The 72,089-nt window shown below is 36.8% G+C and overlaps 4 protein-coding genes across 5 annotated transcripts; 2 read left to right on the forward strand and 2 right to left on the reverse strand.

The window, feature by feature from the left end:
- Positions 1 to 24,735: 24,735 nt before the first annotated feature.
- Positions 24,736 to 28,027, forward strand: LOC145045118 (Pentatricopeptide repeat (PPR) superfamily protein). The gene has a single exon (XM_078993480.1). It carries the CDS (start codon positions 24,805 to 24,807, stop codon positions 27,862 to 27,864), a length of 3,060 nt encoding a protein of 1,019 aa, XP_078849606.1. The 5' UTR covers positions 24,736 to 24,804; the 3' UTR covers positions 27,865 to 28,027.
- A 51-nt stretch (positions 28,028 to 28,078) lies between these two features.
- On the forward strand, positions 28,079 to 29,028 carry TED6 (tracheary element differentiation-related 6). The gene has a single exon (XM_078993541.1). It carries the CDS (start codon positions 28,258 to 28,260, stop codon positions 28,912 to 28,914), a length of 657 nt encoding a protein of 218 aa, XP_078849667.1. The 5' UTR covers positions 28,079 to 28,257; the 3' UTR covers positions 28,915 to 29,028.
- Positions 29,029 to 33,702: 4,674 nt separating this feature from the next.
- On the reverse strand, positions 33,703 to 35,696 carry LOC145045247 (Pentatricopeptide repeat (PPR-like) superfamily protein). 2 transcript variants are annotated; one of them, XM_078993652.1, is made up of 2 exons: positions 34,633 to 35,696; positions 33,703 to 34,563 (listed from the first exon to the last, which is right to left on the reverse strand). In XM_078993652.1, the coding sequence occupies exons 1-2, from the start codon at positions 35,576 to 35,578 to the stop codon at positions 33,941 to 33,943; spliced, it is 1,569 nt and encodes a 522-aa protein (XP_078849778.1). In that variant the 5' UTR covers positions 35,579 to 35,696; the 3' UTR covers positions 33,703 to 33,940. The 2 variants fall into 2 exon arrangements, with proteins under 2 accessions (XP_078849778.1, XP_078849733.1); XM_078993607.1 differs by having other exon boundaries at positions 33,704 to 35,696.
- A 201-nt stretch (positions 35,697 to 35,897) lies between these two features.
- LOC145002355 (uncharacterized) lies at positions 35,898 to 37,242 on the reverse strand. The gene is made up of 2 exons (XM_078961644.1): positions 37,093 to 37,242; positions 35,898 to 37,028 (listed from the first exon to the last, which is right to left on the reverse strand). Exons 1-2 carry the CDS (start codon positions 37,240 to 37,242, stop codon positions 35,898 to 35,900), a joined length of 1,281 nt encoding a protein of 426 aa, XP_078817770.1.
- Positions 37,243 to 72,089: the final 34,847 nt, after the last annotated feature.

The raw sequence follows: 72,089 nt of genomic DNA on the forward strand, positions 1-72,089 counted from the left end.
CAGTCAAAAAAGACAAACAACACCTTAGATAATGAAAAAAATACAAAAAAGTTAAAAGTTATCAAACTCCCTTTTATATATATATATATATATATATATATTGTGACAACCTGATTTTTTTTTTTTGCTTTGAAAGCTCAGTTAGTCAACTCAAGTGAGTGTCAGACTACTTGCTAATGAGTTCCAACCTTGTTAAAGGTCATTCTAAGGAGTTTTAGCCTAGTAAACTTAAGGAATGAGTGTTAGGAAGTACCTGTTAGAGACACTATGCAACAAATCAAGCCAGAAACCCCATCACAAGGAGTTCATGGCCACAAGATAGAGTTTACGGCTGTAAACTCTACGTGGGCCGTAAACTCCCCCTATAAGACCCATATCCTTCAACTTTCATTCATTAGTTCACTTTCACCTCAAGAACTTCCAATTCTCTCTCAAGTATCATCGAATCCATCATCTTAGATCATCAAAAATGTAAGTGTTCTTCCTTTAGTTTGTTGTTAATCATTCTTAACTAGCTTCATCCTCATGATTCATCCATGGAAATCAACTTTTCTTAGATCTTCAAGAAACACCAAGAACACACACTAGTGTTATTGGACCTTAATCACCATTTCAAGCCTCTATATTGTAAGTACTCACTCCTTAGCTTGTTATTTAGTTGAAACACTAGATCATAGCCTTAAAACTTCATCAAACTCATCATCAAAGAGAGTTTACGGCCATGAGTTTACATCCTGGCCGTAAACCCTTGAAAATGTGATGTTTTGAGCCTTAAACACTTCTAGACCCTTGCTAACCCTTAGAACACTTGAGCATTTGAAACTCCTTGCGTTTAAGACCCAAAATAAGTCCATTTGGTGAGTTTACTGCCATAGGGTTTATGGTGTGGCCGTAAACACCTCAACACCCTCCAATCAATTGGTTTTGCTCTTATGTGTGAATAATAATGGTCCCTCAAGTTCCCTAGCATTCAAATACCCTCTTATGCACATTACCATGAGTTTACGACCATAGGGTTTATGGTGTGGCCGTAAACACCTTTTCTTGGCCTTAAACATCCCTTAGTCCAATCATATGTGATTCCAACATTTGGTCAAAGTGTTTCCTAGTCCAGTGAGGTGTTTCCTTGCATTTGGTTGCCTCTAAACGCTATATTTAAATCAATATATGACATTATATGTCATTTGGGACTCGTTAAGTTTCGGGACTTCATTCATGGAGCTTCTCATCCTTACACACATATTCGTTTGAATCACCCACATCATGTGAGTTCATACCCCATAATTAATCTTTTAAATTGTTTTAAATGCTTCAGGGGGGGGGGGATACAAGTTGAACACAATGATAATTGTGTTAATGTTTGTTGTAAATATATTTCAAAAGATTGCTTATGTCTTATATAAGTGGTCCAAACATTTCAAAAGATCTTTTCAAGTTATGTTACTTTCTAGTTTAACAAAACTCCATTTTTAAAGTACAAGCATAACTTAGTAGTAAAATGAGTCTTTTAAATAACAGATCAAGTAAAACATTAGTAAACTATAAAGGGTATAGTTTAGAGGTTCAGTTCACACTAGATACAATACACGACAACAGGAAGAACATACTAAGATACTATAACATAACGAACATACTAAGTTGCTCTAACACGGAACTACTACATGATCTAATTATACCAATGAATCACTAACTCATTGTTCTAAACAAAAGGTAATAGTTATATTGGGTATAAATGATCACATAACGTTAATGTGGATTACACGACCTAGCAACTGGTTTGCGGATGTCGTGTTTGGTTCCCAGAATCTCTTGACAGGGAGAGCGTATAATACGGGTAGTAGCCTTCACATTATAGCCTTAATAAAACAAACATGTATTAAGGAAATCAGTACGCCAGGTTGTCAATTTAAAAGACAAATGAGTACTTTCATTTTCCCATTACTTTCATAAAGTGATAGTTCCACTTGAAAGTTAATGCAAACAATTTTCGAGTCAAGATAGTTATAAACTAGGGAAAACTTACATTTTACAAACGAAAATCAGAAGATAATGCTAACCTTATGAACAGTCGAGTCTAGTACATTCAGTAGAAAGGGACCATAATGCTAACCTTATGATTCCTTAATGTATACATCAAGGGACATATACTAATAGGATCCGACAGGTAATAGGATGTGTGCTTTCCGCTTCATTTCCTGTTCCTTGTTTGATTGTGGGCTTAGAGCGGATTCACCCAACCTATTATCCATTCGATCTTAGTTATATATATATATATATATATATATATATATATATATATATATATATATATATATATATATATATATATATATATATGTTCCGTATACATTAAGGTGTTGTTTGTTTTTTGGAAAAAACCTCTTCAAACCTCTTATTGCTGCGCGATGCAGCACACACGCAACACTTTTTATCTCGCAGCTGTTTATTTTTTAGAAGTCTTCTGAGTCAAAAACCTCTGCACGTGCTCTGTTTGGCGCAGCACTTGTACTGCCTCTTCCAACCTCTTCCAACCTCTTCTTCTTCTTTTTTTATTGCTGAAATTTTGATTATATGTTATTAAAATTTTATTTCACTTTTTTTTTCGTTTTTTTTCGTTTATTCTTATTGAAGTTATTTTTCATTTTTTTATATTCAATAATGATAATTTCTTGATGAAATATCATTATTTTTTTACTAAAATATCTTTATTTTTTGTTGAAATATCATTCTTTTTTACTGAATATCATTAATTTTTACCGAAATGTTATACATTATTAAAGTTTACGTATTAAAAAGCTATTTTTGGTTTATAAAATTAGTTTATTTTAATTTTTTAATATCTGCAGCAGTATGCAGATGTTAAAAAAACAAACACGCTTCTTATTATAGTCTGCAGCCATTTGGTCCACCTCTTCTACTGCAGAGGGTTGCAGAGGTGGTCCGCAGACTTCTTGAATTTTTGCTTCAGAAAATCAAATAACACCTAAGTCATCATAAGGGGTATCAGGTATGGGTAAGGTCATGAGATACTAATTCAATGCATAGTGTTCTAGTACAAAACATACTTTATAAATCATAACTTTTGGTATACAAAACTAGAAACTTACCAGTAAAGGGTTTAATCCATTTTTATTAAACCAATATAACTTAAAGGACCTTAGGTGATTAATTCTATAATACCTTAGTTTATACATCAGGGTTATATATGATTAATACCTGATAGATAGTTAGATGTGTGCCTTCCGCCTCATTTCCTGTTCCTTGTTGGTTGTGGGCTTAGGGAAGATTCACACAAGTAATTATCTATTCGATATTAGATTATATATAATTAGTATAAACTATGTGACTATAGAAGGAACCACTGTGGTTACTATTTTATTTATAAGAAATAAGGGTTTTCTTAAAGGATCTTTTCATCAAATATAAAGGAATTATTACAGTTAACTCCGTGAGTATCAAGTGAATACACCAATGTTATCTACAACAATGATCTAACAACCAATGGGATGTGTGTCATCCTCCCCATTTTCTGTTCCTTGTTTGGTTGTGGGATTAGGGTAGATACACACAATTGATTGCTTGTTTACTCTGAGTTTTATATAACTTGTATCCAATTAGTACTCATATAAAGGATTGCAGAGTCATTTTTACTTATCTTTCATCAAAGCAGGAAATATAGGATTTTCAGGAGGAACAGACGAACTTTTCTAAAACATATCTTACAATTTACTAAGCTTTCTACAACATACTTACATCACTAAAATCCTATGAACTTACTAGCTTAATTGCTGATAAACTCTTTCAAATAACTTGTATTCTCAGGAAACTAGTAGACAGGTACTCGCACTGGGAATTCAGAAGATGGAGCAGTATAGCTTCAAGTCTTGTTTTGTTATTTGCTTATGTATTCTATGTTTTGTGAACACACATTTTGTAAACACTTTCTTTCTAATGAAATGGTTGTTTATTTACTTTGATTACTATGATGCATGTCTGTGATACTAAACATGACATCCTCCACCCACAAACGTTTTTGTCGTTCCGGTTTTGGGGTGTGACACACACACACAAACACACACACACATATATGTATATATATATATATATATATATATATGTGAAGAAAATAGTTATATTATTGATAAGTAACTCGCTTTTTGAAAAATCATAAACAAACACTTCTAGACATTTGTTATATGTTTTATACAAAACTAGAGGGGTTTCCCATGCGTTGCACGGGACGGAATGTGTTCGTTTTGTCAAATGAATTATGTTGTCTGCATTAAGCCATGGAGGGGAATGTGAGTGGACTTGAAAGGAAAAAAAATGAAGGGTAAATAGGTAAAAAGATTAGAGGTTGGATACATTAAGCCAAGCTACGAAACTTCAAACGGAGAGCACAAATTATTCATGGGGATCACACCACATTTGGAATTTTGAAAAAAGAACACAGTTACTAAATCCAAATTACGCCTCACAATTGACAAACTCTATTGACGACCCCTTGGTGTCGGATGATTCCAAGACGGTCTCCATCAACCTCACCAACACCATAGAACCGGGAGAGACACCAGTTATCCCAATGGAAGTCTCGTACTGCCGATATAATAGAGAAAACAGAGGAAATAATAAGAAAATGATAATTATAATAATGCAATTTATAGTTAATAACTATGTTCTATGGAAAAAATATTGCAAAATGGTTTTGTAGCTTGTCAAATGCAAGCATGAGGAAAACATATGGTTAGGTCCTTAAGGTCAAAAAAGTCATTGGTTCACAAAGCAGCCACCCGAATCAAACATAAAAAATGTATATACATAAGAATGTAATCCTAAGCAAATAATTAACATCACAAAGTAAGTTATATGGTAGGTTATCTTACTATATTTTTTTTTATCATATACAAACTTTATTAAATGATAAAGACAAGTGTAAACTACCAAAAAGGAAAAAGGGTGATATTACCTTGAGAAATATTTGACATTCGATTGATTTTCCTCTAAGTTAGGCAGAGATTTCAATAACGGTTGTTATTTGCCAAGTTTCCTACATTATCATCATACATAACTTGGTCAACGAAGACCATAAAATGTGTAATCAATCACATGTGCCAACATTTGCGTATGTTAGCAAAAAAAATCTATATAAAAACAATCAGAGAAAAAAAAATAGTTGTTTCCAAATGTACATCGTCATCTGTTGAAAAAATATCAAACATGGGTACCCTTTAGATACTAATCTTCATCCATATTTTTTGTATTGGAGTGTGTGACGTTGAACATTCTTGTATCCAACTGGCGTGAAATTCCTCTCTTCAACAGTCAATTCGACGTCTACCATCTCTTAAATAAAAACAATACAGATCCATAATCAAGTCAATTAAATCAAATAAAATTGGTAACAGTCAAAGAAACGAAACCTTATGTAGCACCTGGTTCCTGGTATGTAAATCTTATTTGAGTATTTTCCATTTTTAGCCTTGGACTCGGCAAGTCATAGGTCCGACTCACCGAGTAGGGACGAGACCCGGGACACGTTTAAGTTGGCGACTCGGCGAGTCCATATCCTGGACTCGGCGAGTCACCGCTGTTGGATGAAACCCTAAGTTTCAGGGGTTTGCACCCTATTTAAACCTCGTATCCGCCCCTTGCCAGCCCCCATTCACCCCCAGAGCTCCCAACCCCCGTTCTAAGCTCGTTCCTTGAGAGTTTGAGGCTATTGTGTGTGTTCTTGAAGGCTTTGAGGCAAGAAGGAGAAGTAGATCAAGAGGAAGGAGAGCCATCCAAGCATCATTGTGTTCTTTCAGTAGTTTCATTGAGGTATACCCTATTTTCCCCTGTTTCTATGCTTAAGGTTTCATTTAAGACATTCTTGAGCCATTCCCCAAGCTAGTATGTGCATAATGTTTCGTATAAGTTGTTTGGCCTCTAGATCTAGGCAAGATTGAGCTCCAGGAGCTCAGATCTGTTAGCTTTATGGACCCATGTGGCTTGTTCATCCTAGATCTACCCTTTTGAGGCATTTTGAACCCTAATATCCATATTGGTGAATATCTACACGTAAAGTTGGAAACTTTACGTGTGATTCGTGTCCTAGAAGCCCAGATCTGTGAATGGCATGGACTAGAATCGAACAAATTGGTGTAATTAATGGGTGCATGGCAACGACTCGGCGAGTCGTTCATGTGACTCGGCGAGTCTGCTCGCGAGTCTTCGAGTTGTCCCCTTTTTGCTGTATCGAGTTTGAGCAGTGAGTCACAGGGTGTGACTCGGTGAGTTGGAAGCTGAACTCACCCATGGTAGGACTTGGCGAGTCATGGCCTGACTCGGCGAGTCCAAGGCAATCTTCATAGATCAAGAACAGACTCGGCGAGTTGTTCATACAACTCGGCGAGTCTAAGCATGAGTGTTCATCGGATGAAGATGAACTCGACGAGTTGTTCATACAACTCGGCGAGTAGGATGAAGGACTTGAACATCAGTTTGGATGGAGAACTCGTCGAGTCAACGCCTAAATCGACGAGTAGGAATAGAACCCTGGATAGTCATTTGGACATGGACTCGACGAGTTGGATAGCCAACTCGGCAAGTCGGGTCAACTGGAAGTTGACTCTGACTTTGACTTAGGGCATGGTCGCGGGGGTTGGGGGGGGGGGGGAAGGGTCATTTCACCCAAAAAGGCAGTAAATAGTGATTGATTGAGTATGTGTGGGAATTACAGCCGCAGGATTCCCGGAGTAGCAGCAGCAGCAGACAGTCGGTTCCCACACACACCAGCAGCCATTTCGAGGTGAGTTTACTTTCAGTAGTAACGGGTCTAAGGCACCAAGGCCGGCCCATATAGACGAGATGTTAGTATTAGAGTGTGGGCCGAGCCCGTATCTCTTAATTGAGTGATTACGATATATGCTAGTATGATAGAGCTGTCTATACTTGTTGTCTGTGTAATACTTGTATGATATGAGTTGGCGGTTGAGTGTGGGCTAGGCCCGTATCTCTCCGAGAGTGGAGTGTGGGCTAGGCCTGTATCTCCCAGATAGTGAAGTGTGGGCAGGGCCCGTATCTCCACGAGTGTGGGCGTGGCCCGTATCTCCCAGATAGCAAAGTGTGGCGGGGCCCGTATCTTCACGAGTGTGGGCAGGGCCCGTATCTCATAGTTGAATGTTGTTTGTTATATGCTTGCATGGTATGGGGTATTTTGGGGGAACTCACTAAGCTTTGTGCTTACGGTTTGCAATTTGATTTCAGGTACCTCTTCATCTAGGGGAAAGGAGCCGGCGCGGTAGCAGCATATCACACATACGCCTTTTGTTTCCGCATTACAGATTTTCTGGGATGTACTCTGAATTCTGATTATGATGTCACCGGTTTTTCGGACATGGATTTTTATCATGAATGTTTGTAATGATACTTTACGTTTTCATCTAAATTAAAAATGAAAATTTTAACCGGTAAATTTTAGGGCGTTACACCTTAGAACTAACAAACTTGTAACCGTTTTCTTTATTTTTCAAATGCCTTTGGTGGTAAGTAGCACCTCACTTCTAATTCTTTGCTGACATTAGTTACAGTTAGGATCCAACTAGCTTTTTGAGAATCTTGCACCTCAGATGAACATTGTTTCTGATCTTTGCCTCCGGGTTACTCTAAGGTCATGAAAGATGGAGGCTTAAAGACATCTGATGTACCCAAATGGTTGTCCGACTTCCCAAAGTCGAGTTTTAGCTTACCATCAATTTAAGCAGTAGAGAGGACTTTGATAGTGTTTTGAAAAGCAGAATCTTGGTGTACCCATATGGTGTGTTCATTTGAGCCTTTTTCAAACTCGGGTCAACAAAGATCCTGCTTTGCCGGCAAAAAAGATTCGAGCTCCTTGACAATTTCCTGAATCTGCTCTGTTGAGCCATTTTCAAACTTGGGTTCTTGAAGATCTTTCCTTTTCAGAGTAACAAACACAATACAAAAGGGTCAAAACATAGCGAATATTAAGCCACTGTACAGAAAATTATTCATTAAGTACTCAATAATTAGCAAAAACAGAAACATGGATCACTATTAGTTAAAACATTTCATCAAATAGGTTATAGGCATGATCAAAACTCCACAGTTTAAGCTTGCAATCTTTACCCAGTAGACATATAAGAATATCACACAAACAAATAATTTTTGAATTAACATTTCAATTCATAATAGAGTTGAATAATACTGTAGGAAATCATAAGGGAAGAAAAGATAGAAAATCAATTCAATGAAAATCTGTACTGTTAAAATTAGAGAGAAACATACCTTTTCACTATAGACGATGGAATTGCGTGGGGTCACTGAATTCACAGTCGAGTGAGCAAAAACTCCAATCCTCAGACACTAAAAAAACTGGAAAAAAAATTAAAAGAAGGTGATGCTAAGAACATTAAATAAAAGTTAGCATACTAATTTTTCTAATACCTGCATCGCCCCATCAACAAAATCTAATCCTTAGCTCGGTGAGCTTCAAATGAAGTCATTTATAGCCTGAGATACAAATAACCCAAAAAAAAATCGACATAAGAATAAAAAGGTTGTCATAAGCATAAAAAAGCTAAATTGAAAAGTTATATACAGGAAGATGATTATTTGCCCCTTTCTCACTCTATCTTTCCATTTCGAAAGCAGAACAGGGAAAATCGATGTAGAAGAGAAGTATAAAGTCTTGCAAATCAAGTGAATCGTAGACGTGTGTTGGAGAAAAAAAAGAAATACCTAGAAGCAGAAGTTTATAAACGAAGTTGATTTTGCAATCGACTCTGTCTCTCTCAAAATCGACACTTGATCCCTTATGAGAAATTCATGGAATGAGAAACTTGGTGGAAAATCGGACAGAAGTCAATTGAAAGTCCTAATCGCCGACCAAAATCCCAGTTCATGAAGAAGTTCACCTGGTTCGACGATGTCTTCTCCATCATCTCCATAAAATGGGTGTGCAATTAAAGAATAAACAAACATCAAAACAAAAACAAACCTCCACAAAGCATAAGCAAAGACAATCACCAAGGAGGATACATGAATCCAATGGCGTTGGCGGTGGGAGGTGTGAAGCAGAAACGATTTTTAGAGAATAAAATCCACTGTGTGTATTCGCATGGATTTGAAGTAATCCGATGAGAGAGGCGGTGACTCAGGGGAAAGAGAATTGAAGCAGTGAAAGGCGGTGGAAGAAACTGGATATATCGATTGGGTCAAGAGGCGGTGAAGGAAACGTGGAATGATAAGGAGTTGAGTAGTTGCGCACGACAGGTAGAATGTAAAGAAGAAAGTGACTGATAAAAACACAAATAAAAAATGAGGTCGGTTAGGAAATGGTGGAGAAGAAGTACAGAAATCGGAATCCAATTGGATGAGAAAACGGTGAAGAAAGACGGAACAACACGTAGCTACTAATAATTTACAAAATGGCAAAATATGACCTAGATTTATTGTTCCTTTTCTTCACAATTTTAATATATATATATATATATATATATATATATATATATATATATATATATATATATATATATATATATATATATATATAAATAAAAGAATAAGGTATCCATCTTTTTTTTAGGTTTGTTATTTTCAAGAATGCTTATAGTATTTTAAACTTGTAAACTATGATCAGTCATCTTCTTTATTTTATAGCTATGGAAATGACATGTTTTCTTTGCCGAGGGATACCTAGATTATTGGCAACATTTAAGGAAGACGATAGTTGGAGGGAAGTAGTATCTGACAATAGAATGAGGAAAGGCAAAGGAAGGTGAATTAAGACGGTGGGAGCGAGAGAGAAATAGAATATTTCAATTTATTTTATTAGAAAATATAAAACTAATAGTAAAAATAAATACAAATAAAATTATAAAATATAGAAAAACAAATTTTATATTGGTTAGGGACGAAAAACAGAAAAGAAAAATTAATTCAAAGTAAAAGTTAAAGAGTAATTTAGCCTCATGCAAGATGAATTCAATAATTTTCTTTAAATTATTAGAGTAAATCACTAATTTCTTTTTCTTATTTCCCTCATGTAATCAGGTGGACTCTATTAATTTTCTTTCCAATTCATGTTTTTTAAATTTTTTGAGACTTTTAATTCTTGAATTGAAAGATGGATAGTAAAATAGGTGGGATTTCTTATATTATATGTTACAAAACATAATATAGAGATAATGGTTTGAAAGGGTAACTAATTATATCTTTTGTATACGTAGCTGTTAACTTTTTTTTTTTGTTAAAAATATACCACTATTACGTGCAATAGCAAGTAAAACTTGTTTTATGGATTTGAGTTCAACCTCCGATAACATTTCCAACAAACGTAAGCTTCGGTGGACGCCTAAAATGGGTTTTGTTCAAAGACAGAGGTCTTTCACAACCTCCACTCACCGATACCTTTTCTCCCCCTTCACATACCCTTTCCACCCTTTGAATAGTTGACAAGCTCTTGTGGATGTGATGCAACCATGTCAGACTCTTACCCTTGGAACCTGAAGAACCTGAAATAATTAAACCATAAAACTGTAAGTACAAAGCTTAGTGAGTTCCTCAAAATACCACATGTCATACATAACGTGTCTATTTCAACCCAAAAAGGTGTTATGGGTTGAATCATAGTCTTACCCCCTACCGTGGGCCAAATCATGGTCTTTAATTGTATAAGTGTTAGGGGCTAGATCATGGTCTTCCATACAATTGCTAAGGGTTAAACCCTGTTCTTTCATACAAATGTCATGGGCCAAACATTGGTCTTTCATACAAATGCCAAGGGCCAAACCCTGGTCTTCCATTCAAGTATCACAAAGACAACTAGCATCCTACATAGTATAGTGAGAAAATTCAATTCACAAAGACAACTAGCACCCTTAGTCCACCCTCCAAAAACTATCAATTTCATTAAAAGTCAAACCCGGTTAAAAGTCAACATCAGTTGACTTCCACGTCGTGGTCATCCCTTGGCCACGTCGTGGGACCTTCTCGAAAAAACAATTGTGATCTCCATTTTTGCCATGTCGTGATACCCAATTTGTCACATCGTGGCAATAATTCGAAAACAACTTATTTGCTCAAGCTCTTAATCAGTTAAGTACTTAGCCCATACTTTCCAAATGGCTTCTAAGGGCTCAAAGGGTCATAAAATCTAAACTTTATGGACATGCATGCCCCATGCATGTTCTTCCCCAAACTAGGTCAGAAACATGAGAAAAGGGACCTAAATCTCATACATGATTACCAAAACTACACAAAATTCTAGATCGAGAAGATAAAATGACCTAGGGACCAAGGTAAGCCATAAAGTTGCAAACTTTATCACTTTCGTCCGTTCAAAACTCAAATATGGTGTAACATCTGATTTGTCACGTAAACCCTTAGTAATTATTGTAATTTTTCTTCCTTGGACCCTAGTACGTTGGGCGTACGTAAGGTACACCGGTCGTACTAGTGAGCGTGCATGAGTCGGGACAGTCCCTCTAGTACGCTGCGCGTACCCATGCGTACACAGGGCGTATGCAAAACAGGGGCAACCCTAATTTTTAAGGTTTGCATCTTATTTAAGCTCATTAAGTCCCCTAAATTCCTTCACCTTATCAACCTCCATTGTCTTTTTGAGATAATCTTAAACCCTAGCCATCTTAAGAGTGTTATTGATCTTATTAAGAGTTTTTAGGTGTTCTTTTATGATCTTGAAGAAGAAGGACTTGGTGGTGGAGCATTGTTGGAGTTGGAGCTTCAAGATCTAGGGTTATCTTCTTCATTGCAAGCTTTTGGAGGTAAAAACTTCTTACCTTGATGGTTCCTTGCTTAGATCTCTTTTGGTGGTCAGATTTAGAATTTTTGGTCCCATAACTTTGGTCATATGGAGTATGGACTACTCCAGACCATTTGAGTTGTCCTTTTGAACACTTAAGAGTGCATGAAGTCATAAAAATTGGATCTTAGAGGTTCGAACTCAACCATGCATGAGTTGGGGACCACTTAAGGAATATAGAAGGATAAATCCATGATTTGAGTCCCATTAAGACATGCAAAAGCATAAAGTTTGCGACTTTATGGCTTAATATGTTTTAATAAGCTTAGATCTAAAATCGGACATTAGGTATTAACTAATTAAGACCTTAAAAGGAGGAACTGGACAACTGGGGTGTACACCGGGCGTATGCAGATGTATGCAGAGCGTACACACCTGGGGTCCCGATATGGTGAAGCATCCGAGTACGTTGGGTACGCTGAGCATACTCACGAAGGGGGGGGGGGGGGTTGGGCTTCTAGTTTCGGGTTAGCTTAGGCTTTAGGGTTTTGGGCCCTTGTTGGACCATAAGTTTTCTAAGCTAAGCCTTTATATATTTGGGCCCATATTGGACTAGGAATGCCTTTTGGACTTTTGGGCTAGTTTGGATTTGGGCCTTGGTATGTTAGGCCCAATAAGGGAAGGGTAAAACAACCTTTTACCCTTACGGTCAGGATTTAGGGTTTGGATTCTCGGATTGGGTTACTGACCTAATTCTAATTAGGGTTTTATTACTTGTGATTTGGTGAGAGGATTTCATGAGTCAACAGATCGAGTGTGATTTAATATCTTCAGTCTGAGGTGAGTTTCCTTCACTGTATCCGTGGGTTGAAGCCACCAATGTCGGCCCACTAGAATATGTTTGTAGGATGATGATTATCTACGTGATAATTACATGTTATGCATGTATATGCTTGATGTCTCAGTGACTCTTACTGTTATGATTATATGTGTTAGCTGTTGGGGATGAAATAGACCTAGTACCGGTTGAAAGAGACCGAAGGGGTTAAAACATACTTAGTACCAGTTGAAAAAGGCTAAAAGGGGTTGAAATAGACGCAATATTGCTTTGATTGTTATGCATGTATGGTATGAGGTATTTTTGGGGAGCTCACTAAGTTTTGTTCTTATGATTTTTAGTTTACGTTTCAGGTATTTCTAGCTCAAAATGGAAGGGCCCGACTTGATCGCACAACATCTTCCCATGTTTTCCGCAATTACATGATTTTGAGATTTGTACTATGGTATTATTTTTGTATGATACATTTTTTTTAACACTCGGTTTCAAATTTGCTCCGTTGCTTGGGGCTGTGACCCAATCATCTGTGGTCATGGGTTTAGAGATTTGAGAAAGGAAGGATTTAGCCTATTTCAGATGCAGTTTCCATGGTTTAAGTGATCCACGTGTTCGATTATGTCTTCGAAGGCCAAGGGTATAATCGTAATTTGAGATCTCAGACTTTTAGGGATTTTGGGTTCTTGTTCGGAAAGTTTTTAGGTAAGGGCGAGTGGCTAGAAAAGTGTAGGGCTTCTCGTCACCTTTCCATGGATATAAAGTTCGTCAAAAATGGAGTTGAAACGAAGAAGTTATGGCCGTTTGAAGTTGGAGTGGTTCGCGTGAGTGATCGTTAACTTGTTGACCAAGATAACTTAAGGCTCACGACGTGAGCATGAAGTGTTCACGACGTGAGAAGCGCCTAATGCTCTGAAACCCTTATTTTCGGGTATTTAAAGGTATAAGATGATTAGGGTTGCTTCTCCTCAACCTATTTCACCCCCAAAACCTCTGGAAACCCTAATCACATCCCCCATTGAAGTCCTTAGTCATTCTTGGTGTTATTCAAGAGATTTTGAAGCTTTGAGACCCTTTGAGGAAGAAGAAGATCATTGGTGGTGTGTTTGTTAGCATCTTGGCTTCATCATCAGCTAGTTGAGGAGATTTTGGACCTTTATAAGCTCTCAAGCTCATGCCTTTCCTTTCCTTGCTTGCTAGTTCTAATTTTCCATGCATTTTATGGCTTGTAATGTTGGTTAGCATTCATGGAATCCATGAAGTTGGCAACTTTATGGATTATGTTGGTACCTTAAGTCCTATAAGTTCTAGATCTGGACTTTGGTCATGGTTTTGGACTCCAAGTTTGAGTCTTGGCCCTTTTTCCTTCATTTTGACCTAATTTGGTGTTTAAGTCATGTATTTGATATATGTGACTGAAAAGATTTGATTTTTATGGTCCTTAGGGTCAAGGAAGACCCTCTAGACTGTCCCATGTTAAAGCTTAATGGATTAGGAGCTTAATGCTCATTTTTGGTTAGATTTGGACTCACGACGTGAGGAATGAAGCCTCACGACGTGAGAGCATGTTCAAGGAAGTTTATGGGACAAAGTCACGACCTCACGACGTGCGCATAAGGTGCTCATGATGTGAGCATCACTTGTGGAAGTTTTGGGCTCTTTGATTGTTGGTTAGCTTGGTATTAGACTTATCCTTTGGTTTAGGCTCGTAATGGACTAAGGATTTTAGAGTAAAGGACTTATGGTTGGTCTTGCCTTGTTGGGCTTTCCCTAATAGGCATTGGATGATGAATTGGGCCTTAGTGGGCCTAATGTAGTTAGGCCTTGATCGAACCCAATAGGCTTGGACCTTTGGGCTATCGGAAAATCATTGGTTCAGAAAGGTAAATGGGCTTTATGGAAAGGCCCATGTAAGGGTTTGGGCCTAATTTGGAAAATTGGGCCATTGATGGGTTTTATGGATTTGATAGTTTTGGACCTTAGTTATGTATCCTGTTGGACTAGGGGTAAAATGGTTATTTTACCTTAAGTATGGATTATGGATCATGGTTTGGGACTCAATTGTTAATTAGATGTTGTTTTGATGTTGACAGTTCGGGAATCTGTCATCTAGCAGCTAGAGTTTTATCCGCGGGACTTCAGCAGTGCAATGTGAGTTATATTCCCTGTATGAGTGGGTGGAGACACTAATGTCGGCTCATTAGTAGTTGTTTGTAGTAGAGATAATTGTCTGTGTGATAATTATTTTGTTTGCCACTATCTGATGACATCTATGTGCATATATGCTATGTTATTCTGTGGTAGTCGTAGGGGCGAAATAGACCCCGTAATCGGTTGAAATATACTGGAGGATAGGTCGGGCACCTGTATATGCCTGACAGGGTAGGTTGGGCACCCAGATATGTCTGACAGTATGTTTATGGTATGATATTATGTGGTAGTGGTAGGGGCGAAATAAACCCCGTAATCAGTTGAAATACACTAGAGGGTAGGTTAGGAACCCATATATGCTGACATGATAGGTCGACCACTCAAATATGCTTGACAGGGTAGGTCAAGCATCCAGATATGACAGGGTAGGCTAGGCTGGGCATCCAGATATTCCTGACAATATGTTGTTATGTGGTATGATGGGGGAACTTATTAAGCTTCATGGTTACAATTTTTAGTTTTGGTTTTAGGTACTTATTCTTTAAAAGGAAAGGAGCCGACATGATCGCAACACATCACACTATGATTTTTCGTATTATGAGATCTTTGGGATTTGTACTATGATATTGCTTTTCTATGACATGTTTTGGTTATTTGACATACTAGTTTTGACTATGATAAGAGTTGGCACTATCAATGATTTAAAATTCCTCTTTTATAAATACTTAATTAAACATGAAATTTTTGGTAATGAATTTGGGATGTTGCACTTTGGTCGTTTTGTCATGACTATTAGATCTTAGAAATGAAATTTTTATCTTGAATTTTTTTTGGGATGTTACATATGGACCAAACATGCCAAATAACCTAGATCTAAAAGGATGACATCACTAAGAAGAGAACCTGAGAACTCACAAATTGTCCATAAGATGCACACACGGAGTAGGGCAGAGTAGCTTGCTTGATCCATGTACAAAAGATCCTTCTTCTTCCTTCCAAGGCCACACAAACACCAAAATGAGCTCCAAAACTTGCAAGTAGGATAAGGTTGCTCAAGAATACTATAGGAGGTGATGGAGGCTGAAAGTGGAGGAAACCCTAACCATCACACCCTTTAAATAGGGCCTTGAGCCCGAAAAATTAGGGATTCACCGCGAACCGTCATCACCTTATGACCACTAAGTGCCCACGTCGTGATGACATAAATGAGATATGCGTTTAATGTAGGTCATGCCACGTCGTGGTGATAACTCCACCACGCCGTAGCCATCCAAAACTTATAAATTACTTTAAAATTCATACCTCAAAGATCCGGATGTTACAAATGATGATGGAGGTTTAGATTGTTGGAATCCTAAAGTCACGTAGGACCTTGGAGACCAAGTAATCAATAAATATGGCAAGTTGGTCATTTTTCCTAATTGCAATCTTATTCTACAAGTTAGGTAGTTTAGGAGTATATATATATATATATATATATATATATATATATATGTATATATATGTATAGATACCGAGATATGGTTTGTACATAAAAACACAACATAGGTTTTGAGTTATTTTCCTATTAATCAAAGAGATATTTTGATTATCTGTGTTTTCTAAACTTGAATTGGTATCAGAGCTTGAGTCAAGAAGCTGTGAGATCAAATCTTACCTGTTGATAAGAAGATCAACATGTCAGGAGGGGATGGAGAGGCTTCGGTGAGGGTGAAAGAAATTGGATCAACCTCTGTTCAGTGCCCTATGCTCACGTCAACAAATTACATGGTGTGGTCAATGAGAATGAAGGTAGTATTAAAGATTCACAAAGCTTGGGAGATAATTGAACCTGGAACTACAAAAAATCAAGACAAAGATGATTTAGCAATAGGTTTAATTTATCAATCGATACCTGAAGAACTCATAATCCAAATTGGTGAACAAGAATCTTCCAAGGGACTTTGGGAAGCAATCAAATCAAGACACATGGGGGCTGACCGTGTGAAGGAAGCACGATTATAGACCTTAATGTCCGATTTCGATCGGTTGAAGATGACTGAGTCGGAGTCGATCGACTCTTTCACGGGAAAGCTGTCTGGAATTGCATCCAAGGCAGCCGCACTAGGTGAATCGATCGATGAACAAAGAATGGTGAAGAAATTCATGAAATCATTACCAAGGGCAAAGTTCATCTACATCGTCGCATCATTAGAGCAGGTACTCGACTTGAAAACCGTCGGATTTGAAGATGTAGTAGGACGGCTAAAGGCGTATGAAGAAAGGATTAGGGAGGAGGACGAGACCGGAGGTGAGGGTCAGACGAGGGCCCTGTTCGTCGATCATAGCTCGAATCGAAAAAGAACAGCGTCGAAGGGCAAATGGAAAGGGGCTGGTGGATCGGGTGGGTATAATCAGCATGAAGGATCCGGGTCTGGGTCTGCTGGATCACAAAACTCAAATGGGCCCAAATTCAAAAAAACCCCACACGGAATAAACCAAAATAAAACAACACAAGCCCAAGGAGGAAACCCCAATTCTAATTCTGAAACGAACCGCAAACCTAAAAAGGACCGCTCCAATATTATTTGTTACCGGTGCGATAAACCGGGCCACTTCGCGTCTCAATGTCCGGACCGAATCAAAAAATTACAAGAAAGTAATTTTGTTGAATATGACGATACCGACGAGGCTGTATTTTTACACGAGACCGTGTTTTTAAATGAAGAAAAGGTGATACCGTCTCGATACAACTCACAAGAAAACGATGTGTGGTATTTGGATAATGGGGCGATGTCACACCCCCGAACCAGACGGCGGAAACGTCCGAGGGCTATCGTGACTCATTGAATACCATCACAATTCATATACATGAAACATAACATTATACATCACCAACATTTGGAATGATACAAATGGTAGCGTTTACATTCATTACATTGTTTCAAAACATTACATTCTCAAAAATAACTGTTTGACACTACTTAAACCACAGCAAAACGTCATAGAGTACAAATCATCCTTCACCTTACCTGTTACCTGAGAATACAAGTATTTTGAAAACGTCAACATATGAAATGTTGGTGAGTTCATAAGTAGTGTTTGAAATCCAATGTATTGTTTGAAAACCATCAGAAAATCTGATATTTTCTAAAAATAGAATAGTGTAAAAATAGGTGATGATCCATGAGTATGCTTGTTTGAATTCTATAGATGTAAGCGTAAGAGTTGTGAAATTCGACCGGTAATTCATAATTGTACTTGTTGAAAACCCTAGGAAAACCCGACGTTTTCCTATCACTTTGCTTTACTTAGTTTGTGTACCGTTGTTTCGTTGCGTTAGAGGAAATCGTTGAGCTCCGGAGGCATTGAGAATACAGTGGGTGGTGAAGTGTTGTGACGTGCGTTAATGAAAACGTCCAATCGACAACCTTACAAGCGATCCCTTAGGCGTCACTCGTAATTCTTCACACAACTCAATCCTCCCGGACTTGTGTAGTCCCACGACCGGAGGGAAGAAGAGAAGGTGCGAAACCCTCGGTATTTCCCCGCGTCGTTCAAGACCATTGCAATTGCGAAAGGCCCGAAGCCCAACCCGCAATCGTGAGTTACAGACTTTACTAGCAGCACTGAAGGACCCTTGGGGACCAACAGCATGTTTTCCATTGAAAGTCCTTTTACGTTATGTCGGATCGGTAAAACCCAACACTTCGTAAGAGAGAGGTCTTCGGGCCTTAAGATCAGGTCATTGGGCTAGCTAGGCTCAACAAACAAGATTTTACACTTTTGGGGCCCAAAGATGGTGCGTAGACGTCTGTGCACACTCGCATGTATAGTGACTTCCCAATCGTTATTAGTTATGAATCGTAATGTCGTAATGTCATAGTGTCATCGTGTTAGTAGTTTCGGATTTTTATTGGTTCGAGACCGAACCAATTCGTTTGACAACGACTTTTGGTATTGTAATGTATTGTATTTCGTCGATAGGCGTGGTACCATCATTTGGTCAAATTGCATGTATTGAACTAGCCTTGAGAATTTTCTGTTTTCAGTCCCTCCGTGTTTGTAAAATTTACCCTTTTCACCCCTTTATTTAAAAACTTTCCGGTTTGGTCCTTAAATCAATTTTCTTGACATTTTAATACCAAAAATTATTGAAATAAGTATTTTCCAGCATATTTTTCATAGAAAACAGCTTAAGTCCTTGAAATTGCAGTTTTCTCGGTTATAACCCCTCTTTTTCGCAATTTTTACATTTTTGGCTCAATTTGGAAAATTTTTGCAACTTTGGTCCTTTTTAAATTTGAAAAGCATTTTAAAACTTTGAAAAGTACATGGAACACTTATAGTCCACTGTTTTACAGAGAAATGCAGTTTTGGTCCTCCAAAACAGAAAATTTCGCATATTGGGCCTCATTGGGCCGAAAATGTCATCTTTAGCCCAATAAGCTTGGAATTTATGTTTTTAACCCTCCAAATAGTATATTTTCAGAAAATACATTATGTAAACTGTTTTGACTCATATCACCCATCAGATTTCGAAATATTTCATTTTAGGCCCTTCAACTTTGTATTTTCAACATTTTATGTCAAAAAAATGAGTTTTTAGCCCAAATTAAGTGTTGTCAAGCCATTTGGCTATTTTTCTTAGTATACTTTGCATGTAGTAGTATATTTTATGCTATAATGAAATACATATCTCGGTTTTTAGCATTTCATAACTAGATCTAGCATCAAAATCATACAAAACATACATATAAGCATAGAAATCAACCACAACATACACATAATGATGGATCTACACCTTTGCTAGTATTCTCCCCCACAAAAACTTATAAAAACCGAAAATAAGGGGGTATGAAACTCACCTTGTTTGAAGCTTTCGGTTTTTGGAAGAAAAGATGGAAGAAAGTTTGGTGATTTTCGGCCTTAGCACCCCTTGATGAAGATCTCGGCCTTGAGGTGTTTCTAAGATACAAGATCATGATTTCTCATGAATTAAGAAGAGATATTTGATAGATCAAGGAAGCTAGATCATAGAATTGAGTAAAAACTTACCTAAGATGATGACTAACTTGCAAGCTCCTCTTGAAAGCTCCTAATTTTCGAGATTTTTGGAGTGAGGAGGAAGGAGTGGTCTTGAGTGATCTAGAGAGAATGGGATGGATTTTGTGAGTGTGTGTGTGTTGTGTTCGGCCGAGAGTGAGAGGGAGGAGAGGAGAGAGTGATTTTTGAAGTGATGTGCATACATGGAAGTATGAGATGTTGCATGGATGTCCATTAGGTAATAATGATGTGGCACAAGAAAGTCAAACCCTTCTCTTGGGCTTGCTTTGGGCCGAGAACATGGAAGGAGAAAGGAAAAGTTTGGCTTTTTGCTCCTAAGCCCAATATTAGAGTTAGTCTTAGGTATTTATTGGCCTTATAAAATAAAATTGTGATTTTTATGTTTTAATAAGCTAGATTGGGTTAATCATGGATCAAAGCTTTCAATTTATTTCATTCTAGGCCCAATATGGCCCATAATATTGAAATAAATGAATGTGGGTCCAATTAGAGCCCAATTAGGGTTCTAAGCCCATGATAGTCCAATTGGAAGCTTATTGGTCCATTTGGATCCAATAAGGAAGTTCTAGTCCAAAATGGACTTAACAAGAACTTCTAGGGTTTTCCAATTGCTTGATGTAGTGAATTGGGGTTTTGTTTTCCATTGAGTAAGCATCATACATGCTTTTGAGTTTTTGATTTCAACATTTACTTGAGTATAGTGATTACAAGACATAAAATTTCTAGTTGTGACAGGCGAGCAATCACATGACGGGGAACCGGTCATTTTTCTCCGAGCTTGACGAAGGCATAACCGGGAGGGTTAAATTTGGAGACAACTCGTGTGTAAAAATCAAGGGAAAAGGTGCTACACTTTTCCAAGGCAAGAAAGGTCAACAAAGGCTGATGACGGAGATTTACTACATACCGGATCTCAAAAACAACATTATAAGTCTCGGACAAGCAACTGAAGCCAGGTGTGATATTCGAATGAAAGATAACTATTTAACCATGCACGATGCCGATAATTGCTTATTAATGAAAGTACAAAGAACTTCAAATCGCCTTTATAAAATAAAATTACAGATTGGAGTTCCTATTTGCCTTCATTCAAGACTAAGTGAAAATGCGTGGCGATGGCATGCAAGACTTGGGCACATCAATTTCGAGGCAATGAAAAAGATGTCCAAGAAGGGTTTAGTCAAAGGGTTACCGAAATTATATCATGAGAATCAATTATGTGAATCGTGCTTAGTCGGCAAGCAAACAAGAAAGTCCTTCCCAACCATGACGACATACAAAGCGAAACAACCATTGGAGCTTGTTCACGGCGATTTATGCGGTTCGATCACGCCGGCAACCAAGGGTCAAAATAGGTACATTTTTACATTAATTGATGATTTTTCACGATTTATGTGGATTTATCTCATAAAAGAAAAAAGTGAGGCGTTTACACACTTCAAAAAATTCAAAGCTTTGGTGGAAAATGAAATTGGAAAGCCTTTGAAAGTGTTTAGAAGTGATCGAGGAGGTGAGTTTACCTCTCTCGAGTTTAATTCTTTTTGTGAGCAAAATGGAGTCAAGCGCCATCTCACCGCCCCATACTCTCCACAACAAAACGGAATTGTGGAATGAAGAAACCAAACTCTTATGGACATGACACGAAGTATAATGAAGGCAATGCATGTTCCAAACTACTTATGGGGAGAAGCGGTAAATCACTCCACAAATCTAATCAATCGTGTTTATACGAGAGTCCTTGGTGATACAACTCCATACGAAAAGTTGTATAAAAGAAAACCGAATTTAGAGAATGTTCGTATATTTGGGTGTCTAGCACATGCAAAAGTTGAACCGGTTAATCAAAAAAAGTTGGATGCAAGATCAAGACCGCTAGTATATGTTGGTTTCGAACCGGGTACGAAAGCTTACCGATTATTTAACCCGGTAACACAAAAAATAATTGTGAGTCGAGATGTTATTTTTGATGAAACCAAAGGGTGGGATTGGAATAAAGAAGTAGGAACCAACAATGAAGAACCGGGCTCATTCGTAATACCATGGGACTACCTAAGAGACGATGCGAGCACCAACCAAGGAAACAATGTAAATAATGATCCAATTCAATCGGATCATGAGATTGGAGATGAAGGGGAAGTACAAGATAACCAACAACCAAGTCCGGTAAATAATAATGTTCAACAAGGAGCTACAAGTCAAAGACCCTCGAGAGCAAGAGTACCTCCAAGACGATTTCAAGATTATGAGCTTGATCTTGACAATCTCGAAGAACTCCTTCTAACAACCAAAGACGAGCCGGTATCGGTTGAAGAAGCGAAGAAAGAACCAGAGTGGGTCAAGGCCATGGATGCGGAAATCAAGTCGATAAACAAAAATAATACTTGGACTCTTGTGAACAAACCTATGGGCGTGAAGCCAATTGGACTCAAGTGGGTGTTCAAATTAAAGAAAAATGCAGATGGCACCATTAATAAATACAAGGCAAGGTTGGTTGCTAAAGGTTACGTGCAACAACCCGGTATTGATTTTCAGGAAGTGGTTGCCCTGGTAGCTCGAATTGAAACCATTCGGTATCTTATAGCCTTAGCAGCTACTCATGGGTGGGAGCTTCACCACTTGGATGTTAAAACAACGTTTTTACATGGAGAATTAAAAGAAACTGTTTAAGTGTCACAACCGAAAGGCTATATAAAGAAAGGCAACGAGCATAAAGTATATCGCCTTACTAAAGCACTATATGGTCTTAGACAAGCACCTCGAGCATGGAACACGAAGCTTGATGGGATTTTGAAGAATATGAAATTTCAAAAGTGCATGAAAGAACCATCGGTGTACCGGAAATGTGAAGGATCTAACTTGCTAATTTTAGCAATTTATGTTGATGATTTATTTGTCACAGGTACAAATTTGAGCATGATCAAGAGATTCAAATTAGAGATGTCCAAGAACTTTGAGATGGCGGATCTTGGAAGATTAACTTATTACCTTGGCATTGAAGTTAAGCAAGAAGAATCGGGGATTATTATAAACCAAGAAGCATATGCTCAACGCATTTTAAAGGAAGACGGTTTACATGATTGCAATCCGACCCACATACCAATGGAACCAGGAAATAAATTGTCAAAGGCCGAAGATGAACCCGGAATCGACCCAACATAATATCGAAAGGTGGTAGGATGTCTTAGATACCTCTTGCAAACAAGACCCGATATGGCATATGCGGTTGGAGTTGTTAGCCGATATATGCAAAGTCCAAGAGTATCACATGGTGGTGCAATCAAACACATTTTAAGGTACTTACGAGGAACAACGGGATACGGAATCAAGTACGAGAGAATGGGACAAAAGCGGCTTATTGGTTATAGTGATAGTAGTCACAATGTTGACCCGGATGATGGAAGAAGCACAACCGGTCACATTTTCTACTATGGGTCATCACCAATTACACGGTGTTCACAAAAGCAAGACACCGTTGCTTTATCATCTTGTGAGGCTGAGTTCATGGCAGCCACTGCGAGTGCATGTCAAGCAATATGGCTTCAAGATTTACTTGGGGAAATCATGAACAAAGCACAAGAGAAAGTTATTCTTAGAGTAGATAACAAGTCGGCTATCGAACTAACTAAGAATCCCGTTTTTCATGGAAGGAGTAAACACATTCACACAAGGTTTCACTTCATTCGTAATTGTGTCGAAAGGGAACAAGTGGAGGTGGAATACATTCCCGGTGAAGAACAAAGGGCAGATATTCTTACGAAACCATTAGCTCGAACCAAGTTCAAGGAAACGCGGAGCTTGATTGGGGTTGAAGAATTCTCTAGAAGGACTTAGAGATTCGGGGGTGATTGTTGGAATCCTAAAGTCACGTAGGACCTTGGAGACCAAGTAATCAATAAATATGGCAAGTTGGTCATGTTTCCTAATTGCAATCTTATTCTACAAGTTAGGTAGTTTAGGAGTATATATATATATATATATATATATATATATATATATATATATATATATATATATATATATATATATATATATATATATGTATGTATGTATAGATACCGAGATATGGTTTGTACATAAAAACACAACATAGGTTTTGAGTTATTTTCCTATTAATCAAAGAGATATTTTGATTATCTGTGTTTTCTAAACTTGATAGATGTGGCAAGATTGTGGTCATCCGACGAAGGAGATGTTGTAGAAGAAGTTGCGATAGAGAAGATGATTTGGAAGACGTAGTTTATAGGGTTAAGAGCATCCACGACTTCCAAAGCCTTTGCAAGTGTGTTCAAGATCTGATGTGGCTAGAGAAGATAACCAAAAATATCGCCAGCGGTAAAGAACGCCGAAAATGTTGCCGGATGTGGAACTTAAACTCCCGTAAAATAGGTTTTATATGCTATTGCAGGTAATAATGATATATGTTTAAACAAAAAACAAGTTTAATAGTTAAAAATGCATTAAAAATTTTAAATGACAAATTTATATAAAGGAAAAAATTAAATTATAAATATGTATGAAGAATATCCGTATAATATATTGTCAAATGACATACAAAGGATAAAGACATTTTTATTTTAAGCAGTTTGTCGGCGTCTATAGTTTATACCACCATAAGATTGTAGGTTGACAAATGAATTGCACCTTTTTAGGGGGTGTTTGGTTTGTCTTTTTGAGAGGCAAAAGAACTTTTTGGAAAAGTTACAAAAAATCAGGTTTTCCTAACTTTTCAAAAAAGTTATTTTTCCTTCTATCTCAAATTCAAAAATCACTTTTAAAATAAATTTACCAAACATCTTTTACCATTTATCTTTTCCAAAAAGGACTTTTACCATTTCAAAAGACAAACCTAACACCCGAGTTTCACAAGCGTTCAATATTGATTGTGTTGGTGCCTCGTTTATTTATTGTTATCTATATTTTTTTCTTCCGGCGATTGCTGTAGTTCCAGTATATATTCCAATGTAAAAATACTCGGTAGTGCCTTACCGAGTCATGTCCAACTCGCCCGAAGATGCGTCACAAAAGAACATATATCAAGTTAACGAAACGAACTTTTTGCAGCCCCGGTGTGCCAAGTTTGCAACAGTTAACCGATCGGCGGGGATTCTGCCATCCTATTTTGAACCTCGAAGATGAGGCATACACCCGTCTTCTAAGAATATGTCTGCAGAACTGCAAACAAATTCAATCCCGCAGGCTGTTCGACGAATTGCCTCAAAGACTCGAACACGCCTCCAAAGCCGTTAAACTCATCCATGCCCAAAGTTTGATACTTGGTTTTGATTCACAAGGGAAACTTGGCAATGCCATTGTCGATTTGCATTCAAAATGCGGCAACATGGTCTTTGCTCAGAAAGCTTTCGCGAGGTTGGAACGAAAAGATACACTGTCTTGGAACCCAATTTTATCAATGTACTCGAGGCGCGGAATGTTAGAAAAAGTCGGACAACTATTTTGCGATATGCAGGTTTCTGGGGTGTATCCAAATCAGTTCACTTATGCGATTGTTTTATCGGTTTGTGCTAGATTGACGGACATCGTGTTGGGGAAAACAGTACACGCACACGTTATCAAAACAGGGTTCATGTGTGACTCCTTTTGTGAAGGATCACTTATCGACATGTATGCAAAATGTGGCCTTGTTCATGATGCATGTGAGATATTTGATGGGTCTGTATGCCCTGACACCGTTTCTTGGACAGCGATGATTGCTGGTTATGTTCAAGTTGGTTTTCCCGAAAAAGCACTAAGATTATTCCAAGATATGTTGAAACTGGGCCATATACCAGACCAAGTAACATTCGTAACTGTCATAAGCGCATGTGTTGAATCAGGACATCTTGATGATGCACGCGATCTGTTCGACAAAATGCCCAATCCAAATGATGTAGCATGGAATGTCATGATTTCAGGGCATGCCCGTGAAGGGTATTACGATTTAGCTATTGATTATTTTCAAAGCATGACTAGATTTGATCTGAAACCCACAAGGTCCACTCTAGGAAGTGTTTTGAGTGCTATTGCAAATACCTTTGATCTTGACTGTGGTTCACAAGTTCATGCTCAAGCAACCAAACGAGGGTTATCTTCCAGTGTTTACGTGGGAAGCGCCTTAATCAGTATGTATGCAAAATGTCAAGAAATGGGTCCCGCTAGGAGTGTCTTTGATTCATTAGATGAGAAAAATATTGTTTTATGGAACACAATGCTTGGAGGTTATGCCCAGAATAAAGATTCTGATCAAGTGATTAGTCTATTCATAAACATGAGACATTCTGGTTTCCAACCTGATGAATTCACTTACACCAGCGTTCTAAGTGCATCTTCTTCTCTAAAAAATCCCGAAATTGGGAAACAATTTCATTCACTTGTCATCAAGAACAAGTTGCATATGAACTTATTTGTGGGAAATGCATTGGTAGACATGTATGCAAAGTCTAACTCTTTACACGACGCTATAAAACAGTTTAACATGATCAAGAACCGAGATAACGTTTCTTGGAATGCAATTATCGTTGGGTTCGTTCAGGAAGAAGAAGAAGAGTTGGCTTTCAGCATGTTTCAGAGAATGCGAAATGACGGGTTTGCCCCTGATGAATACTGCTTTGCGAGCATACTCAGTGCTTGTGCAAATATTCAATCAGTAAACAAAGGCAAACAATTGCATTCCCTTTTAGTCAAATATAATATGGAAACCAGTCTTTATGCTGGAAGCTCTCTTCTTGATATGTATTCCAAGTGTGGGGTTGTTTCCGATGCTCAAAAAGTTTTCGATTCCATTCCGGTGAAAAGTGTAGCTTCTATAAACGCTTTAATTTCTGGATATGCTCACAATAACATTGAGGTGTCTGTAAATCTTCTTAGGAACATGCAGTTTCAAGGATTGAATCCATCAGAAGTTACATTAGCAAGCATATTAGACGGATGCAACGAGCCTTCCAAATTAAATCTCGGTAGACAAATTCACAATTTAGCAATAAAATACGGTTTTGAAAATGAATTCTTTTCGGTATCTCTTCTTGGAATGTATTTCAAATCCCAGGCGGAATCAGATTCCATGGTTGTGTTCTCGGACTTATCAATTCCGAAGAGCACGGTTTTATGGACCGTTGCAATATCCGGATTCGCCCAAAACAATTCCGGTGACGAGGCGCTCGTGATATACCAACAAATGCGAAGACACAATTCAATGCCGGATCAAGCAACATTTGTTAGTGTCCTGAAAGCATGTGCCACGTCAGCGTCTCTACCGGATGGGCGCGGGGTCCACTCGCTTGTTTTCCACACAGGTTTTGACTCGGATGAGTTGACAGGGAGTGGATTAGTCGACATGTATGCTAAATGCGGAGATATCATAAGCTCTTCACAGGTTTTCAAAGAAATGGTCACGAAAAAAGATGTCATCACATGGAACTCGATGATTGGCGCGTATGCGAAAAACGGGTATGCGGAAAACGCGTTGGAAGTGTTTGACCAAATGAGAAAGTCAACGGTAAAGCCCGATGATGTCACGTTTCTTGAAGTGCTCATGGCGTGTAGTCACGCGGGAAAGGTGTCAGTAGGGCGTGAAGTGTTTGATCAAATGACAAGTATTTATAAGATTAAACCGCGTATGGATCATGTTTCTTGTTTGATTGATCTTCATGGGAGATGGGGTTATTTGAAAGAAGCTGAGGAGATAATCGATGAACTTGAGTTTAAACCGAATGCGGTTGTTTGGGCTACGTTTCTTGGGGCGTGTAGGATTCATGGGGATAAAAGAAGGGGGAAAAGGGCGAGTGAAGAGTTGTTGAGTTTGGAGCCTGAAAGTTCGGCTTCTTATGTGTTGCTTTCGAATATATATGCGGCTTCTGGGAATTGGGAGGAGGTGAATTTAGTGAGGAGGGAGATGAAAGAGAAGGGGGTTAAGAAGCATCCTGGATGTAGTTGGATTAAATTGGGAGGGGAGACACATTTATTTGTTTCGGGAGATGAGTTGCATTCTAGTTCAGGGGAAATATATGGGATTTTGAAGGAATTGAAAGGAGTGATGAAGGATGAAGGATATGTTCTTGATGCTATGGCAGATTAAGGACTATTGAAGATCACTATTTTATGTAAAAGACTGGAGATGAGGGTGATGGGTTTTATCAATCCAACCCAACTTGATCCATGTTAACCCTGGACTATTTTATTATTTTCAACATTTTTAGTTTAATTACTTAAATATAAAAGAAATAGAAGACTAGAGTTTCCCTTAGGGTGTCACTGTTCCAAGATTTAAAATATTCAAACCTTAAAATATGGAGAAGTGTTTTGCAAAATAAGCGAACTTAAAATGTGCACCAAGTCTTTTGATACTTGCAAGTAATAATCTCCTCGATCTTCTACTACAAATACCAACCACTCTACCCTTTCCTACACATCAATTCAATTAATCCATTATCCATTTCACTCATCTCTTTTTCAAATTTACGAATTACAAATGGCTTCTTATCAAACTCAATATTACTTCCCTCATTTTCCTCCACCGCCATCTCCTCATTTCGTATCACCACCACCTCCTGCAACCCCTACACCTTCAGCACCGCCTCCACATACAATCCCACCACCACCACCACCACATGCAGTGCCACCAACACTCCCACCACCACCATCTCCTCCACATAAGATCCCTCCACCACCACCACATGCCATCCCACCACCACCTCCTCCACATAAGATCCCTCCACCTCCACCACATGCCGTCCCACCACCGCCTCCACCGGCTCCGGGGAACCATACCACAATCATTGTGGTGGTGTTTGTCTCGTGTGGTGGTGTTTTCTTCTTGGCATTTGTGGTGGCGGCGTTGTGGTGTTTTCTCAAGAAGAAGAAGAAGATGGTTCGCAAGGCAGAAAATGTGCACATTGATGAACACCGACATGTGGCAGAGAGAATGGTACAAGGACCACATGGGACTGAAAGTGTGATACTTTCTGTGGAAGATGATATACACATTGAAGAAGATATAAGGAAGAGTGAGTTGGAGAATTTCAGAAAAGGGTTGCATTTGAATTCCGGCAATATTGCTGGTGTGGTTGATGCTGGAGAACCATCCTCTAGTTCCGGCCATCACCACCTGCCTGGTCAGAAGTCTTGAAATCCGATTACAAACGTTTCTATGGCAGCGCAAGCTATAATTAACTCAAAACAAATTTGTAAAACATTGAATAAAACATTGTATTAATGTTGTGTGAGATTCTTTTTATTGTTATGTACATGTGTATATGAATTTGCGTTGACTTTCTTTGCCAATTGATAACGAGGTTGACTAGTTGAGAACTTGAAGGAAGGTTTCAAAGAACCATGTATTTGAAAAGTTTGCCCGAGTATCATTGCTATCTGGTCATTCGGGGTCGAGCATAATATTTCAAGGATATGGTTTTAATGACTCTACGGTTTCTTGAAAACATTCTTTTAATTAACATAAAATTGTGATTTTTTTAGAATTAAGAAATAAAATAAGTTATATCTTTTTATTTATCATGTATTTCTTAGTAGCCTATGGCAGGATATATATCACAAACCTGGCTGCATGATCAACCACGAGGTGCCACTTCATGTTCTTAGGCACAAAAAGTTATGCAATAAACTAAAATAATGTACGCAATGTTCAAATTCATAAGAGTAAATGTCTGGTATGTAATTATGACATCCAAAATACATTAAAAATGGGTTCTCCGACCACCCACAACTTTTTGAGCCATCTAAGATTGCAACCGCCATGATTTGATTTGGTTCATTTACCGTGGAGTTAAGGCACCAAAAATGCATTGAACTCTATAAAATATAATAAATACCATATAGCATTCTATTTTTTATACAACCTTATCATTTAATTCCTAAAAAAACATTTAACTTTATAAAATTCAATGAAAAAAAAAGCCTAAAATTTTTACGATTAAATGTTAACTTGGCATCTCACTAATGTCCAGTAAAATCATTGGATGCCAAATAAACGTTCTATCTCATTCAATAATTCGGTTAAATCATAATTATAAATGTCCTTAGTATATATACATGCATGACCCATCAAATGGATAAGGATAATAAAATTATGGTGATTTGAAAGCATGTCCAGCCCGAAGATCAAGTGGAATGCCCCAAAATGGTCTGATAACGATTACCCCAAAATCGATTTCACAAACATCTGTTATGATTATCCCAGAATGCACAAATGGAGTGCATTTCATGTTGAAGTGAAGAAACTCTTCTCTTTAACCATTCTAGAATACACAATAGCTATGCAGCAATTTTGTTATAATCTTGATTTCACAAAACACCACAAAATATTGGATCCTATAACAAGATCTTGAGAATTAAAAAGCACTTACTTTAAATAAACAATAAATCCAAAATAAATTTGCAAATATGCAACCAACATATTTTCTAGCAGAGGAGAAACAATCAAATTGTTTGCTTAACTTGTTTAACCCGCACAAAAGACTAACTATTAAGGTTCCTCCAAACCCATATCCTACCTTTATCATTTCAAACCCATTTAATACAAATTACTTATTTGAGAGTATCAAATAAAAGAAAAATCATTTTACTAGATTTTGAAAATCTGTGATTTCGACCTTATAACTTGGGGTATCATAAAATCAAATTCAGGATAATTCAAAGAATGACAATTTAGAAGTCAGACCACTTCTAAATCCGAAACACAGAAAAATACCTTACTATTTTGTGTTCTTGAAGAGATAGATAAAATCATAAGAATGATTTTCGAGAGTATCTATGTTCAAACCGAATTTTGGAACTTCAATCATCCTTAAATAGATGATAGAAAAATCGATTAAAAGTTGGTTGACGGAAGTTACATGCATTTGGCACAAAAATAAGTTGGTTATTATGACATAATCAACTAATGACATCATCATGATACTACTAGTTTTGGTGAGAATTTGCATGACATAACCAACTAATAACATTATCATGATATTACTACTAGTTGGTTATTATGACACCACCACCAGGGGCTTTACCCCTTGGACCCCGCAGGGGTGTTGTCCCTAGACCCTGGGCGCAACCACTTGAAACCCTGCACCCATGGGCTCTGCCTTTGAACCCCCGTTATTTCCAAGTTCATATTTATCATTATGAGTATGCATGTCGCACCTGCTAAGTTTCCGACAATTGTGGTCGATGGCTGTGGAATGATAACTTCCGGCTATTTCTAGTTCTTGTGAATCGGTATACTAGGTCAAAACTCAAAAGAAAAATGGGAGAAAAGAATCATAAAAGATGAGAAGTCGAAAGTGGGGACCAATGTTTAAATTATTTTTTAATTTTTATATATTCATTCTTGATAGGATCCATTTTTAAGTGGGGACCATGCACCCCACTCCTCTAGAACTAGATCCCTAATGTTTGAAAGTAACAAATACTTATTCAACAGTTAACATCAAACCAATCTGACCATTTTCTAAAGTTAACATCGAATCAATCGGATTAACTTTTAAAGTTTTCAGAAGACACCTAAACATCAAAAGGTAAGAAGTCCGTAAAGCACTAAGGTTCACAAGTCCACAAGATGAAGTTTTCGGATGTCCACAAGATGAAGATGTTTACCAAGATTTTGACTTAGTCTGATTTTATACCGCTCAACCTATCCATCTGATCATTCGTTGGCACCACCATAGAGGCTCTACCCTTTAGCCCCCACCATTCATCGTCTCAAATACTAGTATAGCTGTACAAATTATAAAGCACCGACTTGTATTAGATAATAAGTTAAGATTTCTTTGACAATTGTATAAATTTCAATTTAAGTCTTCTTGGACACTTACACAAAATGATATAAAATCACTATCAAGTGGAAGAAACAAGACAATATTAGTAACATTTTTTTTGGTGATAATGAGACAGATCTAAACCCTTTTTGATCTAGGTTACGTTGTAACCACTAGGTAGCTTCTAACCAAAGTCGTGCTATTTTTTGAACAAAAAATAATTATAGATAGAAAAATCAACTTATAATCATTAATTTTAATTAAATGTTGAGAACAATATCTTTTACTTTTTAGCTACGATACATTGTCGTTGTACCTCCTGGGTCTAGAAATTTTATGTTAACAGAAACTGGAAGGTAAAAATTCCCGCCTATACTACCCGCCATGTTGCGCGTCCATGAAAGTTCAAAATTTCAAAATCTTTTAGAAACACCACAGGGAAAACATGTGTTCATTGCAAATCATATATACATTGTCGACTCGTCCCTAAAGATCTTGTCAGTAAAACAACATTTTCTTGTAGTGGGTTTAACATATTGATCGATCAAACGATAGTTTAAAGGTTTGGGGATTAATCAAAAGAACCAAAAATGTTATAAATCCATTAAATAAAGATAAAAGTTACAAAAAGATTCCTTTCGATCGTCGACTGTAAAATAATATTAATCTTAATATTCACAACAAAACGCATATTCATCTCCAGTAAAAAAAAATGCAAGATTATATTCTGAAAATAGGAGTAAGCTCCAAATCTAAAAACAAATACAAGGGAATAAAAGACAAAAACATTAACAATGTCAACAGAACTGAACAGGCCCTAGGTCCTTCCTATATATATGTTCTGAATGTCATCATGTATGATTGATGTATGCTATCTGCCAAATTATTATATCGTTTCCATATTTTATCGAAGATATTAATGGTGTAATTCAATTAGAGTCTGAAGGGTATGAATGAAGGAGTAACACCCAAAGGACGAATCATGCATGCATATAGCATATTAGCATACATGGCACTTGATGTCTGCAAATAACATTTTATAGGTACATCCAAATGTCCAATGGGTTTTGCTGATGAAATGTTGTCCTGTCCTTCCTTCTGGCATGATGTATGTCTCTTTGACAGCCATATTGCATGGTACCTAGCTAGCTATAATATTGTCCATTATTGTGATACTTAATTTGGACAAAGTGTTTTGCAATACATTCAAAGCTTAAAATGTGCACCAAGTCTCATGATACTTGATACTAGCAAGTAATGTATGTATCTCCTCATGTACTACAAATTAATCTCCACCTCTCTACCCTTTGCTACACATCAATATTCCATATCACCAATCTCTTTAATAATTTCCATATTATAATAATGGCTTCTCTTCAAACTCGATATTTCGTCCAACATTTTCCTCCACCACCATCTTCCACCCCAACACCGCCATCTCCACCTCATTTTGTATCATCACCACCTCCTACGTACCATCCGTAGACCTTCTCCACCGCCTCCACATACTATCCCTTTCCCACCATCGCCTTCACGTATGACTCTCCCGCCGCCACCCCATACAATTCCACCACCACCACCACCTCCATCTGCTCCAGGTAAGGGCGCCACAATCATTGTGGTGGTGTTTGTCTCATGTACTGGTGTTTTCTTCGTGGGGATTGTTATGGCAGCACTGTGGGGTTTTCTCAAGAAAAAGAAGATGGTTCGCAAGGCAGAATTTGTGTTCATCGATGAGCACAGAAAGGTGATAGAGAGTAAAGTAGAAGGATCACATGGGGCTGAAACTGAGATACTTTCTGTGTAAGACGATATAGGTACACATTGAAGAAGATATAAGGAAAAGTCAAGTGGAGAATTTCAGAAAAGGGTTGCATTTGAATTCTTGTGACAACTACATTGTTGATCACAGCCAGAAATTAACCCTGGATTTTTGAAGTTTCTATGATGGCGCAAGAAATCGGTGAAATAAGATTTTACTAATTAATGTTGTGTGCAATTTTTTTCATTTTCATGTACTGATTTATATATATATATATATAAAGGTGCGTTGACTTTCTATGCCAAATGATAACTTCACTGGTCGGTGATTCGGGGATTTCAAAGAAGTGTGTAGCTTAAAAAAGTTTCCCGGATTGTTGTCACTTCAGGAAATTGTGTTGCCGAATCTACCGTTTCTCTTCTTGATCACATTCTTTAAATATGAAATCGTATTTTTTATTTAGAAAATAAAAAAAAGGTATGCATCTTAAAATGTTATTATTAATTACATATTTCAACCAGCCAACGACTCACACAAATAATAAGCACGTATACATGTCTGTAGCCTCCTGTAGTAGAATTTGAAGCCATATCTATAATCAACTTACAGATATCACTTCCCATGATTTTCTAATTCCAGTTCCCATCATAATCATTCAAGTGAACTGAACTACGCCCGACTGTTTTCTGAATCCTTTCACGAAACATCAAATTCCTCAAACTTTCTGCCTTTTCCCATTTTTCTGAAGCAGCATACATATTCGACATAACCACATAACCACACTGAGTTAACTCGGCATTCACCCGGTTTGCCATTTCCATATCCGAGTGAACTCGACATGCACCAAGCAAAGCCCCCAAAACCGACTCATTCGGTCTCACGGGCATCTCGGTCACCACCCGATACGCATCTTTCAACCTGCCCGCCCTGCCCAAAATGTCAACCAAACACCCGTAATGCTTCACATTAGCCACCAAACCATATTTCCCCATCTTATCAAATATTTCCAATCCCTCATCAACAAATCCCGCATGTGCACAAGCCGATAAAACCGATAAAAAAGTGATTTCATTCGGTGTCACTTTAGATTTCTCCATTCGATCAAAAAACTCAAGGGCTTCTCTACAATGACCATGGATTGAAAACCCCGAAATCATCGCGTTCCAACAAGAATCGTTTCTTTCAGATTCCATCATGTCTTCAAATATTAATCTTGCATTCATCAAATCACCACATTTTGCATACATATCGACTAAACTATTCAAAATAAAGATATTAACTTTGATTCTTTTTTGAATAATCATATCGTGAAGATCTTTACCTGTTTTTAATGACCCCAATTGGGCACAAGCCGATAAAGCACTTGCAAACGAGACTTCATCTGGTTCAAACCCATTGGATTCCATTTTGGCAAATGCTTCTAGAGCTTTCTCACAAAGACCGTTTTGAGAGTACCCAGAAATCAACGAATTCCAGATTACAAGATTCCGGAATGGAATCCGATTGAAGATGGTCTCCCCGGATTCCACATCACCTTTCTTGAAATACCCTGAAACCATTGATGACCAAACGAAGAAGTTTCTTTCTGGCATGGCCTCGAATACATCTTTAGCAGCTTTCATGTCCCCATTACTTGCGTACGCATCAACCATAACAGTCCAAATCATCACATTTTTCAGTGGGAATGGAACTTGATCGAAGAAAGACCTTGCCATGATTGTATCCCCTGCTCTTGCATACCCTGTGATCATTTCGATCCAAGAAACTGATGTCCTGTCAGACATCTTGTTAAATAACTGTAAGGCAGGTTGTGTTTCTCTGTTCTTCATATATCCACTTATCATGGCATTCCATGTGACAACGTTCTTCACAGGCATTTCATCGAACACTTTGCGGGCGTCGATCACGTTACAGCATTTAGCATACATGCTCACCATTGAGGTTCCCAACACTACATCAGACAAAAGTCCAGCTTTGATTGATTCGGAATGCAGCGACTTTCCGTAGTTAGTCAGGGTGAGAATTGCACAAGCTTTGAAAACCAAAGGGAGTACACTCAGTAGATTAAGTGGGTTTCGACGATTTTGGGTGTAAATTAAAAGGGCTTCTTTTGGTGCACCATTAGAGATGTGATCTCTAATGGATGAATACAAGTTTGATGATGGGTTTGGGTGATAGATCCTGTTGCAGAAAACTGATGTTTTTTCGACTAATTGAGAGTCCGTTTGGATATTAATTTTCAAATCTAAGCAGGTTTCACTGCACATTTTGCTACGTCATTCCTTGATCGCATGGGAGTCTTTAGACGGAAACCGGAAGGAGTGGGAGGGAACTTTTGGTGCATACCCTCTTTCTCTCATGCATTTTGGTGTCCTCTTTCTCTCTAGTTCCTTTCCCTCGTTTAAAAGTTAGTAGGGAACAAACATAAAATTTAATTAAAAATAAAAAACATTTCAGTAAGCAAAATAAAAATTACATTAACCCTAATATTTAAATAAGTAAAAAAAAACACGAAAAAAATCAAAAAAACTACAACATAGTAAAAATTATTAATTAATATCTTAATTTTATTTAAACATAGATACGTTACTCGGAATCATCGTCTTCGTCCTCGCCTTGATCATCTGGATCATTCTCCCCAGCGTCACTCTCTTCGTCGGAATCTTCACTCTCGACGAACATATCAGAATCCTCGTCTGATTCGTCAAACAAATCATCATCGTGAGATAACTCGTGCGGGGGCTGAATATGAGCCCTATAAATGTGTTCCACCAAATCAGCACGAAGGGTCTGATGAAGGTCGCGATTGTGTACTTTTCTTCTATTCACCCTATACTCTTGTGTACCAACGGCTACTCCTTCGATATTTGGCAAAACTTCATTTTCGTTGTATCGGCATATCACTCTTCTTTCGACTTCAAGAATCATATTATGCAATATGATACATGCATACATTACGTGTTGTAACCTTTTCACCTCATATGACCTTGCCCCGACCGTTACTACTTGCCAACGTCTCTTAAGTACACAAAATGCTCGCTCCACATCCTTCCTAGCTGATTTTTGTGCCTCTTTAAACTTTTTCCTTTTCAGGTCGTTAGGACATGTAAACGATTTCACAAAAATAGACAAGGGAGGATATATACCGTCAGTAAGATAGTATCCATGCTTATATGCTACCCCATTTGCTTGAAAAGGTACATCGTGTGACTTTCTAAGGTAGATATCATTGAATACAGACGACTTGTCTAGCACGTTGATGTCATTGTATGCACCAGCTGGACCAAAGAATGCATGCCATATCCAAAGATCATGTGATGCGATAGCCTCTAGAATGATCGTCGACTCTTTGTGGTTGCCTCTCATGTACTGACCACGCCATGCGTTGGGGCATAATGACCAACTCCAATGCATGCAATTGATACTACCTAGCATTCCAGGGAATCCATGTTTGCCTTCATGCACCGTATACAATTGGTGGATATCGTTGATAGTTGGTTTGCACAAATATCGTTGCCCGTAAACCAAACAAATCGCTTTACAGAACTTGTACATAGAGTCCCTCACGGTACGCTCTGACATCCTAAAATAATCGTCCCATTTGTCTGTGCCCATGCCGTATGCTAGCTGACGAATTGAAGTCGTCCATTTTTGAATGAGAGAGAAACTTTTTTCCCCTTGCATCCATTTTCCATTGGAAATATGGAAAGCGGCCTTCTAAATCGCCAACAATACGTAAAAATAGTTCCTTCCTCATCCGGAACTAACGTCGAAACTTTACAGCGTAGACGGCGTCATCTGCAAAATAATCTTCTATAAGGCGACCGTGTCCGGTTTCGTGATTTTTACGTAACAACGGATTTCTTAGGTTAGGTCGTGCACGTGATGTTTCACCAAGTCGGTTTTGATAGTATGCACCCGTTTTCGCCATGACGGAACCGATAAACGTAGCATCGCTCTACTACCGTCGAATCGGATGATGAAGATGATGACATTTTGAGTAATATTTTTTAGTAGAGAAATATAGAGAAATCTAGATTATGGTTTAAAAAAATGATAAAATGTTTGAGTATTTATAGATTAAGAAAAGGGAAGGAAAAAAGAATATATATATATATATATATATATATATATATATATATATATATATATATATAGATACACACACACATATGTAAAGGCTATATAGTCGTTTGAGTAAAAAAAAAATTCGTCGGCCAATGGTTAGAAGAGAGAGAGAGAGCGGGACTCTCTCCCCCTAATGTACTATCAACAAAAACGAAAAGGAGCATTAAATGCTTGTATCGACTCTATAACATCAAAAACTTGGAATGTCTTGGATAAGTCTTCATCTTGGAAGAAGCTTCACGTAGGAACTCTTCACATCTCGGAATTCACTAGACTTCGGATCTGGTTTGGCTTCAGATTACTATAGGTTCACTTTTATGTATCAACATGAACATACTAAATTATCCCTAATCAATAATTAAGGAGATTCCCTAAAATCCAAGGTAATAAATATCCTATCCTTCCAATGCGTAAAAGACCATTTTACCCTTCGCATATCTGACTCAACATCTCATTTTCCATTTCTAAAAAGACCCGAAAGGCCCAAAAGATCCTTTCAGGAGTACACCCCACATACCAGATTTGTACGCCCTCCATATTGCCTGCCGCTGCACATGTACAAATCGCTAAAGCTTAAAAACATTAAACCCTTGCATTACGCTGAGCGTATGCATACGTACACCCAACATACTCATCAGAGGGCCAAAACTCACATTAAGCATTTAATGCTTAAGACTTATACATCCAGACTCATATCTAACCTCAAAATAAGGTCTTAATCCATAAAGTTGCCAACTTTACTCCTTTGCATGTCGTAATGAGACCCAAAACCCTCTAAGCTCATAATATTAACACCAACTCAAGCATGATTCATTAAAACCCATCAAGATTACATTTTTATGCACCAACAACCTTAGTAATGCTATGATCTAACATTTTAAGCTCCTATAGTAGCTCATACTTACAGGGATGAATCTAGGGACCATATTAAACCCAAAGCAATCCCTAGACTTGATCTAACACATAGAGTCATCAAGTTAGAAGCTTTATACCTCATGGAAGTTGATGAATATGATTAGATCTTAGATCCACAAGCTCCAAGCCAAGCAATGCTTCTTACAATATCTCTTCTTCTCTAAGCCACACCAAAAGAACACACCAAGGCTTGAAATTCACACAAGAGAGTATAGGGCTTTGAATTTAGGGTTAGAGTGGATGGAGGATGAAGATCAGGAAGGTCGAAAATGAGTTAAGGACTTTAAATAGGGTCCATGTGTTGGATTAGTGTCTAAGCCCGTAACTATATTTGGTAAGTACTTGATCCGGTTGTGCATGATCATTTTGGGTTGCCTTCACCAAAACAACTTGACATGGTGATTTATGAATAGAGAGGTTATTATGATTTATTAATATATTATATGAATTATATATTAAAGGAGAAATCATATAGTTTGATTAATATTAGACAAGAATTAATTAAGAATTAATTATGTGGCTAAAAGACATTAATTAAATATTAGGGACTTAAACTGTCAAATGTTTGATAGTTGAATATTGGGATGAGGAGCCTCATGGACTAGGCATGGACGAAATTAGGGATGTGTCCATCCTAATTTCGGCCATAAGGGCCTTATTTCAGAAGCTTCCTTGGATTTCTTAAGGCCTAAGATGTCCATTAGGGTTTTGACTGAAAGCCTAGTAACACCAGTATAAATAAGACCGCAAGGCATCCAATTTTCGACGACTTGAAACCCTAGAAGAGTTCAAAGCCGAAATTATGCCTCTCCCCTCTCTCTAATATAACCCTCTTGCATGTGTGGTGTTTGTAAGCCATTAGAGGAGTGACATTTGTGACTCTAAGCTACAAGACAAGAAGATTCAAGCCATTATTGAAGAGGTAATCATCTAGATCTGTTTTCTTATGAAAATTTCAAAATATGTATGCTAGATCTAGGGTTTATAAGTCTTGGATGAATTGCATGTACAATAGAGAAACCTAGATCCAAGCTTTCGGGTTTGCATGTGCACGTAGAATGTTCTTTTGTGTAAAACCCAAAACAAGCCCTAGACTAGATATAACAGATAGAGTCATCAAGTTAGAAGCTTTATACCTCATGGAAGTTGATGAAGATGATTAGAGCTTGGATCCACAAGCTCAAAGACAAGTAATGCTTCTTACAATATCTTTTCTTCTCTAAGCACCACCAAAAGAACACACCAAGGCTTGAAATTCACACAAGAGAGGAACGACCTTCGAATTTAGGGTTAGAGTGGATGGAGGCTGAAGATCAGGAAGGTTGATAATGAGTTAAGGACTTTAAATAGGGTCAAAGACCCTAAAATAGGGTTTAAGACTGAGTTACGTACACCTAACATACATCTGGTATGCCCAACATATGCGAAATAGCCTTCACGACCACTCCAACCAATTTTGCCTAACATACATTCCTTGTATGCCTAGCGTACTCGGCAAGCCCCTTACCATTCTATCTTCCGAAGGCCTAACTTTTGTGTCCCAACTCCAATTTCGATGATCTTTATATCCAAGGAAAGGTAATGAGGAGTTCTACAACGCTATATAGTTACTTTTGAATTAAAACACCTCGAACTAAAATCCTTAGTTCATGAAAGGCCTAAACCATCACTTTTACCATTATACCCTTGGGATCCAAAGCCCAACCTAAACTCTTGGATTACATAATATACATTACCCACTTCCAAATGGGTTCGAACCTCTCTTTCTCCAAGGCCTGAAGTCTTATGATAGTTGATCTTCAGTTCATGACCCCGGATATGATTCGACTAGAAACAGGGTGTTACATGACGATGAGTGAATCACACACTTGAGATGCTGCTAACACGGCTCCTCATACTAATCAAAACCTAAAGACAATCCTAATTAATAATCAGGGTTTTAATCTACAATCAATGATCCAAAACTTATTTAATCTTACCAAGGGAAAAATTCCATTTTGCCCATCCCATGCGTTACCCAAAATGCAAGGCCTGAAATGCCCAACGACCCAAGGCCCAAAAAATGGCCCAAGTTGGTTTTCTAGGAGTACGCCCTATATATTGCCTTTTACGCCCAACGTATAACTTCAAATTGGTGGGCCTACAGGGTTGCAACCTAGTACGCCTAGTTTCCTCAGGTTTACGCCCAACGTACCCTTCAGGCGTCTAAATTCTCTATTAAGGTCTTAATACCTTAAGACTTAACGTCCGAACTTTAGATCCAACCTTAATAAGTGTCTAAAATCATAGAGTTACAACCTTTATGCCTTTACATGGCTACAAGGAGCTCAAAACCAAAACCCTAACTCATATACCCATTTAATAACCCATCATTCTTGCATAGAAGAAAATTGTGACATCCCCAATTTCATGGTCAGAAAAGACCGATTTGTTTATGCTTATTTAAAATTAGAGTATCCTTTTTGAGGAATAATGTTGCAGTATTTGTTCCCAAAAACATGATAATAATATTATCAAATAATTTCCAAAGAAATGTATTTTATTTATATTAAGACATTGGGATGTCATCGTCAATACAGAAACATAAGCATAATGAAATATTACAAGCCTTACAATAATTAAACTAATGGCCTAATACTTCTTGAATCTCTCAGCATAATGTATCTTTTATATCACTATCTATGATATAATAAACTAAGTGGGTCAGGTTGGGAAACCTGGTGAGTACATAGGGTTTTTAATCCACAATAATATAGTTAATATGTTCAATCATCAAACTATTAACCAAATTCTCATCCCCAATATGTTCTTTATTCTTAATGATCTACCCTAAGGATCATCTATTCGGATAGTACTTGTTCAGGGATTCCTCCATGATACTTGTTAGTAAGTTTTCTTCTATATTTATTCCTAAGGATTTGTCCTAAGGAATAGGCACGAAGTACATCGATGCGAGGGTTTATCTGATAAGCACTAAGTGCATAGTTGTCGGTGTTTATCTATTAGGCACTAAGTCCATAGCTGCCAATGTTTATCTCATAAGCACCAAATCCACATTTGTTAGTGTTTATCTATTAGGCACTAAGTCCATAGATGTCAGTGTTTATCTAATAGGCACTAAGTCCATAGCTGCTTGTGTTTATCTATTAGGCACTAAGTCCATAGCTGCCAATGTTTATCTCATAACCACCTAATCCATAGTTGCTAGTGTTTATCTATTAGGCACTAAGTCCATAGATGCCAGTGTTTATCTATTAGGCACTAAGTCCATAGATGCTGGTGTTTATCTAATAGGCACTAAGTCCATAGCTGGTATGTGTTTATCTATTAGACACTAAGTCCATAACTGCCAATGTTTATCTATTAGGCACTAAGTCCATAGCTACCAGTATTCTACGGGACTGTCATCAATTAATCCGGTAATTGTCACTTATGTTTTGCTAAGTGACTATATCATTAGTACACCAGTACCATTCCTAAAGTCGTGGCATCCTATCTTTGCCTACATACTATGACACCATATCTTTCATTATACATTGTCATATTTTACTATCCTTCGTTACCCAATGTATTATATCTATAAAAATACATATACGGTAAATCATATAGGTTATATTTATAACATTTCATCTAACACATAACATCTTTTCACATAAACACGTATAACAATTAATTAGATACTTCATATCTATGTGTAAGATTAAAGTAACTATGCACTCACTTGATAAAGTGATGACTCGAAACTTGGACAGTGCTTCGCTTCTAGCAACTGCCTTTTCTTTTGATGTAACCTCATATCATTATCACTAAGTATTAGTCTAATATTTCTTGCAACTAATTATAAGTCTAGATTCATCATTAATTCAAATTTGACTCATCTATAGCTGATAAGGGACAACCAACTAAGATCATATTGGAGGTAGGGTCCGTTTTGTATACGACGTGTACTGTTCGGAAAGCCCATATTAAACACTTCACTAAATCTAGCCTTGTCATCATCCCTGTAAGTATATCAATTAGTATAACGACTTGGAATCATTGATAAGTCTTGTTTACATGTGGTTTAGTGAAAAAAACAGACTTTGCACGGAAAAATTTCGAAGCTTAAAGCTCTATTCCTCAAGGCTTTCTGACACTCCAGAGTTTCATTACTAACACTTAGGAATTGCGAGAACATGGCCTAGGGACCATTGGGGGGGGGGGGGGTAGGAGAGATTGGAATGAAGATGTGTGAAGAAATGAGTGAAATTCAGCTTATTGATAGGCTACTCAGACTGATCTCACATCATGAGACAAGCCTCTCAAGTAGTGACCTTGCGTAGGCACCAAGGCTTCGCCTTTGGTGCTGACATGTGGCACCGGACGCTGGTAAAACCGCACATCTTCAAAAATTCATTACTTTCGCATATGTGCTATGTTTTTTACAGTCTTTATATCCACATGTAGGTATTTTCGAGTACTATAACTTTCCATTTGAGTCCATCAGCTAATTCTCGGCCGATCTTAAATTTTAATAGTCTGAGATGATTACACTGTTAATAACCTTGTAAAATTCATAACTTCTAGATACAGAATCCGTTATCGACTGTCTTTTTATCGTTGGAATCATATTAATGATATCTTCAATTACCATTTAGATAATTTTAGCTAAAACTTGACCAATCTAAAATTCGATTTCTGTGCCCGCACTGCTGTGTTGAACCGACTTTCCTGTATGTAATATGTGAATATTTATTTTTCAAATATTTCAAAGTAGCATAATACATTACGAATTCCAAAATGTACATTTTGGACAAGATTTTACATAAACTGCAACTTGATACAAACAACCGCCTCAACTTATTCAAAAACATAGTGGCTATGCACTCTCCTTCAAGGACCAAACTCCTACAACAATGTTCGTAAACAAATAAGTTATTACTTTTGTGTACTCAAATGTGATATTCAACCCAAGTTTTCATTTAATGAAGTGCAAAAAAAAAAAAAAAAAAAAAAAAAAAAAAAAAAAAAAACTTGGGTGCTAATATATTATGGATAAAAATATAGATTATAGGCAAGAAGTACGTGACATATGCCATTTTATTGTATCTGATTATGTAATTTAATAAATGTGGATGTTTACTAGTTTTTGTTTGTTATTCTATTGTATTTGATGTTTTGATTAATTTCAAGTTTATATGTGGATTTTTACTTCTATTGTATGTGATGTTTTGATTAATTTTAGACTTTGTAATAGATATAAATGTGTGACTTTGATTTTTTTTTTTAACGGTTGGATTAGTGGTTAAAAATTAGTATCATGAAATCGTCAATGCATTGATTAGATGTCGAGACCTACAATCTAAAATACAAAGTCTCTACCAAATGAACTAGTCCTACATTGACAATTGTGTGACTTAATTATATTTGTTTTATGAGAATTTCTTTGTTATTCATATGATAACATACTATGTATGAGATTCATGCATTACATGAGTTTATTTATAAAAAAAATTAAATATTAAATTTAAACATTGAGAAGTTTGAATTTATAAAAAATGAAAAAAATATTGAATTATTAAAATTAAAGTGTTTTTATCTTTTAAATTTAAACAAATATTTAGATAAATATATAAAAAGAAAGCTAATGAGACTTTAATTTAGTAATTTTAAAATTAAAAGGAAAATCTATTAATGAAATTAATATGTATTTATTATTACATTTAAATATTATATTAAATTTAATAAAATAGAAAAACCATAAAATGATACGTTGAACAAAAATAAATTTAAAATAACAACAAAATGATATATGATAAAATGAATGAAAATATGACATATAACAAAAAGATTTTTATTTATTAGAACAATTAATTAAATTTTATTATAGTCTAAATAAATTAAAAAGTTAAGTGGAACCTATAAAATTTATATTAATAACAAAAATAAGATTATAGACAACACACGTTTTTTAACCTTGGTCCATCAAAAACGAATAAACCCTTAAGGAGACATCCAAATTGCATTTTCTCTAATAAAATGACAATGTTCGGTAAGAATCATAATCCATCTACAAGGTTGAGCAACTTTTGGGTCACACTTGCATTCACATAACTACCTTATCGTGTCACATATAGAGATTAACAAATGAGATTAAATGGATGTTCCTTTCAATTGATAATTGAACCTAATAAAGTGCAACAAAAGTAATGTGATTCGGTTCTTAAATACAATCATTGAATATGAGTATTGGATTTGAATTTGAGTTTATGACTTTGCAAACATAACTTACCACAAGGGAGCAAACTATTTTCAACATAAAAGTACAATCAATTTAATGTAATTTATCACATTAGGTATTAGCTTAAAATAGATTACAATTACTGTTCAAAAAAATCCTTTTGCAAAAAGAATTATATTTTCGTTGGTTGTTCAAAAATCAAAATTAATTTTTTTTTACTGTTGAGGATTTTTTTTTTTTTTTTTTTTTTTTTTTTTTTAATTAGAATTCCTAACAAAAAGCTAGATAAAAAAGAATTACATAAGTTTTATGTCGCTAGACGGGGTTTTTAAGCCAACCCACCCAAATGACTTATAGTTTTGGTATTCCTAGGGGTTTTTAAGTCGGGAAAATGACTTAAAAGGGTAATAATGTTTCAAAAACGTACAAAAAACACAATTATTCTTTTTTTAGTGAAAAAAATACCATTAAACCGGAATTTTTGTACAAAAAATACCAACAAAGTACAAATAACCTTTTAGATGACCTGAGGTAACCGGTTACCTCAGGTGAACTACTGAACGTGCGTGCTTTAATGACCTTCATCCATCAAATTAGGGTTCCATCTTCATCCCCCTTCTTCATCTCCTTTGGCTCCTATGGCATCTTCAAGTTCATTGAATTATTCTAAGTCAAATTCGAACATTTCCAAGAGCAGGAGCACAATCGATTATGCCCACCCTTGTTACTGTGAGAAGCCTTCCCAAGTTTGGACCTCAACTACGACTAATAATCCGGGTAGAAAGTTCAGAGTATGTCGTAACTCACTAGTAAGTGGTTCTAGCATCTATCATCTACTTCTTCTTCATACTTAATTTGTTATGTGAATTTTATTATGTATATTGAAGGATAAGAAGAAGAAGAAATGTGATTTCTGGGAATGGGTCGATCAAAATGACGAACTAATAAAAGAAGACAACACTGAAGTCGAGATATCAATATTGGAAAATAATTTTTGGACACATAAGGTGAAGGCGGATAAAGAATCAATGAGTTTCAGAAAAGACTTGGATAAATTAACTAGGAAATATTGGAATCTCAAATGTTGTATGTTGTTGTTCTTTGTTATGTTTTGTATGTATGTTATGTTGAAATGAAATGGAAATTGTAATGTAATGACTTTGGTAATGTATTTAGAAAGTTTGGTTAACTAAAAGTCTTGTGTTGGAATTGATTTATTGGTTACTGCTTAATACTGGAATGGAATTAGTGATTCCTGAAATGGAATGGATTTATTGGTTATTGCTTAATATTGATTCTTCACACAAGATTGGAATTAATGGTTCCTGATTAATTATCTTTGTGTATATAGAAATGAAATTAATGATTTTTGGTTAATTGTCATTGTGATTCCAAGAATGGAATCATTGATTCCTGGAATGGAATGGAAATATTGATAACTGCTTAATATTGATTTTTCACACAGGATTGGAATTAATGGTTCCTGATTAATTATCTTTGTGTATATAGAAATGAAATTAATGATTTTTGGTTAATTGTCATTGTGATTCCAAGAATGGAATCATTGATTCCTGGAATGGAATGGAAATATTGATTACTGCTTAATATTGATTCTTCACACAGGATTGGAATTAATGGTTCCTGATTAATTATCTTTGTGTATATAGAAATGAAATTAATGATTTTTGGTTAATTGTCATTGTGATTCCAAGAATGGAATCATTGATTCCTGGAATGGAATGGAAATATTGATTACCAAACCACACATTGGAATGGCCTTGTCCAGGAATTAATGATTCTTGGTTTATATATTGGAATGGCCACATATTGGAATGGAATTAACTATTCTTGGTTTATATATTGAAATGGAATTAATGATTCCTGGTTTATATAATGGGATAAAGTTGGACCACATATTGGATTGGCCTTGTCTCTGTCCTTGTCCATAAATATAAACACACACATTACCAAACCACATGCATTATCTAAGTGGGACCACATACATTAAATATACACATTACCACATACATTAAATATACACATTACCAAACCACATACATTATCAAAATACACATTACACCTAATCACATGTAGCTTCAATAGTTTTTAACTTAAATGTAAACAAGACATCAAAAGTTGTGCCTAACAAAAGATTCCCTACCAAAAGTTGTCCTGCACTTACCAAAAGATTCCCTAAAAAAAGCTAACAAAAGTTATCCCCATTACTGCTCCTAGAGTGTTACAGGATTTTCAAGACTTCCCCCTGTATCATCCTTGGTCACCACCTTCCTCCTCAACCAAAGTTTTATGTTCCTCTGAGAAGGACCACACTTTCTCCTTTTCAAAGTTGGAGCAACCACATGATGATTCACCACTTCTTCATCAACTAGTTGTTCAACCTGCATCTCTAAATCATCCTCTGAATCTCCTTCAACTTCTTTCCTTGAATCACCTCCAACCTCATCCTCAGCTTCCCCATGGCCTTGTCCCTGTCCTTCTCCCTGTCCTTGCCCTTGACCCTGCCCCTCACCCTCAAATAGCTCATGGTAATCAAAGAGATCTGAATCATCTACTGCATTAAGCTGTTTCAGAGGACATTTCCTCTTGTTATGACCTGGTTGGGAACATAAACTGCATTTAGAAGTGGTCCCAACTTTGCTGACAGTGTGTCTGTCACTTCTTTCTGAAATGCATTTCTTCCTGTTTGTCTTTGGTCTGCCAGGCAATCTTCTACGCTTTGGTGGTAAGATGGTATTCATATCATTTGCTGGCCACATTTCATGTCCATTAATTGGCTTAACATTATACTTGTAGCAGCTTCCAAACATTTGTGTTGTGTACCAATTTGCTACATACTCCTTTATATTCCCATTCAAGCACAAGATTGCAGAAATAACATGTACACATGGTATACCTGTCAGCTGCCATGATCTACATCCACATGTTCTTTTATGTAAGTCAACTGCATACACCTCATTCAACCATCTACTCTCATATTGATGAAAACCACTTGGAATTACTCCCCAAAACCTGTTATGAAATGGAACATATAAGTTATGTAAGTCAACTGCATACACCTGTTATGAAATGTAACATATATGTATATATAATGTATAAATACCTTTGTATTTTCTTCATGTCCTCAATCTTCCTTCTTATTGAGGGACAAATGTCCAAGTTCCACTTCAGTCCCTTCCTTTTCTGAGTAAACATCCTTTCCATGACATACACTCTAATGTCTTCCAACATTGCTATTATTGGTTTTTTTCTAGCTTCCACAATAGCTGCATTAAATGACTCTGATACACCATTTTCAATGGCATCACTACCACTATCTTCCCTAAAAACTGCCCTGGACCATGTGTTTGGGTTTTTTTCCATCAGGTGTTCATAGGCAGTATTGTCAATCAGTTTGATCTCCTTCATGATGTCTTCAAATTTTGTGGTTGTTGTGGCCTTGGCAGCAAACCAGAAAAGTTTCCTGTATTCAGCTCCTGAGAATTTTTCTTGAAGTTGGCATAAACATGCCTGACACATTGTCTATGCTCACATTCTGGCACTCTTTCCTTAACTGCTTCAATCAGTCCCTATTAAGTAACATTTTGATGTCATTATAAGTTAAAAATAAAATAGAAATACTATTATGAAAAAACAGTTGAGTACCTTGTGTTGGTCAGATATGATGGTTAGTCCTCTACCTTGTCCCATATCAATGTCTTCAAGTAATAGATCCAAAAACCATTTCCAATTTGCCTTATTTTCAACTGGTACAACAGCCCAGGCTAGAGGATACATTTGGTTATTAGCATCCCTACCAACAGCTGAAACTACCTCACCTCTACAAAGTCCCTTTAAAAAACATCCATCTACACCAATCACTCTTCTACACCCCTCAATCCAACCATCCTTCACAACCTTCAAGCAAATATACATCTTAGAAAAATGGATTGTAGAATCAGGCATGATATCCACATCCAATTTCACTGTGGAACCTGGATTAGTCCTCAATAACTCCAAACCATAACTTCTAAGCTTTTCATAGTGTGCCACCAAGCTCCCTTCTATCTCATCCATTGCAAATTTTTTGGCATTTCTACACCGTCCAAAACTAACTTTTAGATTAAAATCTCTAAGGACTATTGCTGCCATTTTCCTGTAACTAATTCTTGGATTATCTATTATGGTTTCTATTAACTGTTTTCCAATCCAACTATATGTGACCATTGAACCTAAATTTAAGGCCCTACTACAATTATGTTCAGAGATTAAGGACTTAATCTGAAATGATCTTTCTTTACTCATCCAAGTTGCCCACAACCTAAAAGGGCATTTAGACTTCTCTTCACCTTTGCAACATTTAACTAATAATCTTGTTGAATCATTTTTTCATACCACAGTTTATACCCATTAGCAACAACATAATTACTTAACAAATGCTTAAGTTCATAACGATCACAGAATTTCATACCTAAGATTGGAGACATTGTATCCCATTTTTGGTTAGGATCATGAACTGGATACTTATGAAGATTTTTCTTGGCATCTTTCTTATCATCTTTCTCACCATCCACAATTCTTGGAGGCTTGAAAAGTTTTCTTCTAATGAAAGGATCATCAGATGGCTGTAGTTGTATCACTTCATCATCAGGGTCATGCTCCACGAACTCATCATCTGAAATCTCAGAGTCTACATCATCATCATCATCCGTATTACCATCTACTGATCCATCTTCAGCTATCTCTTCTTCAATCCACTCCATAACTGGATATTGACTGTGATCAATGTACAAATTGATCATACCCCCATTCTCATACCCAACATCAAGGAAACGAACATAATCATTTTCATCTTCCAAGACTCTTAACCCATCTCTCAGTGAACGTTGTGGAAGACAATAGTACACATTGATTGTTCCATCCTTGACCAAGTTCTTCACATACGAGATGAACTCCACGAAACTCATGCTTCTGAAATCGACATTGCTAACAACCATTTTTACTGGATTGAAATACACAATCGGTTTGGGGACAAAAGAACCTGTATGATTTACTTCGATTGTGAACTTCGAATCCATTGTGATTCTGTGGAAAGGATGAACGAACGAAGTAGAAGGAAAAAAGGAACCCTTGATTTTGGGGGAAATAACGAAGGGTAAGGGCACAATTATTCTAATAAATCTTTTAACCGGCTAACCTATAATACCCGGTTTAATGGTACTTTTTTCACTAAAAAAAGAATAATGGTGTTTTTTTGTACATTTTTGAAACATTATTACCCTTTTAAGTAGGGATGAGCGTAGGCGGGTACCCGCCTCATTTGGCGAAAACCGGAACTGGAACCGGCGGTTCCTAGAAAGTTAGAACCGGAACCGGAACCGCTCTAGGCAGTTCTTAAATGTTTGGAACCAGTCCCGAAACCGGCGGTTCCGGTTCCGGGAGCGGGTAACCCGGTCGCATTAATTTTGTTAACTTTTTTTGACAAAACCACAATTTAGTTCGATCTGAATCAAATCAATTCGGACCAAAGACGGATAAAATCGTACCAATATATTCTAAACCGGTCTAAGTAACACACGTTTATATATATATATATATATATATATATATATATATATATATATATATATATATATATATATATATATATATATATATATATATATATATATAACCGGTTCCGGCGGATACCCAGCGGGTAGCGGTTCCGAAAAAACGAGAACCGGAACCGGAACCGCTTAAGGCGGTTCCATAACTTTAGGAACCGGAACCGGAACCGCCTAAGGCGGTTTCCGTTCCAAAACCGGCAGTTCCGAGGCGGTTCCGGTTCCAAAAGCAGATATCCGGTTCCGATGCTCATCCCTACTTTTAAGTCAGCCCACCCAAATGACTTATAGTTTCATATTCCTATAATCCTATTATAAAACAATAAAATCATAGGAAGTCACCTTTTTGGTTTCTTTGTTCGAAAGATGGTAGTCTTGTCAAATCGAAATCAGCTAAAAAGGTGGTCATTGGCACAAATTCAAGACATTTTTTTTGCAAAGAGTTTATATTTAACAAATTCAACCACTCCAAATATTTTGTATAATTGACAAAGTACAACCCACCAAAACCCTGTAGTTCGCCAAATGATTCTGAATCTCAACTTCAAGGGCATGTAAAGAACATATGATTTAATATATTGATGTCATAGTCGCAAGTAGTACATCGTATCCAAGTCAATATTACGTAGGTCAAGGGTACCCCTGACTAGAAGTTTATATGGCTTTATTCGCCAAGCTAAAATCTTAACCTTCATGCGAATAAGTTTATTCAATATTGTTAGGGAATCATCAAGTATAAGCATATTTTTATTAGTTACTTGTCTCGCAGAAGAAACTATATACTCAACACTAGCTTCCAACTCCCACTTTGACCTATCGTCCCGAGGGAGATAAAACCATTGTTTGTAAAAAAATCAACATATCATTGCATTGATCAATCCCCCCCCCCCTCCCCCCCCCCCCCCCCCCCCCCCCCCCGGTCAACGCAATTGAGGTCCACTCAACCATTGGAACTCGATTAGCAAGAAAAGCATTATCCAAATTATCCAGCCTAAAAACTCTTATAGACCAGTTTTTTAGAGGTGTATCCCACAACAAAATGTCTTCTCACAAAATGAGTTATTCTTCCATTACCCACTTTACACAAATAAAAAGTGAGTAGATCAATACATTTGTCTTAAAATTACTTTGTGGCTCACAAAATATCAACTCTCAGCCCTCCTGAGTGATAGACGAGGTTGTTGGAATTCTAATTACCGTTCATACCATAAATGCTTTTAATAACTCGTGCCCAAAGAACATTAGAGTTGTTTAAAATCTCCAATTCCATTTGAGTAAAAGCGCTTTATTAAACGCATATAGACTAACCACCATGCTTTTTGTTTGCCATAACTTATTTTTCATTAGATCCAAGTTAGTTTAGGTTCTTACGAACTAGGAATCCATGAAGAAATTGCTCTGCGTCAAATCTAGTTGATCAATGATCCTTTTTGGAGCATGAAAAAGATTCATAACGCATGTATCTATACTATTGAGAATGGATTTAATAACCGTGAGACAACCACCACTTGAAAGTAATTTTACCATCCAATTCGTGCCTCTAGATTTAAACTTATCAATAACTTTACAACTTGCAGTTTTTAGCATGATTAAACTGACGGGAAGACCAATATATGTTAATGGGAGATTTAATGTGGAATACCTAATAAATTACTAACCTAAAGACAAAGAAAACACATCAAAAAAGTCTCATAATATTTCCATGTAAATGACATCACCCACAAAAAAAAAAAAAAGAGAAATATCAATGTCATATCTACCGGTTCTAGCTCCACAAAATAAGGTAACATTGTTTTTCTTAGGTGGTTGATTATGTGGGCTAATTGAAAATGGAATCTACATCCTCCACCTTAGGGTCCTTGAAATGACCTTAACTAATTGATGACCCCATGAAGAAATTACGTCATGACACACCCTTACAAATATCTAACAACTTTCATCTACCTTTTTACTTGCGTATCCATCAACCATAACCATCCGTGTAATAACCCACATATTTCATCCTTAATTTGGTACATCTTGAAGATAGTCACACACATTCTGATTGTGAACGGGAATGGGAGCGATCAAAATTATTTAGGTTCAAGTGAAAATGGTTGCTAACATTTATGTTGAATATTCAACATGACTTTTGTGCTGACTTGACAAATTCATAAATGATGTTCCAAAACAAACTTGAGAAAACCAAACAAATGCAATACATACTACATAGGGTGTTACAGTACAAGTAATAAAAAATTTCAATATGAAATGAACCTAAACAAATAAACTTGCAGCCATGATCATACCATATATTTTATCCTACCAATTAAGCATTGATTTCAATAAAAAAACGATTTCGGATCAAACCTCTTATTAAATAGGTTTGGACTGGTTGTGTTGCTTTATTCCTAATATATCTACATATCGTGGCATTCCATGTAATGATGTTTCTTCATTGGCATTTCATCAAATATTTTGTGTGTGTTGATAGTTTTTTTATCATTTACCATACATGTTAATTATTAAGGTTCACAACCACTAAAAGAAAGTGTAATCCAGTTTTGATTAATTTAGAATGCAATACCATCACTTTGGGAAGAAATGAACAATCTTAATGAACCAATGTTATACATTTTAGTGGCATTCACCCATTTTGAGTAACTGGAATTTATATGTGATTAAAATGAAATTTTATACTATGATCTTCTACAAGTTCATATTGTGCATAATATAGACATGTATAAGGCTAGCTTGATCCTAAATGTGGCGAATGTAAGGGGATAAGTTGGTTATGATTCACTATGGGATTAATGGGTAAGTTGTCAGGTAGGGTTGAAGGGCATTAACTTAAAATCGAAAATAAAATGTAAACTTTGTGTGTAATAGGAAACCTAATATAGAACTAGGAAGTAAGAAATTTAGGAGGTCATGTTAGGATATCAATTTAGGCCAAGTTTAGGCAATGTTAGGTTATGCTGGCATTCTTGGAACTAACGAAGTGTACAAAATTATATTGAAACCGACCAATTAATTTTGAGTTAGACATGGCCTCAAGGAACTTACCAAGTCAGTTATTCTACCTAGTTTCAATGAAGATATTTAATTTGATAGGAACCTAATTATTCCACCTAGTTTCCATCCTATGTGTACCCATTATAACACTATTCAATAACGCAAGAGAAGAAGACACTGAAACAAAACTGAGACATCAAACAACCAACCCAACTTATCATCCTTATCTATAAGAGACACGCCCTGCATTAAAGATAGAAACATGCCCCACCAGATATAAAGAGATACTTAATAACCATAGTTGTAGTCATGATACAAGGTTTAGAATAACCAGTCTAATATACTATTTTTTAACTGATAATAAAGTTAGGAATTTGTTATAATATCGAATTCAGTTATAATTTATATTTATTGAAATCATGGTTTTTATATTCATTTTTTTGTAGCATTTCAAGATTCATATTTTTTTTTGAAATATTTTAGGGTTCATATTTTCATTTATTATCTTTGTTATTTAAGGTTTTCAACAATCAACGTAAATTTACTCTTTATTAAGGCTATTGGTATTGTCCATAAGATCTTTACTCTAAATTATGTCCTTTCAGCGTCACCTGATTGTCACTACATCACATCTACCACATCACATATTGTAAAAAATACACACTACTCCACATCATCAATATATATTTTCTATTATTTACTTTAGGATAATCTTCATAAGTGGTCACTGTGGTTTCCATGAATATCAAGTTTAGTCCCTAACTTAATCAGTCTCATGGAATGTCCCCATGGTTTTATTTGTCATCATGGTTGGTCCCCCACCCATATAAAAAAAACTTTTATACGCTTTTAATTTTCTTTTATATTTTTCTTTTTGGTTAATATAAAACTTATATAAATATTTATATTAATGTTAAATCATAAAGAGCTTCCGCCATCACTACCACCACCAAGAACCACCATTACCAACACAATACTATCCACCACCCTAACTATAGTTGTCGGAACCTTTGAAGTACCATAGGAAAAAATAAAGGGAAAATGAGTAACTCATTTGGGGAAAAGGACATTGGTCACTTACTTTTGTCCCTATCCTGTCATATAAAATCCTCTTTACACATGCATTTCCACTTGCGAACAACCCAAGTCCTTATATATCAGCTACTAACACTTCCCTCTCAACCAAGTATCATGGCCTTCTACAAACTTTTTGAGGCAGCTGTGTGAGATCACCACCACCTTCACCTTCAAACTCTTTTCTAGTTTTTCACTCCACCATCTAAATTCAATGGTAGAGTCGTTACCTTGTGTGGACATGAAAAAACATCACAGTCGGAGCTATACTCTATATCTTGATATTCCTCCTCCGCTTTCGACATGCATTGTACCAAAAGTTTTGTCATCACTAACATTGATTCTGACCACCTTCCTACAAAATCAATCACCATTTCCACCTCAATCCCTCCTAGCAAAATTTATGCATTCTTTCACCAACGAGGTCATCATCGTCATATTTCCGCTTCCATTAACAAAGACACTAACCCATAGCTAATGGAAAATAGGTTCATCTAAAATTTCCTAGAGAAATTATTTGTGGAGGTAGAGGTTAATGATTCAAACGAAAGGGGGGTTCAAAAGAGGAAGAATCCGAGGGGTGGGGTTTTGATCGGACCCTATAAGGGTTCAATTTGTAGTTGAAACTAAATCGTAATTGATTTGGGGAAAATGTAAATAAGCATTAAGGAATGAGAGTTGTAGTAAGGAAGAAGGGTGGTGGTGGTAGCAAATGACATAGTAAAGGGAAGGGTTGATGAAGGCTTACTCGAGTGATATTTAGAGGAGGAAGAGCAAGGGTAGAAGGGCAACAACCTTCCGATATGAAAGAAGGGGTAAAGGGTTTAGGTTAAAAAGGGTTTTTTATATTATTTTTTTATACTAAAATCATTTAATGAAAATATATAATAAAGTGTAAATTACACAAATCATCCCTCAGGTGCCAAAATGCACTTTCAGTCCCTATTTTCAAAAATTAACTCGAACAGTCGCTCATTTTGTTTATAACTTGCATACTTCGTAGTTGATATGTGGTTTTATTGTTCAAACTACATAGTTTGTTGCAAACTGCTGAAGCGGGAATGCAGAAGTTTCATCCCACTAGTATCACCACTACTCCTATCTTAGCTATTCATCAAGGCAAAAGGAATAAAAGCAATGTTGTCACCCAACCCAAGTGGAAATGAAAAGCCCACACTGGATAGTCTAGTTGTGGGTTAAAGGGTAAAACCAATTATGAAGTTCCTCCTATCAATGATCCGAAGGAGGCCATTTGTTTTCACTGTGGCCAAAAAGCGGCATTGGAAGAGAAGTTGCCCAAAATACCTACAAGAGGTGAAAGAAGGAAAAGGCAAAGTGTTTGGTTCTTCATCAAGTATATATACGATCGAAATGAATAACACACAAATTTCTAATTCTTGGGTCCTTGATAAAGGATGTTGTTTTCATATTTGTTCTAATATGTAGGGACTAACAAAAAGTGAGAAAGTTGAACACGAAAAGCTAAACATGATCATGGGAAATAGACATATTATGCTTGTTATAAGGATCGGGATTTATGAGCTTATGTTTGATATTTGTGTTAGAGTAGATTTGGTTAATTGTTGCTATTTTTCTAATAGAACAAGAAACATAATTTCATTTCATGCTTTATTTAGACAAGGATTTCGTTATGAATTTGATAATGATAATGGAGTATTTCTGGTTTATAAGAATGGTGTATTTTATTTTAAATCTTATCCTTGTAATGAAGTGTATGAAGCTATTGTGTATGTGAATAATTTGGGCAGTGGTCGATATAATATTCATTCTTCTAGTAGTTTAAACAAAGCATTATTATGGCATTGTCGTTGTAAGGTCCCATTTTTCACAACAAAATTTTTCATTTTTAATTAAAATTGTAACGTCCAAAAAATACTAATAAATTTTCATTTTCAAACCATCAATTCCATACAACCATATTTTTAAAACCAATAAGAGTAAATTGTATTTTCCAAACATCAGAGTAAAAAAAAATATAATCAGTATGGAAAAACCACCAGGGGATGATGTGTAATCAAGATGGGCCCTTCCCTTCGGATCCAAAAATACCTAAAAATGTTTAAACCAAAAAACTGTAAGCACAAAGCTTAGGGAGTTCCCAAAAAATACCACATACAACGTGTATACCACAAAACATGGTTGTAACTGGTCTATAACAACCTCGGGTCTGTATCAACCCCTAGTTTGCACTGACTCGGAGTCTGGATCAACTCTATCGTGTCCGTATCAACCCCGGGTCCATATCAATCTCGAGTTTGTATCAACTATATCGGATCCGTATCAACCCACATGCATATAGCATACATGCATACAATAAGAGTAACGAAGACAACATCCACAAAACGACACCTAATGTGCTACAGTATAGTGAAAAGACTCACTTTTCCGATGAAATCAACAACTAACAACTTTCACGACCAATGAATATATGATAAACACCTGCCACAAAAACCACACAAGGTAAACCCTTATTTTACCTTCTAAAACTAAAAATTTGACCAAAATTCCTGCCATGCTAAAAGTTAACGGTCAAGGTCAAGGTCAAAGTCAATAGTCAACATCACCAACAGCTGACACTCATGTCGTGACTTGCTCATGCTTACATCATGAGAACACTTTCAGCCTGATCCCAAACTCGATCAAGCTTGAAATCGGCCAACTCAGTCACGGACAACTCAATTTGCAGAAACCATGATGTGGACGTTACTTGGTTACATCGTGAACACATCATGACAAAATAATTGAGGATTCCTCCATCATTACATCGTGGGACTCTCCATGCCACGTCATGACCACCAACTAGGGATGCATCTTAATGTATTAAGTTCATAATCCATTAATCCTTCAACTCAAACTTTTCAAAACGCTTCTAAGGACTCTAAAGGCTCATAAAAATGTCAACGTTATGGACATGCATGAACCATGCTTTTCCTTTACCGAAACTAGGTCAAAATGCAAGAATATGAAGTAAAACTCATGCAAAGCTCCCAAAACTCTACCATATTCTAGATCTGAAATCTAACACCCCGTCTTTAGGTAAATTTCCTTAAATTATAAGTGGATATTGATTTTGTGAATGGGCTGAGTATATTGGGCGTACCACGACGGAACTTGGACATAGGATTTTCCCTTTAGTATGATGGGCGTACATATGGTACGGCGGGCATACCTAAGCCATGGGAAAAGCCTAAATTTTACGGGTTGGACCCTATTTAAGAACCTTATGCTCCAAGTTTCTCTCATTTCCAGCATCTATTGTCCCCTAAAAGCATTGTCTCGAAACCCTAACCCATTTTTAGAGAGTTTAGATCATTGTGTGTGTTTTGGTATGTGTTTGGTGCAACTCGAAGAATATGAGCTCATTAAAGGAGGATTAGTTTGCTTAGAGCTTGAAGATCTAACACTCTCTTCACCATTGCAAGCTTGTGGAGGTATAAAGCTTCAAACTTTATGAATCCTTAGCTTAGATCTAGATTTTGAATTTCTCTGGCATGTTTTGGTCCCTTGGTTTGGTCCTTGTGTCTAGGAGTTACTACGGGACATGAATTGGTCACTTGTTGGTATTTCTAGAGTTATAGAATCATAAAATGGCATCTTGATGGGTTCATCTAAACCATGCATGAGTTGATAGTCTTATTATGAAGTTAGATTGTTAGAAATGCATGTTGGGTCCCTTTGAGCCATGCAAAGGCATCAAGTTTATGACTTTATCGCTTAAGACGTTCCCCAAGAGCTACATCTCAAGTGCCTAATGAGGGTTTGGCGATCTGGAGCACACGTCAGGCGTACATAAGCGTACGTGTTTGAGTCCCAGTTTCCCTTTGGTAGTGTAAGTTGTACGTCGGGCATCTTAGGTGTTACGCTTAGTGTACTCACCAATATCCTTTTGGGATTTTAGTCTTTTAGGCCATTGTTTACCTTTAGGTTTTTGGGTCATTATTGGGCCTTAGGTTTTTGGGCTTGTGCCATGGGTTAAGGTGCCCATTAAAGGAAGGGTAAAATGGTCTTTTACCTTAGGATTCAGTATTAAAGATTTAGACTCTTAGTTATGATTTATGGCGTAATTGTTAATTAGGTTTTTATTATTTGTGATTTAGATGAGGAATTTCCAGCTTAGCAGCCCGATTGTTATTTATTTATCACTGGATTGAGGGGGTCTTCTCACAGTGTTTGGCGGGTCGAAGGCACCGATGCTGGCCCATTGATTATGTTCATAGGATCTTAATTTTCTATGTGAATCTTGCATGTATTATATATGTTTGTATGGATACCAGGCAGGGCCTAATGAATATGTTAGGCGGGGGTCATCACATGTTTTTGGCAGATATGTATCAGATGATGCCCGATGGATGTCAGGCAAGTCCTATTTTATGTATGGTATTTGCTATTTTGGAGAAACTCATTAATATTTGTGCTTACGGTTTTTATTTTATGTTTCAGGTACTTCGGGTTCGAAGGGGGAGAGCTCAGTTGATTGCATTTCACGCACAATGTTTTCCGTATTTTTGACATTGATGTATTTTGGATATGGATGATATACTGTAATTTTCCATTATGGTTTTCTATGAATAAGAATCGGTTGGTTGTTTGTCTAATATAAAATGAAGTTTTTGGTTATAAAATTTGGGATGTTACAAGTTGGTATCAGAGTCTTGGTTTGAGGGATTCGGGCATACTATTAGGTGTGTATGAACTCAAAATGAGGATTTTGAAAGTTCTTCATAAAATAAAATGTTTTTCTAAAAGGTTTCTAATAAAAGAAAAAGGGTGTGGTGCATGCAATTGTTTGAGCTCAAGTAAGTATTCTCAAAATACCCATGCATGTTATTTGTTTTCTGTTGTGATATTAGAATCGCATGCTAGATTAGGCTAAGGATTTTCTCGGGATTGAATGATAGAATGCTAGGAGAGATACTTTTATGTACCTATTGTATTACCTTGTGGATCTGCATGCTAGTATTGGATCAGTTATCTGATAGGATGGCCTGTTTAGGTTATGCTCTCAATCAGATTATTAAATGCTTGAATGTTATTTGTTTTGTGCTTTTAGGAGTTCTATTTTATACCAACTAACTAGTAAGCAAATGAGTTTGATTACATATTTTAGGGACTAGATAATTTTAAAAGGTTAGGTTTAACTCTATTGCACAACTCTTGTTCTAGTCTAACCGTTGTAGTGTGAGACCTTTCAGTCGAAGAATTATCTAATGTCATTAATATGTAATTGTATTCGTGAGGTAGCTAGATAGTATTAGACGGAGTTCCTTCTGTAGCTAATAGTGGATAATGGGGTGATGGTAGCCCTTGCATAGCCTAGGAGATGTCTCTGTGTAATGAGCATTTACTATGTAAATGATTGTTCAGATTGTTAGAAAAGTAGCTTGGAGGATTCGGGGCGATCTTTGAGGAAAGTATAGATAGATGTGGAAGGTAGCAGAGGATTTGTACTCGAATATAGGAAAGTCACGATGAGATCACTGAAACTTATTGCATTTAGGAATCTTTGAGTGTTTTCTGATGGTTTGATTGGTTTATATTCAATATAGTGATCACTCGAGGAGGTTTAGGTTCTGGTGAGGGATCGGGTTCGAGCTCTGGATCCGAATCCATGAATGATCATATATAGGAGTTCATTTTGTCTAAGATTACCCACAACATTCTGGAGCAGACTCTTGTGGTCTTTGGTTCGATCAAGGAGGGTATCATGGAGTTAGTTGATGAGTGTCCGAGTGCATTCTGTACTGAGATGGTGGTATTGGTGGGTGCATGCTTTTTGACTTTACAAGAGTTTCATGTATGTGGGGCTCCTAAGTTCTTCGGGAAGAAGGACCCCATTGCATGTATAATTAGTGAAAACACCTTTGCATGCTAGTTATAGGCTTAATACCTTGGAAACACCATTGCATGTAATTAGTGAAAACATAGATCCAAGGTATTTAGGGTTGTATGTGCACCATAGGATGTTGTGGTATACAAAACCCATCAATTCTTCCATCCATTCTGCTTAACATTTCCATTACCGCCTCCATATCTTCCGATACACCATTCCTGATTCCCCTGGTTCCATCATTACAAGGTTTATGATATTCTCGCGAATGCTTCGAAAATTATTCGATTAATTCTTTAATTTCAGTGGGATTCTTATTAGTTAAAGGTCCTTATGAATCAAGGAGTTGCCTCATCGTGACATTCTCCCCATCATAGAAGATCGAGACCTCTTGTTGCCAGTTTAGATCATTTTGGGGACAATTTCTTATTAGCCATTTGTATCTTTCCCAAGCCTTGTACAATGAATCCCCCATTTGTTGCTCAAAGTTTGTTATGGCCTTCTTAAGTTTAGAAACTTTATATGATGGGAAAAATTGTGGGAGGAATTCATCACACATCTATGCCCAAGTGGTGATTGTACCTGGTGAAAGTGTCTTTAAGCAGTCTTTAGCTGCTCCTTTAAAATAACTGGAAGCATTCGTAACAAGACGGACTCTCGAGGAACATTAGGAATGTTGAAATAGTTGGCTATGTCATTGAATTCATCGAGGTGCTTTTATGCATCTTTATGGTATTTTTCAGAAAGTGAAATGTCCTTTAGCGTAGTAAGGATATGTTCCTTATGCTCGTAGGTAGTAGTAGCTAGAATTGAGGGTTGTACAAGTCCAGGACCGGTGTTCTCTCGTATTCTTTTCTTGTAGGCCTCCATTATCATGTCATAAATGTTCTCAATGCCTTCATGTTCACTACTTTTGTCTGTTTGGTAACCAGCTTCCTTTTCATTAGGATTGTTCTCAATGCCTTCAAAAGTGCCTTCATCTTTTGGGGTGTTGCTTGATTCACCTATGTGGTTACCCTTCTTTTTACTAAAAACTGATTTTAGATCCTAGAATGGTGATTTCTTTGGTGTGTTTGATTCACTGGTCATATACTACTGCAACAAAAACATAAAAACGAACAAAACTAATTAAAAATTCCTACTAAACGATTCCCACGACGTGGTAATAATACCACCTCGTGGTGAAACAGAAGTTTAAAAGGGTTTTTTATCTGATTTTACAAGTTCGGACAAACTTAAACACTTAACTAATGGTTTTAATCAATATTATAATAACACTCCCGTTTAGTTCGAATCCACTTCTCCTCTATGGTTAGCCACTAATTATGGTTTATTAAAGTTGGTCACCAATTATTATGTAGTTAGCAATTCAAGTCCAAATTTACTAATATTTTCATCAATTCATGAACTACCTTTTATGGCCATAGATAAGCAAAACACATAATTAATTATTAGTTATAGATGAGTTATGTAAGATTTATCTAAACAAACACAATTATGGTCATAATTTATGTTCTCCACCATAGCTAAATTAGTTACTTATATCACTTATCTAAGATTTGGTCGATCCTGGTTTTAGCAATTTAATAGTCACTAAACTACTAGGTAATCAGTTCATGTAATTTAATGGTCACTAAGCTACACAAAACCTGAATTCAAGCAATCAAAGTCACAAATATTAACATGCCAGGTAATGATAATCAAACACATGCATAAAACCAACTATTAAAATCCATAAATTAGATAACTAAATCATAGAGTTAAAGTATCATCTAGCTAAATGGAAGCAACTAAATTCAGCAACTCATGGCTGAAAACATAATCAAAATCTCAAAAGAAATTGACATAATTAAAGTGAACCAAACCGGTGTAATGATGTGTTCTTCAATCTCTAAATCTCCAAGCAAATCACCTTCCAAATAATGTTTTGTACACTTTCTGGACTCTAAAATCGCTATCTCAGAATACCTCTCCTCCAGAAAACTCTCCAAAAGCCTCCACAAATCATAAGAATGAAGGATAATTTATGGTTTTTGAAAATTTGTGATTCGTGACATGAGCAAGGGTTTCACGTCGTGATTTTGATACAAATCCTTACCAAACAAGGGTTCTGACTTCCCACGTACTTATCTTCTAGAATACCCTCCTCACGTCGTGAGGTTGAGTGCCACATCGTGAATTATTCGCTGAAATTTTCTTCTTTTAAGCTTCCATCCTCCAAAGTTCCAATGCTTGTCAATTATGGTTCATATTCTTCAAGAGTGTTCCAATTGGCTGCAAAACACAATTTAATTCAATAAGTATCATATATGTTTGCAATTAACCAAAATATTAATTAAAATGTATTAAAATATTGTCTAAAAATGTGTATAAGTATGGCAATATCACCATTGATGGGTTTTATATGTTATAACACATATACAATGCAGAAAAATGACTTAAATTTTAAAAAGGGCATATGCAACATATAAGGACCTATTTCGTACACTTTGATGGCAACATACATGAATAACAAAACTAGATACCCAAATATAATCAAAATCATCAAGTTAGGGGATACCTTTGATTTGTTGTAGTAAACAAACCACTTCAATTGCTTGTAGTTATTGGACTTGGAAAGATTAGCACCAAAATGATCATGCCTCTAATGGCTCACACCCAAACCCTAGAAATAGAAGACAAGCAAAGAGGGAGGAGGAATGTATAATTTTCTTTCATATGCTTCTAAGAAAGGTTATCCATAGAATTTGGCTCCGAAGAGGTCCTATTTATAATTTAAGTAACTTAGGGACAAAGCAAGATTTGAGTGATTAAATAAAATATTTAACCTCAATTAAAATTCTTTTCTTATCTACTATCAGGTGGCTTTTGGAAACCCTAAAAGAGCTCCAATAACTATCAATATGATGGCAGGTTCTATAATTGCTTTTCCTTTCTCAACTATGAACAATTATAATTCACCCTTTGTACCTTTAACTAATTTTAGTTAATCCTGAATTTATTTTGATTAATGATTAATCAATTCTTATGGATTTAACATTAATTTATTATAATATAAATTAACAAATCAGTTATTTAACTACTGATGTCGTATTAATTTATTAATCAAATAATAAATTAATAAATCAATTATCTATTTCTAATTAATATATTAATCATATAATATATTAACAAATCATTTCTTCATAATTTCCAATTAGTTTATTAATCATATAACAATCTAATAAGTTATCCTCTCTTTACAAATGTCATTCTAGCCAGGTTCTAGTTATGAGGGCAAAACAAAAAGACTTTGCTTCTAATTACAAGTTTATAACAATTTATTTATGAGCTTAGACCCCTTAATCCAACAAAATCAACATGAGCCAAAACCCCACCCTGCTAAACCTAAACAGGCGTATTGGGTTGTGCTTAAAACCCCAAAGCCTTAAATAGACAAGAACATGTAGAGAGGTCATCACATAACTGTCAACTTGAACCTAGTTACAAAATCAAAAAATACTTCATTGTCGATGCTTCACGTCCTCTAAATCCTCAACATTTGCTTCCATGCTCATAACTAACCAATGAACATTATTCTTTGCATAAGCTTTGACTCATATGACAACCATAAGTGACTTTTATCTTGTCTTTAGATTTGAAACTTCAAATTGACTCGCACATGGAAATATTCCCATTAATCCTAAATGATTCTTCCCCACTTGGTTTCATCAACACCCTGCCAACCTCATAATCACTCAAATTTCCAAACCATATATAACTTCACTACTAAGACCATCACCACCCCGAGCTTACAAGAACTAAAATCCCACGACTAAACAACATAGGGTACTCAAACCTAACCATTACATATACTTCATTAGACTTGACGAAAGATTGAAGCATCCAAGACACTTTCCACTGATACAACTCCAAAATCCTTGAACAATCTCAACCAATGACAAAGAAAGAATAATCTAACTATCGAAAACGAGTAGAGAGCCAATCCAACAATCCCCTTACTACGGAACAAATTCCATGCTAAAATGAATCAACCACACCCTAAAGTTGGTTGATAAATCAATAACAACTCTTCCCCTACTAAAGATAGCGATCTGTTTAGCGAGCTAAGCAACCTTTCAATTGACATCCCACCTGAGGGGATCAAGCGCCTTTTAACTTAATCTTTCGGTGTTCTAAAAGGAACAAATGGCCTTAACGAGGTCTTCTCCTAACAGATTCTGATGCGAGGACCACACGCACATCCCTGAAGGTATGAATCTGACAACAACTAACCCTACACCCATGATTTGAATAATCCTTCATTACCTCGGAACCATGAAGGATCTCTACAAATCTGACATTTAAAAGTCCAATATACTTCCACTAGATTCCTTGGACCCAAATGCCCTGAAACCATAAAAATAAATCCATATGATGATCCTCGAAGCAGAACTACTAGTTATCCCCTACTTATTGTTCTAACTATCATTGGCTGACCTCTTTATCGTTGAAGTCTAAAAACCAGCTTAACCAGATACCTTAAATTTTGATTCTTGGTATGAAAAATGGAATATTAAATTTCCTAAATGATGACCAAACAATCATACAAAAACTTTGAACCTTAGGTGGAGACTTCACACCTCGAACTTTACATCTATCACACATAATCACAAAATCATAATCGTAAATAATAAAAATTGCAGGAATTGAATACAATACGTACCAATGAAAATACCTAGTAGATCTTGGGACTCCTTGACCTACAAATGAAACGATAATATCCTCACCACTGGAGCTTCTAGCCTACCCTCACAGCCATTAATAATCCTCAGTGTAGCTAGAGTAGGTTCCTTCACTGATCAACTTGTCATTCTCGAGCAGTCGACCTTCTTGTGGCCCATCTGGTGGCTGTAAAAACAAACCAGACTCATCCTTGTTGATATGACCAATTTCTCCACACTTGTAGGAGTTTATACCTCTAGATCGACACACTTCATCGTGAGGTTTCCCATAATTTCCGCAATGGCCCTGGCTCGGATGGCCTCTAGCTCATGAATTGAAAGTATTGTACTTCTTCATTGAACCCTATATTGTCTGAATCGAAGCTGGCTTCCGCTTCGACCATAGTTTTAACTCAATCTCCTGCTCCCAAGCTGTGGCAGTCATATCCTTCAAAGTATTGCAACTCAACAGGCTCACAAACTCCCAAATATCACCCTTCAATATATTGTGGTACCTTGTCTTCTTCATCTCCTCATCCGAAGCATACTGCAGACCCAGTAAGGCCCTCTCCTTGAACTTGGTGGTGACCTTCGCCACAGTCTTTATCGTTTGGTGAAGGTCCTGAAACTCCCTAACCAATTGTTGTACCTTAATGGAAGGTGCAAACTCCACCCTGAACATCGACACAAAATCAATCTAGTACATGTTTTCCATAGCCTCAGCTCCCAAAGACTGGCCAACCTCCTCCCACTAGTCATAGGCTCCATCCTTTATAAGGCAAGATACAAATCCCACATTTGATACATCAGGGCAGAAACTAGTACATTGAGCATTCCCCATGCTAGCAATCCATTGCCTATTAACAATAGGGTCCTTCTTCCTGAAGAACTCTAGGGCTCCGTAAGCCTTGAACTCCTGAAAAGAGAGAGTTTGTGCCCCTAGCTAAATAAATGTAATCTCTGGAAAAAAAAAGCCCTAAGTCGATCATCCAGTAACTCCATGATCCCCTCCTTAATGTACCAAACATCACTTGAGTCACCTCCAAAATACCATGAGTGATCTCAAACACAATGAACTCGCATATCCTCTCATCACTCAGCTCAGCACCAAAGCATGTACCTGAACTATAACCAAAACCTCCTCTCTAAGGAATTACCACCATACCAAAATGCAAACATATAATGATCAAAACACACCCGAAGAATTCCTCCTTCCACAAGCTCATTAGAATCCTTGTGACTTTCCTTGATTCGAAGACAAATGATTTGCTTTAGTAGTACAAGCCCAATACTACCATCTACACCTATCCATACTTTCCTTAAGAATCATCTTGAGTCCTTTAAGTCATCTCGTTATACTGATACTCCTAATATCCGCTAAACATCACACCACTTACACTAAAGACATTCCTAGGCTCTTCTTAGGTTTCCCACCTCACCCTGACATCACCTGCTGAAAGGCTCCTACTAATGCCAGCTAACTACTTCATGAATACAATTACATGCAACAAAGCTTAAATAATCTTTTGACTAAAAGATACAGTCTTACAATAGTTAGTCTCAAACGAGAGCTATGCAATAGGGTTAAACCAATCATTCTAAAATTATTTATCCTTTGCAGTATGTAATTTAACGTATTCATTTAATAGCTAACCCACATCAATATGAGCCCTATAAAGCACAAACCAAACAACATTTGAGCAGTAAAACTCTGTAGGCCATAAAACATCAACAAGCATCCTTCCAAATAGTCATATCTCCTAACAGACATTCAGGCATTCAACCCTGAACATATCCTTATGTTAAATTATAGCATGCAAAACGTTCTTTAACACATATAACATATCAACATGTATAGGTATTCTAGGAATCACTTACTTAATCTATGTTGATAGCACGCATCGCACCCTTTTCTTTGTAAAAATAACTTTAAAATATTTATTTTCTTTCAAAAATTTTACCAATTCCTCATTTTGAGTTTAGACACACCCGAGAGTGTTCCCTAATCTCTCAAACCAAGGCTCTATTACCAACTTGTAACATCCCAAAAATACCATTGAAAATTTCATTTTAAACCATCGATTCCATATAACCGTTTGTTCCAAAACCAATCAGAGTAAATTTTATTTTCCAAACATCAAAGTAAAACAATATAATTAGTATGGAAAAGCCATTAAGGGATGTTGTGTAGTCAAGTTGATCCCTTCCATGGATCTGAAAGTACTTGAAAATATTTAAACCAGAAAACCATTAGCACAAAGATTAGTGAGTTACTCAAAATACCAGATACAACTTGTATACCATAAAACATTGTTGTAACGGGTCTGTAACAACCTCGGATCCATATCAACCGTGAGTCTGCATTAACTCTGAGTCCGGATCGACTCTATCGGGTCCATATCAACCTTGTGTCCATATCAACCCCGAGTCCGTATTCACTAATCAGGTCCGTATGAACCCACATGCATATAACATCCATGCATACATCAAGAGTCATGAGTACAACATGCATAAAATGACACCTAGTGTCCTATAGTGTAGTGAGAAGACTCACATTGCCAATGAAATCAATAGCTAACAGCTTTCATGGCCAACGAACGTGTGTTAAACACCTCATATTAAACCACAAAAAGTAAACCCTTAGTCTATCTTCTAATACTAGAAATTCGACCAAATGTCAACCTATGCCAAAAGTCAATGGTTAAGGTTAAAGTTTACAGTTAACATCACGAACAGCTAACCCTCACGTCGTGACCAATCCATAGTCACGTTATGAGAATAAACTCAACCTGATCCTAAACTCGGCCACACTTCAACTCAGCCAACTCAGTTCCGAACAACTCAATCAGTAGACACCATGACATGGACCCTCCTTGGTCACGTCGTGAACAAATCAGGAAAAAGTAGCCAAGGAATCATCCATCATCACATTGTGACACGCTCCATGCCATATCATGACCACCGACTGCAGAAACATCTTAATGGATTAAGCCCTTAATCTATTAAGACTTCAACTCTAACTTTTTAGAAAGCTTCTAAGTACTTTAAAGGCTCATAAAAATGTCAACTTTATATACATGCATGACTCATGCATGTCCTTTACCCAGACTAGGTGAAAAGGCAAGAATATAACCTTAAAATCATTCAAAGCTCCCTAAACTAAATTACATTCTAGATCTGAAAGATATAAGGCTCAAAGGACCTTGATGATCCATAAAGTTGCGAACTTTATCCCATTCCAATATACAAACTCCACTTATGGTCTAAAATATACAAGGAAAGCTAGATATACATGGAAGGAATCATAAAGGTAGAAGCTTTAAGTCTTACAAATGGTCCAAAGAATGATTCCAAGGGTGGAGTTGAGTGGCTTGCTTGATCTTTGCCTCAAAACCTTCTTCTTATCCTTCAAAGTGTACCAAGAGCACCAAAATGAGCCAAAAATCCTAAAGGTAGGTTAAGGCTTCGAGATAGAGGGTTGGAGGTTGAAGATAGTGCCCTAATCCTTAGTGTAAGATGCTTAAATATGAGAGAAACCCTAAAATTATGGGCTTGGGCCATAAAAACCATTGTCACATCATGACGATACTCATGTCACATCGTGACATTATATCGTATAAATGTTCTAGTCTTTGGCACGTCACGTCGAGATAAATGGCTTTTACTAAAAACCTTGCCGTTGACTCATTTATTCCCTACATTGTTCCAATCTGGAAAACAGGTGTTACAAAAATATAACATAATTTTCATAAAACTCAAGCCAAGAAATCTCGTATGTTCTAAATTACAGTTATCTACAAATCAGAGTATCATAAAACTATGGAATTATAAAAGTCATTGATAAGTATGTACAATCAAGCCTTCGCCTTTCCTCAATCATCTAAAGTACCTGAAAATATTTTAATCCACGCCTATGAATCAGATATTATCGAATTCCCCAAAAAACCACATACAAAAATATACACATAAGAATACATGCTACCTGGTCCGCACAAACCCAACGGATGTCTAGACTCACACCACTCTAGTTGTTCTTCCCATCATCGTAACTAATGTGAATTTCTAGACTTATAACACTCCATGTTGGTCTTGTCATCAACTCACCCCCTTGTTTCCCCCAAGCCTGAGCTATACCACCCATGCCATTTGCCATCCGTAAAAAGTTGGATGCCTCAACCTTTCACAATTATGTCGACATATGCATGATGCAAGTAAACAGACAATTCAACATTATAGGTTACGGTATAGAAGTCTACATGCCTAACAACATAGAATAGTCCAACCGCATCCTAGCACACTAAGACACATACTGTAATATATATTAAAATGAGGAAACCTGCCTCATAGTTGAAAGCAGACAAACACCACAACACACTGAGAAGTAAAGATTAGAAGTACCTACCACCTAATCATTAATTAGAGGTAAATCTTCAACCTACAACCTAAAACCCTTAAGTTGACCAAACATCAACCTTGTCAAAATTCAACGGTCAACGTTTTGCCACCACATCGTGGCTAACCACTAACCGCACCGTGGAAGCCTCACAACAAAGCAGTCATGGAGAAACCTACCACTACGCTATGGCGAGCATCATGCCATGCCATGGGAGCTGGCTAAAATAGCTTAATGGGTTATGTTGTTAATCCATTAATTCCAACACCCATACTTTCCAGAAAGCTTTTTAACATCCCAACACCCATACTTTCGGGAGATATAACACTCTAGGTACCTGATAGCGTAGGGTTTTCCTTATATGAAATTGACATCATTACTGTAGTTGCTTAGTGTACGCATCACGGTTGTACATAACTAAGATCTTATAGTCTGAGAATGTTTGGTTTGGCCTTATTTCCTGTTCTCGTTTAATGAACGGCTTAGGGTATATTTTCAGCATGGTGGTTACGAGGCGATTTGTGATCGGATCTGGATTTGGATAAGGAGATGGCAGTCATGGTAGACCGGCAGTACCCGATACTATTGGAGAGATGAGTCGGATGGCAAGATTCGGGAGATCCTGCATGATGAGGTTACCGCTCCTCTATTAAGGGTAAATATCTAGCCAAATTGAGAATGAAAGTTGTCTGTGTCTGTCTGAAAGTTGGTGTAACTATACCCAGTTACCCTTAGGTTATCACTACCACCAAGTATAGGGACCCAATCCTTAGTTCTTCGTATATACTTAAGAATATTCTTAACTGCTATCCAGTAAGATTTACCTAGATTTCCCTGATAACAACTAACCATGCTCAAAGCAAAAGCCACATTTGGGTGAGTACATGTCATAGCATACATGATAGACCCAACATCGTAACCATATAGAACTCTAGTCATTTCTGCTATCTCTGCATCAGTACTCAGGCTCTGATTCTTATTCAGTTTGGTATTACTCTGTATAAATAGTTCTCCTTTTTGGAATGCTCCTTACTAAAACGCTTTAGTACCATCTCCAAATATGTACTTTGACTAAGTCCAATTATCCTTTTAATATTGTCTCTCAAAATCCTTATCCCTTGAATATAAGTAGCCTCTCCCAGATCCTTCATAGCGAAACACTTTCCAAGCCAAGAATTAACCTCTTGTAAAGTTGCAATGTTGTTTCTTATAAGAAGTATGTCATCACCATACAAAACTTGGAAGGTTACTATACTCCCACTAGCTTTAACATATACACAACATTCATTTTCACTCCTAGAGAAACCAAACTCTTTGACTTTCTCGTCAATACAATGATTCCATTTGCGAGAGGCTTACTTCATACCATAGATTCATTTCTCAAGCTTACACACTCTACTTGGATACATTGCATCCATAAAACCCTATGGCCAACTCACGTAAACATCCAAAACCAACTTCCCATTAATGAAAGCGTTTTTACATCCATCTGCTAGATTTCATAGTCATGAAACGTAGCTATGGCGAGCATTATCCTAATAGGTTTAATCTTAGATATTGGTGAGAAGGTCTCATCATAGTCAATCCCTAGGTTTTGAGTAATTGAAACCATTCGAGCCTTGAAAGTGTGTACCTTCCCATCAATGTCACTCTTCTTCTTGAAGATCTATTTGCACCCAACTGTCTTGCGGCCTCGTACATTATCAACCAAATTCCAAACTTGGTTGTCATACATGGACTTGATCTCGTTGTCTATTGCCTCTTTCCACTTGGCTGACTCAGGGCCTACCATGGCTTTCTTGTAGTTAGCTGATTCATCAAAATTTACCAGCGTACTATCACTGATAAACATATCACCATCTTTAGTAATATGGAAACCATAAAACTCAGGTGGTTTTCTAACTCTATTGGAACGACTAAGAGGTAATGACTCGTCAACTGGTTTAAATGGAATTTCTTCCTCAGTTTGAGCCCTAGAATTTTCAGAAGTTCCTTCATCGTTTGACTCTTGAATTTCTTCAAGATTAATGGTACTCCCTCTGTCCTCTTTGCATATGAGCTCTCTCTCGTGAAAGACTCCCCTTCGTGCTAAAAAGACCACATTCTCACTAGGTTTGTAGAAAAAATATCCAAAGGACTTTTGTGGGTAGCCAATGAAATGCATCTCTCACTTCGAGGTTCAATCTTGTTGTAATTCTCTCATCTAGTGAAAGCTTCACAACCCCAAACCTTGATATGTGCTAATGAAGGAACCTTCCATGTTCACATTTCTTAAGGTGTTTCGACAACCTTCTTTGTTGGGAAAAGATAAAGAATGTGGGCGGCAGTCTCTAAGGCATACCCCCAGAATGAGATTGGAAGTGAAGCTCGACTCATCATGGAACGAACCATGTCTAACAAGGTCTGATTATGCCTTTCATCCAGACCATTAAATTGTGGTGTCCTAAGAGGATTCAATTGTGAAACTATTCTACATTCCTTAAGGTAGTTGTGGAACTCTATACTAAGATACTCACCGCCTCTACTGGATCTAAGCATCTTTATTTTCCTACCCTATTTATTCTAGAATTCTTTTTTAAACTCTTTAAACTTTTAAAAGGTTTCTGACTTATGCTTGATTAAGTAGATATAGCCGTAACTGCTATAATCATCAGTAAAAGTCACACAGAATCAATTTCCATCCCTTGTGGTGGATATGAAGGGCATGCACACATCTATGTGTATGAAATCCAATAATCCTTCATCTCTTTCACAAGAACTAGTGAAAGGTGATTTTGCCATCCTTCCCAATAAACAAGACTCACATGTGTCATACGACCTTAAGTCAAATGATTCCACACTCCATCCTTTTGGAGTTGGGACATGTGTTTCGTGTTAACATGTCCAGGAAGAAAATGCCA

The sequence above is a fragment of the Lactuca saligna genome, chromosome 1, assembly GCF_052625555.1.
Source record: "Lactuca saligna cultivar CGN05327 chromosome 1, ASM5262555v1, whole genome shotgun sequence".
NCBI lineage: Eukaryota > Viridiplantae > Streptophyta > Magnoliopsida > Asterales > Asteraceae > Lactuca > Lactuca saligna.

Excerpts from the sequence above, each read along its gene's own strand:
- LOC145045118 (XM_078993480.1), top strand. The coding sequence starts at position 24,805 with ATGCGTCACAAAAGAACATATATCAAGTTAACGAAACGAACTTTTTGC.
- TED6 (XM_078993541.1), top strand. The coding sequence starts at position 28,258 with ATGGCTTCTTATCAAACTCAATATTACTTCCCTCATTTTCCTCCACCG.
- LOC145045247 (XM_078993607.1), bottom strand. The coding sequence starts at position 35,578 with ATGTGCAGTGAAACCTGCTTAGATTTGAAAATTAATATCCAAACGGAC.
- LOC145002355 (XM_078961644.1), bottom strand. The coding sequence starts at position 37,242 with ATGGCGAAAACGGGTGCATACTATCAAAACCGACTTGGTGAAACATCA. Across the intron at positions 37,029-37,092 it reads CAGATGACGCCGTCTACGCT|AAGGCCGCTTTCCATATTTC; the intron begins GTAAAGTTTCGA and ends TTGGCGATTTAG.